We start from the raw sequence: 72089 nt of genomic DNA on the forward strand, positions 1-72089 counted from the left end.
ACATACCAAGGCCTGGGAATGCTACTCCTGGGAAAGTGTACTCTGTTTATGCGTTGCTGATGCTTTGTAATCTCCCGCCATTTACTGCTTTATATTATCGTTCAGCTAGTGAGACTCTCATAGCTGCCATAGTTCCCTGTATGCACTGTATTGCCTTTTTGACCAGTAAAAGCCATCTGCTTGGATTCTATATGACTCTGTGGTGATTTCTGGTTCGAAGGGTCAGGAGCTTACATTATGGCAGCTATCCTGTTTGCGCCACAATGAAACGATCACAGGGCAAACCCCCAGGTCTACTGCAACCTCTAGAAATACCCAACAGACCATGGGAAGTGATTGCTATGGACTTTATGACTGATCTCCCTCTCAGCGGGGGAAAAACTGTCTTATGGGTTGTTACTGATTTGTTTTCCAAGCAAATCCATTTAGTTCCATGCGCAGGGATCCCCTCTGCTCAAAAATTGGCCCGCCTCTTTGTGACACATATCTTCAGGTTACATTCGTTTCCGCGCAAAATAATCTGTGACCGCGGCAGTGGTTTCGTTTCTAAGTTTTGGAAAGCATTTCTCAAGTTGGTGGGGGTGGAACAAGGATTGTCTACTGCATACCATCCTCAAACAGATGGTCAAACTGAACGTGTTAATGCTGTACTTGAATGTTATTTACGCTGTTATGTCAACTACCACCAAGATAACTGGGTGGAACTATTACCTTTTGCAGAATATGCCTACAATAATGCTGTACATCAATCTACAGGTTTTAGCCCATTCTATGCAGTGTATGGACAGGATTTCGGTCCTGTTACTCCCGGAAATAATGGGGAGGGGGAGGGAGACCCTGACGTTGCCTCCTGGGCACACACCCTCCGTACCACCTGGCCCTGGCTCGTTAGCAATCTCGATCGAGCCAAGCGCAAATACAAAGCACAAGCCGACAAACATCGTTCCCCCGGGGGTGACCTGCGAGTGGGTAAAATGGTCTACCTTTCCACTAAAAATCTATGTTCCACCCGTCCGTGCCCTAAGCTCAATGCTAAATTCATTGGCCCATTCCCCATCACACGGATCATAAATCCGGTCACAGTGGAGCTAGCTCTCCCCAAAACCCTGAGGCGCGTGCATCCCGTTTTCCACATTAGCCTCCTGAAGCCCCATACTGCTTCTCCACAGTGGCATCCCGATCCGCCTCCCGAACAGCCCATTATGGTGGGGGGGGAGGAGCACTTCGAGGTCTCCAAAATCCTTGATTCTCGTATTCACCATGGAAACCTACAGTACTTGGTCCGTTGGAAACACTTCCCCCCTGCCTACGACGAATGGGTTCGCGCACGAGATGTCTCCGCCCCCAAACTCGTCAATGCCTTTCACACTGCCTACCCGGCAAGACCAGCCCCCTTACAGACTGGGAGGGGGCCTTAAGGGGAGCAGGATGTCAGGCTGCTATCTCGGTTTCAGTATGGTTTCTGTGTTTCTGTGTCTGTGCTGTACTGTCTAGCCTCAAGATCGACCACACATACCAAGGCCTGGGAATGCTACTCCTGGGAAAGTGTACTCTGTTTATGCGTTGCTGATGCTTTGTAATCTCCCGCCATTTACTGCTTTATATTATCGTTCAGCTAGTGAGACTCTCATAGCTGCCATAGTTCCCTGTATGCACTGTATTGCCTTTTTGACCAGTAAAAGCCATCTGCTTGGATTCTATATGACTCTGTGGTGATTTCTGGTCGAAGGGTCAGGAGCTTACAAATCCCCAGTTTTCATTAAAAGGAATAAGTCTCTAGCATGATCACTCATGGAGATATAGGGAAAAAGGCATACCTCCACAAGGGAAGGGAATAGAGACTTACCTTTTTTTAAAAACAAAGTCTGGGAAGTTGGAATTCAGAGAACCTCCTAAGTCTATTGTTACCTTGCTCCAGCAATATATGAGTACTTTAGTGCTGTTTTTTAAAGAGTGTGTGTTTGCTGTGACAACACCAAAGACAACACCAATGATGACAGCACACACCCCAATCCTCATTATTGAAGGCACGAGTGGAAGAAAACAACTGACCATCACAACTGTGAAAATATACAGGGAGGACAGATGTGTGGAACAACCATGCCCAAACTGATTCCAATGCTTGTGGATTGACTCCTAAGAAAATCAGGAGTAAGTGGAGTATGTGGGAAAGTGTTATGTAGCAGCAAAATAGCAGCAAAATAAAACAGGAGTTCAGCAGCACTTTACAGACTAACAAAAAGTTTATGCTGGAATAAATGTCACTAGTGTTTAAATTGACACTGGACTCCTGTTTTATTTTCATAGCAGGCCCAGCCTTGGGGTTGCCAGGCCTAGGCAGGCAATCGGTGGGAGACTGAGAAGGGGAGACTAAGGACAGGGGAGGCGGTTGCTGGTGATGGTCTGACATCACATATAAGAAAACCCAAAAGTGACATCACATCTCTCTAGGAATCACCAGAAACTCTTTGGTAAAGCTGTACAGTTTCTGACAATTCCTAGTGAGATGTGATATCACTTCTGGGTTTTCCTGGAAGTGATGTTATGCTAGTGGCAAAGACTTTTTAAAAAATTCTCCTGCCGGCCACTGGAATGCTGGCAGGCAACACCCACTGGGGGACAGGAGATCTCCCGCTCCCAGCAGACATATTGCAACCATACCCAACCTCCAACCTATGGAGCCAACACACATACAAGGGTAAATGCAAAAGGCTCCCAAACCATGAAAAATAGAGCTCCCAGTTACACACAGGCCATTTATGCATATGAGGTTTTGCCTTGGATTTGCTGCTCTCTAGATGCACATTTCCCCCATCTGAATTCTCAAAACTCTGCGTTTTGAGATGGGGAAAATGGGCATCTAGAGAGCAGCAAATCCAAGGCAAAAGCTCCCATGCATAAATGACCAAAGAGAACTCTGTGCCCTACAGTTGCATACATAAGGTTGCCAACTGCCAGGTAGTAGCAGGAGAACTCCTGCTAATTCAACTGATCTCCAGCCGATAGAAATCAGATTACCTGGAGAAAAATGGCTGCTTTGGCAATTGAACTCTATGGCATTGAAGTCTCTCCCCTCCCCAAACCCCACCCTCTTCAGGCTCCACCCCCAAAATCTCCCACTGGTTGAGAAGAGGGACCTGGCAACCATATGCATACACTATGTATATTTTCCAATGAATATGCATAAGTTGGGGGCACTCTGCCCCATCAAACAAGTTAATTGTATATAAAGAGCTTGCATTCTATAGAACAGGCCTGTGCAGAGCACAAAACCAGAAGGTTAATCAAGCACCTAGTGAGCTACGAAGCCTAGCTGTCGTATCACACATGGCCTGGGGCAGCATATTGTGGAACCCTCCTCTAGAGAGAATGCTGGTCAATTTTTGAAGTGTTGTTTGTTATTTTGACATGAATTGAGCACTAATGAACTCTCTGATCAGCTGCACCCATAAATTTTCTGGAAAATCTTTCACATCCGCTACAAAATCCATTTTTCTTTCTTGATCTCATAAATATCAGGACACACAGCCGAGAGTGCTCATAAATCAGCAGGAATCCTCTTGGGATACGTTCTGTCATTCTCGTCTCAACTTTTATACCCTAGAGAAAAAAAGCAAAGATCCAGAATGAATTAATCCTTTGCACCATAGCAACTGCCCATCTAATACATTTTGCCGTATTCAGCACGAACTGGAGGAGAGGAACTGGTGATGAGGCTTGTTTAAATTGCTGCTTAAAAGTCTGCTGAATATTAAGGTTTGCAGCAAGAAGAAATTATTCACCTATTCAAGCTCTAATGCCCAGCTCTGAGAGTCAAATAGGGACACACCCAGACCTTTCAGGAGAAAACATTTCAACTAGGGTTTCCAGGTCCCTCTTCGCCACTGGAAGGAAGTTTTTTGGGCAGAACCTGAGGAGGGAGGGGTTTGGGGAGGGGAGGAACTTCAGTGCCATAGAGTCCAATGGCCAAAGCGACCATTTTCTCCAGGGGAACTGATCTCTATCGGCTGGAGATCAGTTGTAATAGCAGTAGATCTCCAGCTAGTACCTGGAGGTTAGCAACCCTAATTCCAGCCTATAAGGCTGCAACACCTGAAGAGCTGGAAGTGACTACTGGCCAGCTATGGTGAGAGACCCAGATAAGTATAGCAGTACATGCAGCAGCATTTATTTAGCCTGAACCTAAAACACACCCACACTGTAAACATTTATCAGGGAGATGCAAAGATAGGGAAACAATATTTGTTGGATTTCTGCCTGTTAAAAGGTGCAGAGCTTTTGTAAGGGATGGGAAACGAGGCAAATCTTAACTCCAGCAATGAACTAAATTTCCATCAAGATTTCTAAAAAGGTGATGAATTACAGTTTTATTTATTAAAACGTTTATATCTTGCCTTTCCTCGTAGTTCAAGTCATTAGACCTCTGTGCACTTCCTAGCATCCACGCCCCAAAGAATATTTGAAACAGATTGTTAGACAGATGCCCATGTCGCTGAAAGAAAGGCTGCTCCCATGGATGATATGTTGACTTTGGACCTGGTATCAAATTGCAGCTCAGTAGGACTGCCAACTTCTTTACTGGCAGGGCTGCTGAACCTCCAGCAGCTGCATGCCAGGAGAAAATTCAGTGAATTAAGCAATTCCTTATATACAGGCATGTATATGTTGGGAAGAGCTGCAATACGATTGCCAGACAAAGGTGGCAATCCCATAGCAGAAAGCTATGGTGAGCTAGGGGTCAGAGATGAGTGCTGCCACTTGACTTCCCTCAGTAGAAGGCATTGAGGCACCACAGCTAGGGTTGCCAACCTTCAGGTACTAGCTGGAGATCTCCTGCTAATAGCCGGATTTACGTATAAGCTAAACAAGCTATAGCTTAGGGCCCCACTCTCTTGGGGGGGCCCCCAAAACTTATTATTTCATGTTATAGCAAGTTTCTAGAGACTAGATTATGAGTCTTTGTAAATTGTGTTTCTAAAGGAACTTTTGTTTTTGCCAAATGCCAATGTGTTTGCATTATTAAATTTGTTATGAATAAAAAATCATTTTAAGTTAGAGCTTAGTAATTATTTCACTATTAATATACTTCTTCTTAATTGTATTTCAGTTCAACAATTACTTTAATAAAATACATATTTTGTTATGTGCAAATGGCTTTAGATACCTATTAGGTCCATAAATTACCATATTGCATATATTCAACACAAAAACAGCGACAATTCGTTGTTGACAAAGGACAACTTCAATAGCTTAGGGCCTCATCAAATCTAAATCTGGCCCTGCCTGCTATTACAACTGATCTCCAGCCAATAGAGTTCAGTTCACCTGGAGAAAATAGCCGCTTTGGCAAATGGACTCTATGGCATTGAAGTCCCTCCCCTCCCCAGACTCCACCCCAAAAACCACCCACTGGTGGTGAAGAGGTTCCTGGAATCCCTAACCACTGCTCACAGTAGGGGTGTCAGCTCCAGGTTGGAAAATACAAGGAGATTTGAAGAGTGGAGCCTGACGAAGGTGGGGTTTGGAGAGAGGAGGGACTTCAATGGAGTATAATGGCATAGAGTCCACCTTTTCTCCAGATGAACTGATCTTTGTCGCCTGGAGATCAGTTGAAATAGCAGGAGATCTAGGGTTGCCAACCTCCAGGTACTAGCTGGAGATCTCCTGCTATTACAACTGATCTCTAGCTGATAGAGATCAGATCACCTGGAGAAAATGGCCGCTTCAGCAATTGGACTCTATGGCATTGAAGTCCCTCCCCTCCCCAAACCCCTCCTTGCTCAGGTTCCGCCCCAAGACCTCCTGCAGGTGGCAAAGAGGGACCTGGCAACTCTAAGGAGATCTCCAGCCACCACTTGGAGGTTAAAACATGTGTTGTTAATTATTGCTTCAAAAGTAACGCCAAAGAGAGGACTATGCCTTGTTACAAACAACAGTATTATAGGTAAGTCCATGAAAGGGGGTGCCAACCTCCCTTTCTTCCACAGATATGCTTCTTGAGAGTAGCAATTCAGTAGTGCAGTTCTCAACAGAAGCCCGGTGATCTTTCTGTTTCAGCGATTAACGCCTTCTTCAGGGACCACTATATCATAAATTAGTACATAATACTAATTAACAAATAATAATTAACATGAATATGCTAGCAATTGGCTTAAACAAGGGAGAAAATAGAGAGAAGATAGAGCATCATACTCACACGCTGGCTGTTATTAACATTCTCTGCGTTGGCAATTACCAAAGATACTGCCCTTAATTTTAAATGGTGCAGTCACATGTAAGAATCAACCATTAAAGAGACAGTTACATTTTACATTACAGAAAAACTGAATTCAATTAAAGAGACAGCTGTTACATATATTATGTTACAAATAGCATGCTAAATCCATCAAGGTATTCAGTCCTTTAGGATACAAAGTATCAAACATGTGGATGTATTTAGATTCTTGACGTCTTAATATGAGATCCACATCAGACCTATCATATTTCTGTTGATTGAAACGCCATAACACAAAAAATGAAAGATCCTCATCAGTGTGATTATTGTCAAGGAAATGCTGTGTTAGAGGGGCCTCTAATACACGTTGCCTAATCCTGGATCTGTGTTCACTTATGCGATATTTGAGTTGTCTATGGGTTTTTCCAATGTACCAAAAATGGCAAGCACATTTTATCGCATAAATCAAATGTTTGGAATCACAGTTGTTAAAACTCTCAATCATGAACTTTTGGCCAGTAGCTGGATTAATGATTTCTTTCACTGTTAGCATGAACCTGCAACTTTGGAAGGAACCACATTTGAAATTACCCTTAGGTAAGTTGGCAACTGACTCCTCACATGCTTTATTGCTTATTAGAATGTCTCGGAAAGACCTGGTTCTTTTATATGCAATTCGTGGTAAAGACTGGCAGCCAGGCAAATGTTGGACTAAATGCCAGTTTGTGAATCACCTGTCTAATTAAAGGAGATAATGAAGTGTACTGCAAAATGCAAGTAACGCGATCCGAACGTTGTTCCATTGATTGAGATAATAGTTGAGTTCTAGATCTATCTCGAGTTCTGGACATGGCTTGCTTAATAATTTTGTTCGGGTACCCACGTTGTTGTAATTCAACACTAAGCTGATTTGCAGCCTGTGAGAAATCTTCGCCATTTGTAGAATTCCTTTTAAGGCGAAGTAACTGGCTGTAAGGTAGGTTACCCCTTAAATGGGGTGGGTGAAAACATTCATAATGCAACAGAGTGTTGCGTGCCATAGCTTTTTTACAAGACGGACTCCCAATTTACCGTCCTGTGTCTTAAAGACACGCAGTGGTGGATATATTATTAAATACCACTACTTTATAATCATTGTGTCTAGCTTTGTGGAGTGCTGTTTCTAGTTTGCTGAGTATCCTACAGCACGCTAACCTTTGTTTACCACACCACATGGAGGTTGGCAACCCTAGCTCACATGCTCAGTTCCCTGCCTCAAAGTCGAGAATCCCACCTAGCTACCTCACTGAAATGTTATGGAAGCAAGCAAAAAAAAAATTTTTTTAAGTGAAGCACATTAAAAGTTCTATACAAGATATTCCTTGTTATGTTTGTATTGGTAATAGAGACTATAGCACGTTTCTAGAAAATCTGTAATATTTGCATCTCCACCACCATCCATATATGTGCGAATCCCTGTGCTGGGACCCACAAGATGTGATTTCATCCAGGCACTGCTGAGCTATTCCATCATCTCCGAGAGTCTAATGTTGCCATTTCCAGCAGCATTACAGGGCAATTTCTGCAAATCCCTGTGAGAGAATTTGTAGGAATAGGCAAATAACATCTGTCACCGGTAGCTGCACAGCATCAAGCTGGATTGCAGGTATTTTAATATCTCTATCACTCAGGCCCTCACGTTCTGCAAATAAAACAAATGAGAGCAAACCCCTGGCAGCTGGAAGCCCTCCTGCTGCTGCATACACTTTAAATATAGAGATTTGGAACCACTTGATCCTGGCTTATCCTCTCCTGAAAGGAGGGATTTAGCAGCGGCTTCTTCACTCACATCTCCCCCATTTGCATTTAAAAGCTACTTCTCCACAGTAGATCTGATCACTGCAGCAGGCCTCCCTGCAAACAGCTGGGCCAGAGCACCCCAGGTCTTTGTTAAACAGCCACTTCCCCAGTTCTGGAAGACTCAGCACCACCTTCAACAGAAAGGTAAATAAATAAGTCCCAAATGGAACGGGAAATCAAATCACTAAAAGTCCAAGTGGCTCCATCCATTAAGGCCACACTTGTTCTCTTCTCCTGCAGGGAGCAGCGATGAGAATGGTAGAACGGACTGCAGATTAAAAAAAAAAAAATCTTTGCAAATAGAAAAAACCCAGCACAGCTTGGTTCTTGGTTCACGTGTTGTTAAGCAGACAGTCCTAGCACTGTAAACATATTCTGGAGTTTTTAGACTTGTCAATTCTTGGCCCATATTAAGCCAAGCCCAATCATTTAATGTGTTACAGTACTATGCAATTTTTACATGTACTCTAGTCACAACTCCATACCAGTTCAGCAAGAAGAATGTAGAAATAGTCATCCCCTCCTCTATAAACCTGTCTCCAAATACCCTGTGCTCTTCTTCTCATACCCATTCACTCTTTCCTTCACTACATCTGGGATGTTGATTATTCTGAAGCTTTGAGATTCCTCATTTATGGGTTCCCCTCCCCAGAATGCCCTGTTAGTGTACTAAATAAACAACACACTTCTAAGTCATTCATCCATATGCCGCCAGTGCTAATCCTTAGTGTCCAAGGAATCACAATGAATTACACTTGTAGAAGGTCAAAGCCTGCATGTTCCTGAATTCACGGTCTGAAGCCACATCCAAACTGCAGATCAAATGTAATGCCAGGCTCCTGGCTCAATGAGCAAAACTCGTCAAATGTGATACTGAATCACTGTCCTTGTTTTTCAACTAATGATAATCAATTCATTTTCAAACCTGTTTCAGCACAAATTAGAAAGCAAGAAAAGAAAAGGGAAAGATAATGTACAATTAAGTTGCTCAGAAAGTACCTTCTGAAATCAATAGGGTTGCCACCTTCCAGGTATTAGCTGGAGATCTCCTGCTATTACAACTGATCTCCAGCCAATTGAGATCAGTTCACCTGGAGAAAATGGCCACTTTGGCAATTGGACTCTATGGCATTGAAGTCCCTCCCCTCCCCAAATCCTTCCCTCCTCAGGCTCTGCCCAAAAAACCTCCCACCGGTGGCTAAGAGGGACCTGGCAACCCTAGAAATCAAGGTCACTCACAGCCAGTTTAGAGGAGGTATTATTCTCTCATTCTGGCTGCCACCAAAATCCTCATTTAGGCAAGCGCTGATCAGAAAGTGGGAAGAAACTTTTAAATATTCCTACCATGGGGTTTGGCAGTTAGCCTCCTGGACCAAATGCGACCCCCTGAGGAGTGCCATCTGGCTCTGCTTCCTGCTACTGTTTACTCCCTCCTCCTCAAGGGACAATGAGCTTGTGGAAGGGTGAGGCTAAGGGGACTGGAAGGGGAGAAAGGGGAAGGGCATACCAAGATGGAACGTCTTTTAGCCCTTTTACCATCTCAGAGGAATCAGGGGCACACCCTTCCATTTATGCAGGGCAGCCATCTGGGTTGGAAATACCATGTGATTTAGGGCTGCCAACCTCCATGTGGGGTCTGGGGATCTCCCAGAATTACAGCTCATCTCTAGACTGCAGAGATCAATTCCCATGGAGAAAAGGGCTGCTTGGGAGGGTGAGCTCTATGCCATTATACTCCACCAAGGTCCTTCCCCTACCTAAACCCCAACCACCCAAAGCTCTACTCCCAAATCTCCAGGAATTTCCCAACCCAGAGTTGGCAATCCTAATGTGATTCTTTCTCCTATGGCTTAGGCCTGGCTGGTGCTGCTATGCTACATGAAGCCAGAATGTGTCCAGGAGACATCTGTGCCATTTCACTGGTTTCCATCAGAGAGAAAGAAATACAGCAAATGTGTCTAGCGGTTTTCCAAGACGCATCTGGCAGTAATGCTCTACGACTGCCCTATATATTCTATCATATTTGGGTTACAATGCAGCCATAAATGTAACATCTGAAAATGCATTAAACCTGCCTGAGGATTTTATACACCCACACATCACAAGGGTGTATATGAGCACCTTCTATGCTAAGTGAGTCTTGAGCAGAATGAAGACATGTCACAAGGGACGTGTCTCGGCTGCCAACTCATGCCCTGTCTGCAACCTCTTTCCCCACTAACATTTGATAGAATGGCTTTTCTCTGCCCCCTGCAAATGGCAGCCAATTACTGTAATCGGACTGGAGCTTGGCAATGTTGCATGCTAGGAGATCCTGTCACACATTTACCATACTAGATGTTACAGGGAAGATGGAATTCAGGACATTCTCTGAAATGAGTAGTTGGGTCCTAAATAATTTGAATCTATTAGATAAACAGTGGTTAGGGTTGCCAACCTCCAGGTTCTAGCTGGAGATCTCCCGCTATTACAACTGATCTCCAGCCCATAGAGATCAGTTCACCTGGAGAAAATGGCCGCTTTGGCAATTGGATTCTATGGCATTGAAGTCCCTCCCCTCCCCAAACCACATCCTCCCCAGACTCCGCCCCAAAAATCTCCCGCCGGTGGCAAAGAGGGACCTGGCAACCCTAACAGTGGTGGTTCAACAAAAGGCACTGCTTGAAGCTACTGTCCCTTGATTGCCATCTCTTCCTATTGCTGTCATTTTCTGTCCCACTGCCTCTCACCATCCATCACTGTACAGGAGCTGGAACACCTACCACATCCCAACTGCTCTCCAGACTACAGAGACAATGAGGGCGATGTAGGATAGAGGCAAAGTGGAGGCAGAGGCTGCCACCCACCCCCCAACCCCCATCAAAATCCACCTCCTGAGGCCACCATTTCTCCTTACTGTAGAGCCAGTCATGCAAACAAGGACATACAACATCCCCAAAGAAGAGTGAAACCAAGACCTTCTATAGGCCGTTGTTGTAGACAGGGCCACAACTAGCCTTCCTTGCTACATGAGGGCTGCCAAAATTCCAGGAGGGGCTTCCAAGAAATAATTGGGAGGGGTGGGAACAGTGATTTCTTGATAGCCAGTAGAAGCTTGATAAACCTGAACAACAACAACAAAATAACCTGTGGGGGGGGGGGGGTTGCCTTATTTATTCAAATTGTTTTTTTCAATTTTTATGCAAATTTGAATGCAAATTATATATTAAATGTATTCAGTAACAAAGCACCTTTGACAAATATAACAGATTTGTTATTTTAAGTTATGAACTTTTACATAATTACGATCATCTTTCTTAAATAAATAAGTTCTTCAAGTTACCCTTCTCCCTCTTCAATTACCCAACCATGTTCACAGGCACTGTTTGTTTCATAGACTCAAAGTACTGAGGACCTAATTGCACATCTCAGGGAATTTCACCAGGATGACAACAATAATAAAGGTGACTGTGGTCTTGAAAAATCTACACTGAATCCAGAAGAATCTTGGGTGGGCAGATGGATAGAGCTTGAAGCATTATCAAGGAAGGAGGGGTAGCCATCTCTGACATTTGTTTAACCAGAAATTTTCCTCTTCTAAAATCAAGCTCTCAGTCTTTAAATAGAAGCTGTGTCACAAATTAAAAATGTTTATTTCCACAGAAATTCTTAGGCAAGGACCCTTGTTGCTCCAGGTGGTCCCACTGCCTCCATCACTGGCTTCAGCCTTATCCTGAGGAATTAATTTAACAGCTGTAACCTCCCCAAATTCCAGCAGCAGCATGAGAACTATTCCGATTATCAACTGATGAAACACCTTCATTTCTTTCCATTCCTTTCCTTTTGGGTGTTGTTAGATTAGAAAGATGTATTTCTGTCAAGTAGAGCAGCCAGAATAGTTCCTCCAACTATCTTGGGGTAATTTATTGCTGATGAATATTATTCAAAAATGCACTGATAGCTGACCCTGGAAAGACCTTGCAAGTGATTGCAAGCACTAACTGCAAAATTACCTAGGTTCATGGGCAGACACAGGAAGCATAGAGAGCGATTAAGTATTAAGTAACAACTCAGAAATCTCAAAATGAATTTTTCATATTACCAAGAGTCCTCTTAAAAATCAGTGGGAGAGGCTGACTGGTGGGTGGGAGACAGTCTAACTGTGAAAATGTCTGTGTGTGGAAATAATCCCCATTGTGTCACCCTAAGGCAGTGATGGCGAACCTTTTAGAGACTGAGTGCCCAAACTGCAACCGAAAACCCACTTATTTATCACCGAGTGCCAATGCGACAATTTAACCTGAATACCACCCCCACAGGGGGCCCAGAGGGAGAGGCTAGGTTTGCCAAGTTCCTCTTCGCCATGAGTGGGAGGTTTTTGGGGTGGCGCCTGAGGAGGGTGGGGTTTGGGGAAGGACTTCAGTGCCATAGAGTCCAATTGCAAAAGTGGCAATTTTTTCCAGGGGAACTGATCTCTATTGGTTGGAGATCACTTGTAATAGCAGGAGATCTCCAGCTAGTACCTGGAGATTGGCAACTAGTTCCTTAGTGTTTTCTCTCTACATATCAAGACAAATGGAAAGGTGTTTGGAGGATGGCTTGTGGGCACTTCAAAGGTGGAATAGGACTGCACGCCCCTCTGCCTGCACAGACCCAGAAGGTGCCGGAGAAGCTACTGGAGGGAAAGAAAGAAGGAAGGAAGGAAGGAAAGAAGGGAGGGAGGAAGGGGAGAAAGAAAGAAAAAGAGAGAGAAAGGGAGAAAGAAATGGAGCGTGGGAGAGAAAGAAAAGTAGGGAAAGAAAAGGACAGAGGGAGACCATTTATGCATGGGAGGTTTTGCCTTGGATTTGCCGCTCTCCAGATGTACATTTTCCCCATCCGGATTCTCAAAACTCTGCACGGGGACTTACAGATGAGTTTTGAGAATTTGAATGGGGAAAATGTGCATCTACAGAGTGGCAAATCCAAGGCAAAACCTCCCATGCTTGAATGGCCAGAGACAGAAAAGCCTTCCTTTTCTCTCTCTCTCTCTCTTGCTCACACACACACACACACACACACACACAGCCCCCGCCTCCTCCCCAAGCAGAGAAGTGGGAAGCGCGCACACAGAACAGCCCGCAGCGCACGGGGCGCTGGGAGACCCTTCCCTTCTCGCAGAGGCTCGGGGTCCTGCCCCGCTCCTACACACCCATGGAGGGCTGGGGCAGGTCCTGGGTGAGGGAGAAGGAACTGGGAGAGGAAGGGTGAAGGGGCAGGAGAGGCAGAGCAGCCCAAGGAAGGCCAACAATGCGGCGGTGTGGCTCAGGCCCACCAGCCAGCTGGGCGGCGCGCAGGAAGGCATGCAAGGAGAGAAGGGGGGAATGGACAAGGGCCCAGAAGCCTTCCACAATCAGGCACCAGCTGCGAAGGGGGAAGAAGGGAAGGGGGACAAGAAGGGGAAAAGAAAAAAGAAAAAAATCCTGCCCCGCTGCCAGCGAGGGGGGGAGGGAGGAGCCCCAGAGACTCCGCCTGACTTCTCGCCCTGCGGCTCACCAGCCACCAGCCCTGCCGCTGCGCCCTTTGCCTATGGACGGAGCTGGGTCCCGCCACCACCCACGTGCCAGGGGCGAGCAGCAGGAGGAGGAGGATCCCCCGCCCAGCTGGGCCTCGCCGCCACCACCTCCACCCACCCCTTTCAGAGTGGAGCTCCAGCGGAAAGGAGGCCCGTCTGGCGCGGAGGGAAGGAAGGAGGGAGGGAGCCCAGCCTAGCTCAGCGCCCCTCTCTGCCTGCCTGGCTTGCCCAGGCCCCTAAGCCCCCCGCCCAGAGGGGATCTCCCACCCACCCGGACGGCCTGCCCCGAGGGGGGGATGTGGCTGTGGGGCGCGGCGGCGGCAGGCTTGTGAGAGGCGAGCAGGGTGGGCAGAGGGCACCTCCTTTGCTCCCACTGGCCAGCCACGCCCCTCCGTCCGCACAGGCCCAGAGGGCGCCGGAGAAGCCGCAGGCCATGTTCCCCGCTCTCCCACCCGCCTGGCCGGCCGCGCACGCTCCAGCGGCGGCAATGGCGGCGGCTTCTGTGGGAGAGTTCGGGGGCCACCGCCAATTATGTCGGAGGTTCCCCATCCCTGGCTACAGCCTCCCCCATCCGGGGCAGAGCCGGAAAGGCCAGCAGCTTGGAGGAACCGCGCGTGCCGGCAGAGAGGGCTACGCGTGCCGGAAGTGGCACGGGTGCCATAGGTTCGCCAACACGGCTAAGGTGATTTAATCAGTCCTCCGAGCAGACCATTACGTACCATATCTGCACCCATCCCAGCAATCAATCAGAATTCAGGAGAATAGCCCAGGCATTCTCTTGGGTCCTTTCACCATTCGTAGTGTGTGTGAGTTCTGGATCCATGCGCGCACCCCCACTTGTGTGTAGGCTCTTTCCTTTTCTCCTGGAAATGTCATTTTCCTCTTTAGTGCTGCTTCCCCTGGATGTCCCTTCAAGACTGGTAACTATCAACCATCCCTGAAACCCTATCCAACTTCCTCTTAGTCAGCTCTTGTATGCTTTGTGTGCGTACACTCATTGCTTGAAATAAATTTCTTGTTTTTATTCTTTAATAAAACCATATTTTAATTATACAACTGCCTGCTCATTTGAGGGTTTTCACCCAGGACTATCCTGGTATACATAGGTTATAGATCCCTGTTACCCCCTCTCACTTTCTGTCTCCAGCTAATTCCCCCAACTAAAGTGGAGACTGCCTACTTAGGGTAAAACATCAGAATTTATTCAGGAGTGTCCAATTAGGTCTCCCATGATTTGCAACATGGGCCAAACAAGCAGATGTTCAAGCAATACATCAGGGAAATGTTGTTCATACTTGATCAGACTGACCACCCTGGATTTTCCTGCAGTGTTTTGAGTTTGGCACAAACTAAACAGATTCTGTGCTTACAGGCAAATCCAAGGTTTTATGGAATACTCAGAACATTTCCTGAGACAGGATATACTCTGGTAAGCCACATAGACCTTCTGTTAATCGTTGTCTTAAAATCCAGTATCTAAGGCTCTGGATGCAGCCATGAGGTTATTATATTTGAAGTGGCACAGCTGAGAGAGTCCAGCATCTTACATTGAGAAGGATGTAAATAGTGCCCGATGAAGGTGTGAATGATATATTCTGTCTCTACCGGGCTCATTTCTAACACGATGTTCTGTAGCCTTTAATGCATTCATTCCCACAACTTCCCTGCAGCTTAGATATGTTGAGGCAAATAAAGGGCTTAGCCTTTAGGACTCCTGTGGGAAGGGAATAATAAGCAGTCCATTTGCTTTGGCCTCCACTGAAAGTCACTCTGTTACTTCCATCTTCCATGCAGATGAAGACAATGAAGACATCAAAAAGGTGACAGTCAGTGGTGTGAGACTTGACTCTTCATTACTGACTCATCAAGCTGTGGGATCGATTCCATTTTCCCACAGTTTATTGTAGTTCAAAGCTTGGTTAGCTTTAGCATTTCATTTTCTAAGGGCTCCCTGCACTCCTAAGACAGACATCAAAGGCGGAGAGGTATTAGAGAGGTCAATGAAGCACTTGGAAATAGCAGTAGCACCTGCAGAAGTGGAGTACTCTGTTCATTAAGATGTATGACAATAAGCCTTTGCTCAGAGAACACAGCACAGGGAAACTGCATAACAGGAAAATGGTGTGCTGCCTTGAACAGAGAGGGGATGATTTGTTAAACAACCTAAGGTCACAAAATAAGGGAACCTGAAACAAAAAATATGCATTTTCTGATGGTATGGTATGACATTGTTGTTTAGCCTCAGTGTTTTCACGGTATATGAGCTGTCCCTAAATCCAACCCATAGAATTCTAACTGCGCAAAACAAATCCTACCAATTTCATGGAGTACTGACACATCCAGCTTTCTCTAGTTTTTGCCCACCTGTACTGTAATACCTATAACTGAGGTATTAGAAAATAATGTCTGCTCTTGCTGCTTAGAAACTCTATAAGACTATGAGTGGCTAGAGACCACCATCTTTCCCCATAATATGAGGTGACTTTATAGCGAGTAGGGTTGTACCTCCTCTCCTTTTTTAAACTGTGTGTTTAGCAATTGCATAACAAAAAGTAATTATGTAAATGAAATTCCTTATAGTGTGGAGATGCAATAATGGGAAAACCTTTAGCTGCTGATTTCTGTCTGTATGCAGGTTGCAATGCTTCTGTGCAATCCTGTGCAGTTAGGATTTCAGTGGAATTAGATTAGCCTGGAGTAACTGTTAATACTGCAGTATGATCCTTGGGGTAGGGCTGCCAGTTCTCCCTTGGCCAGCAGAAAGGGTTGGTGGGCAGGTAGAGTGGCTAGATCCAGGTTGGGAAACTCCTAGAGATTTGGGGATGGAGCCTGGGGAGGACAGGGACCTCAGTGGGGCACAATGCCATAGAGGCCACCCTCCAGTGTGGTATAGTGGTTAAGAGCAGTGGTTTGGAACGGTGGACAATATTCTGGAGAACCAGGTTTGATTTCCCCACTCTTCCACATGAAGCCAGCTGGGTGACCTTGGGCTAGTCACATCTCTTAGAGCTCTCTCAGCCCCACCTACCTGATAGGGTGTGGGGAAGGGAAGGTTATTGTAAGCCGGTTTGATTCTTCCTTAAGTGGTAGAGAAAGTTGGCATATAAAAACCAACTCTTTTTCTTCTTCCAAAACATCCATTTTCTCCAGAGGAACTGATCTCTATAGTCTAGAGATGAGCTTAACTCTGGGGGATCCCCAGGTGCTACCTGGAGGATGCCATCCTTACCCTGGGGTATGGTTTGAAGGCACCATTAGCCTTGCTGAAGCTAAGCAGTATGGGTCTGATCAGCATCTGGGCAGGAAATCTCCTTGGAATCCTAGATAAGCCACTTGGAGGTCCACTATGGAAGAAAAGCGAGTAATAAGTGCGATAACACATGAACTCATGAAGCTGCCTTATAGTAGCCAGAGCACTGGTCTATCAAGGTCAGCCTGGGCAACCCAGACTGGCAGTGGCAGCTTCTCCAGGGTCTCAGGTAGAGATTTTCACAACTCCTACTACCTGGCCCTTTCACCTGGAGGTGCCAGAGATTGAACCTGGACTTTCTGTGTGAAAAACTGATGCTCTACCATTGAGCCATAGCCTCTCCCTGAAATACAGATTGTAAATCAATAATCAATAAATACAATTCTTGGAAGGTTCTTTGTTCAAATCTGAAAGACTCCTCCCATCCTTCATGAAGGTGTATAGATAATAATACTAATTCCTACTTTACTGCCATGACTTTTCAGATCTGCAGGGTGTTGTAGAGGCTTTTCAACTTTGCTGATGTTTGATTTCACATCTGGAGTAGGCCTTCTCGGCTCCTGAGGTCTGGCTGTGTCCTCAGCTTCCATAGGAGATTATCTGAACTCTTGGTTGTTACATGTGTGCAGAATCTTTGTGTCTAAGTGGGTACAGCAGAGGTAAAGGGCACATTAGCATAGGACTCGTTTTACTTTTTAGGCACCCTGACCTGTCCTTGTTAGGAATGAAACAATCCCTGCCACAGGAAGAAGCAGCTGGTACAAAGATTAGGCTCTGCACAGAATAATTGACAGTCATAAGTTTTGGAACCAGGGATAGATCTAAGAAATGTGAGGATTTTCTTTGGATAACAAGGCCTAAAATGGTCTGTGTTGGATTAAATTAGATAACCTTGGAGAGTCCTAAAAAAACACACACCCTAAAACCTAAGTTCAGAGCTTCTAAAATCTGACAAAGTGGCAGTTTTGGGTGTAGGGTGCGGAGTAACATTGCCAACTACCTGGAAAGAAAGTGTCTTGTTTCTTTAAGGTAAAGGTGGTCTCCTGTGCAAGCACTGGGTCATTATTGACCTGTGGGATGACATCACATCCTGACGTTTACTAAACAGACTATGTTTATGGGGTGGTTTGCTATTGCTTTCCCCAGTCTACACTTTACCCCCAGCAAGCTGGGTACTCATTTTACCGTTCTTGGAAGGATGGAAGGCTGAGTCAACCTTGAGCCAGCTACCTGAAACCGACTTCCATCAGGATCGAACTCAGGTTGTGAGCAGAGCTTTTGACTGCAGTATTGCAGCTTTACCACTCTGTGTCAGGGGGCTCGATAACAGAGGCTTAATGTTTGGAAATGGGCAGCTGAAGATTTTCATGGCATGGAAGTAATATTACCTGGTATGTAATGCTCCATTAAGCCTCCAGGAGCTCATGCAGAGGTCTTTCACATCACCTACTATTTGTGGGGATAGGACCCTTTTCTCCAGGCTATTGGCAACCCTGCATCATGGTTCCTGTAACTCTACTAGCTGCATGAAAGGAAACAGATCAGTGGATAAAGCTTTTCCATCAGGGCCTTGGCTTGGTATGTCAGAATTTCTTCTGGTTGCACAGCTGTTAAGATACAAGTACCTTGCCAGGGGGGGAACACCTGGCAAAACCTATTTTTACAACTTTGATGCCAGTATGATGAAAGAGGGACTTGGAAACACTTAAAACACTTCACAATAGGTTTTCGCTTTGATTTTACACAGGAATTAGGGCCTGCTTTGGGGGTGGGGGTGGCAAATGCCCTACACAATGCAATATGCAAAAAGTAGAAACCACCTGATGCTTGCTGATATCTTGCAGTTCAGTTTCTTTAACTGAGCCTTTTGTTGTCGCAGTAGTAAAATCCCAGTAACATTTGCTACAGAAAAGATCTGGAGAGACGTAGCAGCTTTCCTCTTCACCTGGTTCATCGGGATGAAACCCACCAGACTCCCCCATTATCCAGAAGGCCTGTGTGTAAATGGAAGCACTGAGCCAGGCACTGCTGGAGATGGCTAATTGCCTGACGGGGAGGAGACGAATATGAGATGCTGATCTTTAATTGCAAACAATTACATTCACAGGAAACAAGCTCATCCTCATGCATGACGTGCAGCTTCTAATTAAATTTTAAACTCATCCTTTTTGTTATCATTCTCATCCCTCCCCCGCCCGCCCCAGATTTTCTGTAGAAAGTAATTAACTGTCTTGTCTACAGGTAAACCCGTAATTAATATATTGTTCATTATGATCAAGATCAGATTGTTTTGATTTATTTAATGTTACTTTTTGCTTAATGCAATTATGCTTTGATTCTCATGAATGGACAGCAGTGGTTGATGTTTTATGCATGGGAGCTTGAAGAAGGGACCGTACAGTACTTCACAGTTGCACAGCTGGGTTGATGGTCAGTTGCCAAAGGGCCTGGAGAATAATGTTGTATCTCTTTAATAGAAGCTTAATTTGTGGAAATAATAATAACTTCACCTACTAAATAATATCCATTACACCTCTATTAACAGTGTGTGTGTAAAGTGCCATCAAGTCACAGCTGACTTATGGCGACCCCTTTTGGGGGGGTTTTCATGGCAAGAGACTAACCGAGGTGGTTTGCCAGTGCCTTCCTCTGCACAGCAACCCTGGTATTCCTTGGTGGTCTCCCATCCAAATACTAATCAGGGCTGACCCTGCTTAGCTTTTGAGATCTGATGAGATCAGGCTAGCCTGGGCCATCCAGGTCAGGGGTCTATTACTAGTCAGGATGTTTTTTTTTTCCTTTCAGGCAGTTGACTACACTAAGGTATGCCACTCACAGATGGATGTAGGAACAGCCTCTGTTGGGAGCAATGATGTTAGGGTTGCCAGGTCCCTATTCGCCACCGGCAGAGGTTTTTGGGGCAGAGCCTGAGGAGGGTGGGGTTTGGAGAAGGGAGGGACTTCAGTGCCATAGAGTCCAATTGCCAAAGCGGCCATTTTCTCCAGGTGAACAGATCTGTATTGGCTGGAGATCAATTGTAATAGCAGGAGATCTCCAGCCAGTACCTGGAGGTTGAGCAGCATGTTGGCTCATTAACTCAGTCTCCACTTGTCCCAGCACAGGTTATATATTTACCTTAGTACCTGGAGGTTGGTAACCCTAGATGATATGAACGTTCCGCCTGTGCTGTCTGGCAGATGGAAGTCACACACACAAGTCATCACTCAAAGTTGTAGCTACTGAGCGATCTTTCAGCTTCCATTTCTTTCTCGTGTTTCCTTTTTTCTGATCCCCAGCCTAGTTCAGCCTTTTTGAAAACGTAGTGGGTGCCACCATAAAATGGCTGCTGTGGTGGGCATAGCCAACCATAAAATGGCGCCACTGGGGACTGAGGTCAGTCACAAATGTTCGGAGGTTCCAGGGCAAGTCCTCCAGGTATGATGGTGGCAGCTATTTCCAGGTAGGCACCCCTGCAGACATCAAAGTGATCCCTCATGGTATCTTCTAAAGCAACTCCTTCTCCAGTGAAGTGGGGGAAAGCCAGGAGTGGCTCTTTGCTTTGGGGAAGAAGGAAATGGGCACTGGGAAACAGAAGCAGGTACCACAGCACCCATTATAGCATCCCCACTACATGTAGATCCATTAGTTTCATTTGGAATATTTATGTTTTATTTCAAAATAGAGCTGAGACTCTGATTTGAAGGGGAAAAGGAGTGGGGGATGGGCAGAGACGTCAAACCTCTTCAAGTCAGGCCCCTCCCTTTCCCTAAAAGTTTTCCAGAGAGGCTTCTTAAACTTTCCCTAGCTTTGGGGTGACTTTTTGTGGGGTTTCTGTCCCTTATCACTACCTCAGAACTGCTATCTTTTTCTCCTTCTCATCACCCTTGCCCAAAATACTAGCACTCAGGAACATCCGTTGAAGTTGATGGGTGGTAGATTTGGGACAGACAAAAGGAAATCCTTCTTTACCCCACAAGTGATTAAAATGTGGAATTCACTGTCAGTGAATGGCCACAGGGAGAAATGGCTTTAAAACGGGATTAGAAAGATTCACAGAGGGCATCTATCACAGAGGACAGAGGACATGCATATATGAGTGTGTGAGAGTGCTCCCCACTTTTTCTTGCCCCTTCCCACTGGATATTTTGGGTCACCACCACTCAAGTGGATTCACACTTCCCTCATTTTCCAGTGGCTTGAGACCCTGGTTGGGCTTTGTGTGCATGACAGGAATGAGGATGTTCCTAGCTCCCACCCATCTTTCTCCTGTCTACCATCCAACCAACCCTTGCCAGGAGATTGTGGCATATTTGTGGACAAAATGGCCAGACCTGCAGGTGAGGGTCTTGAAACACAGCCTGAGTTCTTCAAAGAGAAAGACCAGTGGTTACTAGCCATGGCGACTAAAAGAAACCTCCACATTCAGAATCCCAGTGCCAGGAGGCACCATCAGGGGAAGGTCTTGGCCTCTATGCCCTGTTGCTGGTTCTCCAGAGCAACTAGTTGGCCACTGTGTGAGACAGGATGCTGGACTTAAATGGACCACTGGCTTGAATCAGCAGGGCTCTTCTTGTGTTTTTAATGCTTTTAGCTGTCAGGGATAACAATTCCAGATGATTTTCTCCCAAAGGTACATGGAAGGTGTAGTTTTTGCCCTGTTGTTCCCAGTTACCTGAGCTGCTTTACCATCTATTTAAAGTGATCTTGCTCTTTTTTCTTTTTTTTACCTGTAGCCTTGGATGCAAAAATGTAGGGAGTGGAACTTTTGCCACAACTCATCACGCCAGGAAAAATGTCACCAACGAAATGCCTATGTTAAAGGTGCAGGGCCATTAAGAGAGAGGGAAGAGTCTGAATTGTGCCTACTTAGACCTGGACAAGCTGTCTTGAAGCAGGTACTTTTGGCCATCTGTATCAAATACGCAATCAGACCTTTGGGTTGCTGAGAGATGTAATCAGAGCAATTGCCACTAGAGGATGCCCTAAGCTACAAAATCAAACCAAGTCTTATGAAAGATGTGAATAATTCCAGCCCTGGAACAAACTGCAAAAATTGACACGACTGGGGCCTTCCAGTATTGTCTATCCCAACCCCCAACAGTACATAGCACAGAGTCTTGGCAGACACTGGCACACTGCTTAAAAATGCAGAGCACTCCAGATCTACATTCTTACCAATAAGTATTTTTAGGGGGAACAAGCATTTTTTGTGTGTGTTTCGGAGTAAGAGACTCTCTGATTAGCACATCCTCCTTCTCAAGCAGACACGGCCAGCTGAACCTGCTGGGTTTAATAATATATAGAGACCAGACCACAGACTTTTTTCATTTTCTCCCATCCATTCCTGGATGAAGAGAGTGTATGGCAGCAAAAACAAACAAAAACCCCTGACATCCTAACCTGAAACTTGTTTTCTAACAAGCTTCCCCCCCCCATAGGTTTTACAGCAGTTCCTTATGATAAACAACTGAAGATTTCATAATTTCTTTCTTCTGTTTCCCAATACATTTGAGTTAGATCCTGAGATATTCAAATGTGGCTAATTTTAAACTGAAAAATCCATATTTCTGCATTACCGTCATATTTTTCTTCCTATTCTATGAATGCACCAATATGCAAAAAGGATTACCTGCATGATTTGAATCACACCAGATCAGCATTAATAATAAAGGGTAGCATTAAATAAAGTATGCTCTGATAAAAATTGGATGCCTTTTGGAGTACTAGCACTTGTGATCTGCTTTAAGCTACAAGGACAAGTGAGATACAAACATTTAAATATATAAGGAGAAGATGTAAAATACAGGCTCTAACCGGATGTGTTCAATCTACTGGTACTTCTCCAAACACTGGGGCAAGAAACATTTGGTGGTGTGGCTAAAAGGGAGGAGACATTCAAGAAAATCAGGGAGTATGTTAAGCTTTCAGCTTTCTTTGTGGTATCCATTATGGTTTGTTTGTGCTCCACTAAAGATAATCCATACCCTATGGGCATTCTTGTAGGGGATGCAGTGGTTTCTTGCTTGTACTACAGAGTATTCGGATTGCCATATGCTGATGTGGTTGAAGAACCCACTATCAGTGCTGATGGCTGGTGTTGGATATCCACAAATAAAGTAAATCCATTATTTTCTCTAGGGTTACCACATTATGTATTCCCAGCGATGTATTAAGAGTTTGAAAATGTTATAAAAAACATCGCTTTAAAAGGGGTTTTGGATACTACAGCTAAAAAATGGTTGGAAGACGTCTTCACAGCTAAAGGGGCCAAACAAAGTGCGAACAGTATTTTTTATAATGTTTTCAAACTCTTAATACATCCCTGGGAATACATAAGTCTCAAGCCCCTTGGGTCTTTGTTCACTTATCTTTGGTCTTTCTTTCTTCTCAAGTCAGAGGACAACTCCCTTAAATAACTGTGACATAGCAAGATGTCTCTGCTGCAACACTACACAGATCACTGTACTCAGCAGGAATAGGGAAACTAACCATGCACAAGGACAGTCTGTGGTTTTAAAGGATCAAGATGGAAGCAATTGCTTTTGCTTAAAAAAAACACACCAACCAAACAAAAAATACCGTGCCACCAAGGAATCCTAGTGACCACACTGTTGCAGCAAAGTTCACGTTTGTAAATAGTTTGTAAAACGGCACCACAGCTCTGTAAAATGGCTATCTAATAATTTTAATTCCATACTGCCTCCAATGAGCTCAGGTGGCAATCATGGCTCCCCCCCTCCTTTTAACTCTGCAACAAGCCTGTGAGGTAAGTTAGGCCAAGACTGAGGGGTTGGTCCATGGTTTACCCAGTGAGCTTCCCAGCTGAGTAGACATTTTAACAGGAGCATCCCAAGTCTAACCTCTCTAGTCACTACACCACATTGGATATTCTCAATGGTAAGGATGCCCTGCTGATTCCAGCTTTCCCTCCTTCCCTTCCCCTGGCATCCTCTCCCCAGAAAAACTCTGGCACAGTTATACAGTGGGGAATCTTCAAGGACTGGGGGGGACCTCGCTTTCCCCTGTATCCCCCTCCCCACACTATATTCTCTTTCCTTCCTTCTGGCAACCTTCATATCCACTACCTTTTCTCCTTCCACCCACCCACCCACCAATTAATCTACCTTCAGCTATTTTTATTATTTCTTTCATTTATATCCTGCCTTTCCCCACAACGGGGACCCAGAGCAGCTTGCATCATTCTCCTCTCCTCAATTTTATCCTTACAACAACCTTATAAGGCAGGTTAGGCTTAGAGTGTGTGAATGGCCAACTATCTCCCAGCAAGCTTCCATGGCACAGTGAATATTTGAACCTGGGTGTCTCAGTTCATGCTGCATCTCTAACCACTACACCATACTGCCTTTTCTGGAGTGGCTACTGTTGAACAGTGGCAAGCAGGCAAGCTGGTCTACCAGCTGAGGGGACCCACACAATCTCTTATGATTTTGGGGGATCAGGTTTGTTTTAAACTGTAAACATTTTTCTCAGATACAAGATGTCCTTAGGGTAGCAAGTGAAAGGGCTTTGGGTTCACTGCCGTGAGTACATTTTGTGGCAAACAAGAACACAGCCATCACTGAGCCAGGAACTGTATGCAAATAACAAATATTATTATGCAAACCTGGGGGATTTTTTCAGGTTTGTAGAAAGAACTGTCTTGCCCGTTCAGGTCTCCATTCTCTGGATTTAAGTGTCCAGACGCTTGATCTTGTGAGAATTAGATATGTTGATGATGTCTGAATCTGATCGTTCTGATGATGTTGGATGCTGAACACTGTGGTCTAATTTAAATTCTTGAATAGCCAGAAGGGCAGTGAGGGCAGATAGTGACTCAGTAGATATGTGCCTGACAGGGATATCATCCAGCCAACAGATGTATGGCTAATTCACAATGCAATCCTGTAGGTGTTGACTCTGAAATAAGTCCCAGTGCGCTCAGTGAGGCCTATTCCCAGGCAAGTGTCCATAAGAGTGCACCCTAACTATAAATAAGATGACACAGGGGGGAAAAAAGTAGAATGCTTGCCGGATCAAAGCCTGAGTGATATAATAACAAGACAAAATGGCACATGACAGGGACAGGAATAAATGGCATGGCACAAAATTACTATGAGCAGTCCGCTGCCTGAGGGAACTGTAGAATGCAGAAACCAATCACACTTTCCACACTGGATGGTTTGATGGTTTTTGGCCCTTAGAGTAGGGCTGTTGAATTTAAAAAAATTCGGTATAGTTCGGATTTGGCCGAATTCGGCCCGTTTAGATTCGGGATATGCCGAAGTCCGAACTCCCCCACTTCGGATCCGTTCAATTCGGCGGGAATTCAAAGTTCGGAAAAAAAATTCGGCCGAATAAAGCCATTAAAAACACAATCGCGCCTTTCCGCGGCTCTTGGGGGGGCATTTTTGGGGTTAGAGGTCCGAAACTTTCAGCAGAGCTTCAAAGGACGTTTATTGAAAGACTCCCCAAGTTTTGTAAAGATTGGGTCAGGGGGGGCTGAGATATGGGCCCTGAAAGGGGTCCCCCCCACCCTTAATGTGCATCTCTCAGCAGAGCTTGCCGCCCACGCACAAAGCTCCCAGCCCCGACAACAGTTTGCAAAGCAACACAACCTTGTAAAACAACACCTTTGCAACAGGGAAAACCAGAAGACACACAACTGAAACCTCCCCCCTCAAACCAGGGAGCGAGAGACTCGAGGGGGAACACACACCCCAGGCAGAACCGACGAAAGCCCCCTTTGGCTTTCCCCCCACCCACAGAAACTGCTCCCTCCCCACACACACACAGACTCTGCTTTCCCCCACACACACACACACATACACAGGAGAAAAATTATAGATTAAAGCCCCCAAAGGGGTCTTACTGTGGCTGTCTTCTGTTCCATCAGGAGGGGCTGGGGAGCACTTGTAATCCAAGATGATTCCAATTAGGCACAGAACGTTTTGCTCTGGAGATGCACAGGATCGGCTGATCCATTCATCCCAATAGGGAAAAGGGGAAAGGGGAAAGGGGAAAGGGGAAAGCCCATATCTCGGGACCCCCTGACCCAATGTTCACAAAACTTGGGTGGTCTCTTAAGAACACTTGTCTGAAACTCCGCTCAAAGTTTGGGATCTGCACCCCCAAAAATGCGCCCCCTGCAGCCACGGAAAGAGAAAAGGGGGGAGGCGATATTTCTGCCCCCACTGAACCCATCTTTACAAAACTTGGGTGGTATCTTAAGAATAATTGTCTAAAGCTATGCTAAGTTTGGGGGCTATATCCCCAAAAAAGCGCCTCCTGCAGCCACATAAATGGAAAAGGGGGGGAGGGAAAAGGGGGAGAGCCCATATCTCGAGACCCCCTGACCCAATGTTTACAAAACTTGGGGGGTATCTTAAGAAGCTTCATATGAAGCTCCACTGAAAGTTTGGGGTCTGTACCCCCAAAAATGCGCCCCCTGCAGCCATGGAAAGAAAAAGGGGGGAGCCCATATCTCGGGACCCCCTGACCCAATGTTTACAAAACTTGGGGGGTATCTTAAGAAGCTTCATCTGAAGCTCCACTGAAAGTTTTGTGTCTGTACCCCAAAAAATACGCCCCCTGCAGCCACAGAAAGGAGCAAATGTGCACAAGCACACCCCACACACACACGAGGATTTCGCTCGCTCGCTCTCTCTCCCTGGCCAGGCCGCACATCAGCTGATTCCTCCAGTACTCAATCCTGACTGATTGGCCAGAAGAAGACCCAGCTTGGCCACCGATTGGCCGGGGGAGGAGAATGCTGCTTACTGACAGTTATGCTGCTTACTGACGGCCCTGAATTTGCCTAATTTATTCGCGAACTCCCGAACTCGCTGAATTCGGCCCCCCCGGTTGCCCGCCAGTTTTGAGTTCGGTTCCTCCCAAACTAAAAACCACCGAATCAGGGGAAATTCGGCTGATTTTCAGTTCGGGCCGAACCGAATCAACAGCCCTACCTTAGAGATAGCGGCCAGAGAAGCCATAAATCTCAAGCCCAAAGGCCGCACCATCTTTGCTCTACTTTAAAGAGCAGGTGTCGGCCCAGCTCCCTGCATCCCAAATGGCCACAGTTGTGAAGATCTTGTGCTGATAGCTTACTAACTCTCCAGCTCTCAGCCTGCAGCTTCCACCAGGAGCCCAATTGTTCATGGACATGTTGATCGATTTTTAACAAAGCGAACTGTTGCCTTTCTAAGAGACCTTGCCCAAGGCAGCCGGTGACGGAACACTGAACCAATTAAGACGTGGATGCTTTAAGGCAGAGAAAGAGATAAGCTGATTGACATGGGAGCTTAGTGGCTAGCTGGTGTTCATTAGTCCCGTAGCTTTCCCACAACTCCTTCCAGACCCAGTTACCCCAAGACACTGAGCTTTGGGTAAGCAGCTTTCTCTCCTTTCTCTCTGGACTCAAGAGATCTCATTTACCCTCTGCCGCCCCCCCCCCCAGCATCTTCACAAAACAAACACACAGGAAGCAAGAGATGGTTTGCAGAGCACCAGCCTGCATTATTTAACAAGTGGTCCTGAGTCAACAGAGTTGAATTTTTTTTTTAACAAAAAAAATATCCCCAAAAGAGGACAGGCAAGAATGCCAATCCCCTCCTCATGGCTATCACATGAACAAGCTCAATGAGCCGGTCTTTGAAAAGGACTGAAGTGCATTATGGTAATGATTAAGCTGCTTTGCGGTGGCTTGAATGCCTGCCTGTGTGTGTGTGCGAGACAAGGAGATTGAGGGAGAGATCACAAGGACAGCCGTCACCTATTGCCAGCACAGGAAGCAAAGGAAAGGAGATTCCCTCTTCAACCCTTTTGTCTTATAAGGCGCCACAGTGCCAAGAATGGCCATTGCTGCTGCATCAGTACGGTAGATGAGCAAGAAGTTTGTGGCTTCCTAGAGGCACCTGGTTGGCCACTGTGTGAACAGACTGCTGGACTTGGGCCTTGGTCTGATCCAGCAGGGCCATTCTTATGTTCTTTAAGTTAAGACAAAAAGCAGAGATAAGAGCCAGATGTGGCCACAGCAGCTCCAGTAATATATGTGTGTCACAGTGACATCCTTGTAAAATTAGTTGCCCAAACAAATGTTACAGAGAGAGACACACACACACACAATTTCAGTAGACACAAAGCCAGCCTGAATGTTCCCTATAATTTAGCAACTGCACAGGAAAGATTGCAGTGCCTGAGGAGCAACCATATTTTTTTAGCAGTAAGTATTCCAGGCAACTCTAAGCAACATGGCTGATAAGATACATTATACATATAAAATGTATAAAAGTTCAAGACACTTGTAACTCTACACTCAAAAGCCTATGCGTAGTCACTTATCAAGAATCCAAAATCACTACCAGTCTTGTGCCACAAATTGCTAGGAGAAATAACAGTGCTTTCCAGAGGATAGTTTACAAAGGGGGGGGGGTCATCTTTTGGCATAATGCACTACTTTGGGAACCTACAATATGCAGAGCTTACCCTGGAAGGTATTCATTTCTGTATTTAAATTTTCATCATCACTCTCCTCTACTTAAAGACAGATGGATTCACATTCTAGCTGTATCTGAAGAAGTGATCTGTGGTTCACGAAAGCTCATACCCTACCAGAAAATATTTTTGTTAGTCTTTAAGGTGCTGCTGGACTCTTGCCCTTTTCCGAAGGGAACGTACATGAGATTTCCATGAGGAAATCAACACAAATGCTTCCAACAGTGATGCATGTACACATTACTTATATATCTTTGATGCTAAACCCTGCACAACTTTTCATTTTGCAGAGGGGAAAAAGTCCCAATGGAATGAACAGTGACTAATGCCTCCTTGTTAGCATTGTGTGTGTGTAACGTGCCGTCAAGTCGCAGCTGACTTATGGCGACCCCTTTTGGGGTTTTCATGGCAAGAGACTAACAGAGGTGGTTTGCCAGTGCCTTCCTCTGCACAGCAACCCTGGTATTCCTTGGTGGTCTCCCAACCAAATACTAACCAGGGCTGACCCTGCTTAGCTTCTGAGATCTGATGAGATCAGGCTACAAAGTGGTACAGTGAAGACCTTTTGCTTTGTCAGCTTCATGTTTGAATTCGATATTGAGAATTCCAAGTCTTGTGAAATAAATGGTTTATTATATGTCTACTGTCTATTCTGAAGTGTAGGGATGTGTCACTGGCCACCAAGATTAAGTTAATTCATGCCATCGTATTCCCTATTATTATGTATGGGTGTGAAAGCTGGACATTGAAGAAAGCTGATAGGAAGAAAGTAGATTCCTTTGAAATGTGGTGTTGGAGGAGAGTGTTACGGGCACCGTGGACTGCCCAAAAAACAAATCAGTGGGTTATAGATCAAATCAGGCCTGAACTGACCTCAGAAGCTAAAATGACTAAACTGAGGCTATCGTATTTGTCACATTATGAGAAGACAAGAGTCACTGGAGAAGACAGTCATGCTAGGAAAAGTTGAAGGCAACAGGAAAAGAGGAAGACCCAACAAGAGATGGATTGACTCAAAAAAGGAAACCACAGCCCTCAATTTGCAAAATCTGAGCAAGGCTGTCAAAGATAGGACATTTTGGAAGACATTGATTCATAAGGTCACCATGAGTCAGAAGCAACTTGACGACACTTAACACACACACACACATTGTCTATTATATTTCTACTGCTTTATTGCATTTTTCAATGTTGTAATCCACCTTGAGTCTTGACAAGAAAGGTGGACTACAAAGGAATGAATAAATAAATAAAACTGACATTCTTCATCAACAATAATAAATACCAGTTTCACAAATGCCAAGGCCCATGGAAATTTTCTTGGAACACATGCAACCCACCCCTGAAGAAAAAACTGGGAGGCTTAAAAGGTGTTAATAAAAAAAAAAACCTAGCTGTTTCCCAAGGACTGTTCCTTATCATATGGATCCAGCATGCATGCAACTTCAAACTGGCTTCACAGAGGCTACTCCATTTGGCAAGCCGTGTGTGTGTGTGTGTGTGTGTGTGTGTGTGTGTGTGTGTGTAATCTCCCTTCTGTTGCTAAAAACGCCACCACAAGCTGCTTACAGTGGTGTGAAACCAATGCATTGTTTATCTGTAAGGGAAGCTGACAAAAATTAGTTTCTTGCTGCAGAAAGGAGGGCTGTTGGAACAACTGCCACACAGTATCCATACGTGAAGCTGCCTTCCTGACAGAATCTACAGATGTTGTAAGCAGTAGAGCTAGGCCACTGAGTCCTCACATAAACAACTGTGCTACAGCTTGCGCCAACAGCATCATGAAGAACCTTTGATCGGAGTTTTTAGCATATGGTACAATAAAAATCAAATGCAATTGCTTTTAAACTGGCCCATAAAAACAAGAAAAAAGAAGCAGAAAATACATTTTTTGCCTACACCTAACCTAGCATGAAGGAAATGGAGGAAGAGGGTTCTCTACAGTGTCACAAAAAGGGCAAAGCAAGGAGGAGGTGTGCCTGCCTTCCTCAGATAAACCTAAGGGAACCAACATAGTGTAGTGGTTAAGAGCGGTGGACTCTGATCTAGAGAAACAGGTTTGATTCCCCACTCCTGCACATGAGCGCTGAAGGCTAATCTGGTGATCCGGGTTGGTTTCCCTACTCCTACACATGAAGCCAGCTGGGTGACCTTGGGCTAGTCACAGCTCTCTTAGAGCTCTCTCAGCCTCACCTACCTTACAGGGTATCTGTTGTAGGGAGGGGAAAGGAAGGTGATTGTAGGCCAGTTTGATTCTTCCTTAAGTAGTAGAGAAAGTTGGCATATAAAAACCAACTGTTCTTTGTCTATTCTCTAACAGCACCACTTTTCCTAAAAACAAAAAAGGCTTGTCAAGCCTGAAAAACTAAATAGCTCTATTGCAGCACAAGTATAGCACATTCATTCATTCATGGTCCACCTTTCCCGCTTTACAGAAGACCTCACAAGGACCTCCCACAGGTGCAGGAAAAAGAAACTTCTGGGGGTCTGGATGCCATTGGAAGATTGGTAATTCTGCTTGTGCTGGCTGCTTATTACTCTTTGTAGTTTAGCAAATAAGATGTTATCTCCCACTGCCTTTAAAACAAATAAATACCCTGAAGTAATTGTGGGTTACCATTTTGAATACAGCCACGATTGGGAGGGGGGGGGTCTAAACCTCCCCTCCAGCTGTTTTCTGGAACAAAATCTTCCCCAAGGTGTTGTTTGCCCCATGGGGGGCATATTTTTTGACCTGCAGGGGAAAACAGTAACTTCAGGGGAGGACAGGCCAATTCCACTCTGGGACACCAAGCAGAGGAAAATAAAGCAACCTTCCCCTATCACCGCTTAATGTGCAGAAGTGGGCAGCTGAAGCTTTTTATGACATAGAAGTAAAAAGCAGCACTAGGTAAATAACATCACATTACACCTCTGTTAAAGGAACTTTTTTTTCCTCCAAGCCAATTGACAACCCTATCAAAACAGCAGCCTCTGCAGCTGCATTTTATTAATACAGAAATACTAGGAGAGCAGCAGTTTCAACGCTGAGCAGAAGATTTGTTTAAACTTGTAGAATTTTTAGGCGCTATTGCACAGCCATTTTATCTGCTAGCTTTTAGTGGGGTTTTGATTGCAGGTTTAGATGGGGTTTAGAGCAGGTTTAGTGGGGTTTAGATGGCCCAGGCTAGCCTGATCTCGTCAGATCTCGGAAGCTAAGCAGGGTCAGCCCTGGTTAGTATTTGGATGGGAGACCACCAAGAAAGTTCAGGGTTGCTATGCAGAGGAAGACACTGGCAAACCACCTCTGTTAGTCTCTTGCCATGAAAACCCCAAAAAGGGGTCGCCATAAGTCGGCTGCGACTTGACAGCACTTTATACACATATAGATTGCAGGTATCTGCTGGGATGGAGCGCAGTATTTAGGCTTCTTTTTTCTGTGCTTTAAATGAGGATTTAGTAGCCATCTTGTGCCACTAGGAAAAATGGGATATAAATATTTTAGCAGTATGACACTTCAAGTGACAAATCCGTGTGGTGAGAAAATGGAAGCCCACCCTCCTGATCTCTTCTGTATGACACAGGATTGGATCTAGACTAGCATTTCTGTAGGTGCATGGATATCCACTCACAGACTGCGATTCTCCCAATTCCTCCTTTACAAGGGAGCCCCAAAATGCTCTCCCAAATCCTGTTCCTAAGGGTTGCCAGGAACAGGATGGGGAGGGGGCATCAGACTTTCATGAGAAGGAGGAATTGGGGGAAACCATACTTTGCAAATGGAAGCCCTTGTTCCTGTCAAAATGCCAGTCAGGGTCCCGGACAATGACTGTAGATACTGATATGCTTCCACAGCTGACATGTACTGAGAAGGACTTGTGATGCTCCATCTCAAACTGTACCAACTATACTGATAACCTCCAGACTAACAAAGACTACAGTCAATAATAGCCATGCAGATTAGCTTTGGATTACACACATTAACAGATCACTTCAGGATACAATGGTTCCATATTAACATACCACACCCTCATTACCACATTATCTTGATACTTACAGGACAATGATTAGTACATTACCTTTGATACTTTTTGCAGGACAATGATTCAGCTCAACCCAACCCCTTTCTGACTATATATTACTCTTCCTACACACTTGACACTGAGAGACACTGTCCTTCAGTGTTACTCCTCTGAAGATGCCTGCCACAGCTGCTGGCGAAATGTCAGGAAAGAAAATACCAAAACCACGGTTACACAGCCCGGATAACCTACAAGAACCAATGAACTCTGACTGTGAAAGCCTTCGACAATATTTTGTACCAATCGTATTTTTATTTTATTGTGCACACAGTGGTTCTCTAAGTGCTTACAGTGGTAATATGAAAAACCAGTCTTTGTTGCATCAGCATTTACACAACTATCTGAGATTCGGGGACTCCTGGAAAGAATTCTGCCTGCAGAGAAGTCACCAGGCTACAAGGCAGAAGAGGCACGAGAAGAAGAAGAAAGGAGGGGGGAAGGTTTCATTTCCTCTGTAAGGATGTGCATAACAAAAGGCCTCCTGGATAGATTAAGGGAGGGGGAGGGCAGAGAAATGCCTAAGCTTTTAAGAATAGCTCAGAAATAAACATGGACCAGGCTCTTAAAAAGGTGTTTATAAGACTGGCGGCCAGACTGCAGATCAGTTCTGGAGCACAGCAACAGACTTCTGCATTGCAATTAGAAGACATCATTACCTAGACAAGATTTACTTTGGAATTCCACATTTGAATGGAACTTTGTCCTAAAGGCATGAACACTTAATCTACCATGATCTGCTGTCCTGGCTTCTACTCTGCTCCAGTGATCTCTTTGAAGCTTCCCCCACCCTCTTTCTTTCCCATATGGGTTTATAGAATGGCCTCCTGCTATTGTCAAAAGTGGCAACATGGGGGGAGGGGAATAACACATTACGATTCACTTTGGGTCCATAACCCAATAAACCTATAATGCTAGGTATATTTGGCAGCAGCACTGGAAAGGAATTAGAAGAAGCAAGAATACCTTTCCAGTGGTTTCCTTTTCTAGTGGATGTATTTGTACAGTTGAGCCAGCTATGGAAGGAATCTTGGCATTGTCTCTCACCCTCTCCCTTTACTTCTGCAAGTAATAAAAACCATTAGCAAAATTATGTGGACATTTTCAGCCTTTGAAGTTCTGGCTCCCTCCATTCTGCCTTAATCGTTAAGAAAGGAACTGCTTGACACAGCCAGTTTGCCATGTGTGCTCAGAAGCAGCCTGCAAGAAGAATAGCTATCTTTGGTCCCCCCAGAAATAGAACGTCAGCAGTTCTTAGCTTCATACAGTTAAAAAGTCACTCACTTAAAGGACTGTAACCACAGGAATGTTGTATAAAAAGAAAAGGCAGCCGGTTGTTCAGGAGAGAGGCCAGGGCATTACTAGTAGCAAGGCACTAGGTCCAGAATCCACCAATAGACAGGGGAAGCAGCAAATTAAAATTCATTCCAAAAGGGTACATTTTTGTCAAATGACATTAAACATATCAAATTTCAGGTTTTTTTTTTTTAAAGCTACTAACGCCAACAACAAAGAATGGTTCATATGCCCAGTGAGAACCAGCAGGAGCTAGCCTCCTTTGGTTTTTTAGGAGTAACAATTGATGAGAATTTGGTCCAACACTGCTGTTGCATCCAAGCTCTTTAAATGCATTTGACAATAAAGCAGCTGTTGACTCTTGAACATTCATGTCTTTCACTGTTTCAGGACAGAGCTGTTGAGCTGGATTCCTGCCCAGCAGCATGGCCTCCAGCAGCAAAAGAGGACAGTAGTACTCAGTTACTAAAGTCTCCCAGGCTCAACAGATCACCAAGATCAAGATACAGGTATGCTATTTCCACACCCTGAGCTGTTCCTTTCAATGTATTTGCTAGCAAAATTTTATCAGTTGGGCGACCCAGCTAATAGTTCCAAATGGCTTGAAGACATCTCTGTGCCTATTACTAGGCAGCCTTACCTTGTTTTGTATATATCCAGCTGAGTATTGTTATTTCCAAGTAGGGTACTAGGGAAACTAGGGGTCTGCAAGACAAGACCATTGAAAGTTAGATACCAAAAGGCTTTTGAGCCCAAAGCATCCACCCACAGAGGAACCAGACTACTCTGCCTTTGCAAATCTCTGACCTCCTGTCAATCTGCCTTTCTTTGGGATGGGGCATGCCTGCAATTGACTATTTGCTCATTCCTGATGCAAGGATGAGGTACAGTTTAAAGGAAGCTATCTCTAGCATCTCTGCACGAGCTCTAGCTTTGCCTCTTTTCATTAAGGATGAATGGCTAGATCATGAACTCATGCAGAAGCAGAATGGGTGAGTTCTAATGGATAATTCTCAACCTTTTAGTTTAGTGCAATTCACTTCCAGCTTTAGTTTCAAGCAAAACATCAGGTATTATAAACGTGGAGAAGCAGTGATCTAATATGTAGATCAAGAGGCAATTCAAGACCCCGTCCCATATGGTAACATTTAATCTAAAGAAGTGTCATTATTTTGTTTGCATTCACACAGGAGAATGTATTTTGGCTAATCTGTGTACTGTAACTCATTTCATCAGATTTGAGCCATGTTTCCACTTAGTGCAGCAAGATCAGTGAAGAATTCAATCTGGTTGAAATGCAAGTTGTTGAAGAACATTCTCAACAAAGAGAAAAGGTGTACAAATCAACCTCTCCCCACCACCACATTTCAAAGAAATAGCCTCTATAAATACAGGCAAAGGAATGGAGATGAAGGTGACCATCATACTGAGACTAGAACACTGATGTGGACTCCAGGATACCTGAAAAAAAGATTCCCATACTATCTTGAGCAACACATATTAAACACAAAACCACCACCAGGCACCGAGTGTTGATTAGTTTACAACCTGATGGAATCCTTTGCTTTATTTGTTCTGGAACAAACAGTGAAATATGTCACACTAGATATGGCAGTATCTTCACTGCAATTAGCAGAGCAGAGTTGAACACCTATGCCCCATTTCCCTATATAAAACTGAAGTGTCTATTGTCACTACTTCCAGCCAGCCAATATTACACACTCCAAGTCCATTCCTACAGTCTTAGGAGGCAGAAGCAGAAAACAACCCCAGCCCTATTCTGTTCACCAACCATTTTCTTTCCCCATTCCTACTGAGAAGTGACCTTTGGACCACACAACTTCCTCCCTAAGTTAAAGTGGCAATCACCTCAACTGTTACAACCTTGGTTTTATAACAGTACATATGAACCTTCTTCACCCAACACAGGGAGTCCAAAGTTAAATCCCGTGTTCTACCCAGCATAGGATCAGGGTCTAATGTAAAATACAGCATATATGGAAAATGCTAACCAGGGCAGAGAGACTATGCCCCTGAAAAACCAGGGATTTAGAAACCACTGAACATATTCTCCTGAACTGTAACTATTACACTGTACCCCGCTCTAAGTTTATTGAGCCCCTCATACTGAGAATGGGACCCGTCAGGGAAAGAGAAAAGTTAGAAAAGCTCCTACAAGGAGATAATCCCTCAATCAGCTCTCAGGTAGCAAAATTTTGTGCGGCTGCAATGGCAATTCGTTGCCACAGAGCACTCTCTTAGTCCAAATGGCAGATGTAACTCGGATGTTATTTATTTTATTATTTTTAATTTTTTAAGTGACTTAAGGCTTGGACTGTAAACCTTTGTCGGTAAGACCATTTTAGTCCATGTATCTTGTTTTATCTGGCCAAGGGCCGCAAATAAACTGTCTGAATCTATGGAAAATGCTACAACAGCCGTTCTGCCTCACAAATAATGACCTACATTACTGTCACTGACAAAATGAGTCAATGGTTACACTGTAGTTTGAATCAGAATCACATTTCAAAATGCACCACTGCCATCCACTGGAGCACACTGGCTCTAAGATTTTATTTAATGCTTCATATTGGACTCTGGCTCTTCATTGAGAAGTAGACATGTGGCTCTACCCTAATAGATTATTAAAATTAAATATACTTTCAGGACTGAGGAGCTGGAGTACTTCTATATGCTGGGGGGGGGGGGAAGAGGAGAACAATTATTCCTAAATTGCCTTTTGGATAGCTGTATGCTCCTTATACTTGGCGAAATGTGATGTCAAATCCAAATATATGTAAATGCGGCTGTTTTCATCATAACTCCTTGCACTTTGAAGAACATGGACCACGCTACAGTTTTAATGGTTAGTTTATTGCAATGTGAACCAGTTGCTATGAACTCTTGACAAGTAGAACTTTCGAACATACATTACATTGGTTTCACAATGTCACAGCTCAGTACAGTACAATAAAATCTGTTTATACAAAATATTCTATTGGCTTTATAAACATATTCTAAAGTATGAAAATATCCTGACCTGTTCCTTTTACACAATTTTAGAGCACAATGCAATTACAAAATAAAAAACTAACTAACTTCAGCAGCCAAGACAACAGAATAGTGGACTTCACAGTGCATTGGGTAATACTGTCAAGGGATTTTCAGAAAATTCTTTTACAAAGGGAAGGTCACTTGTCAGAAACTATATATTTGCATGGAAAAAAATAAAATCTCATTTGTTCAGCTTAATTCATACTAACTATGTTTGGACCATTTACCAGCACTACTATTTGCATAGTATTTTAAGCATACAGGGTCTTTGCAAAATTGAAAAGCATTCTCTCTTCAGTATGAGCTTTAACAAGGCAAGTGTTTTGTGGGAATGTCAGTTCTCTATATGAAAAGTTTCCAGGATATACAGTTGAGGCAGATCAGAAGGTAAAACTTATTATCGAATCTCTATCAGGGACATTGACATCTTAGCAGTACCTGCTCTGCTCTGGCTAGCTAGCATTCCAGAGCACAGAGCAGAATACTAGACTTTTGCCTAGGTAGCAAAATGAGCATCAGAACTGAAAAACATACCTTTGAAAGCAGCACAGTTGAAGAGCAGTGAAATAGCAGTAAGAGTAAGAGTGGCAGCAATGCAGATAACAAGCCTGATCTTAAATACATTTACTTGGAAGTAAGTCACTACAATTTCAACAGGACTTACTTTCTATTGGGCCTGTCTAGGGTGGCTTATTTAGGCACTGAATCACACTAAGAGATTGTTAAAAGGTATACATCTTGACTGTCCTGACAACAATTAAGGCATGCCCTTCAAAATCAGCTCACTCTCTTGTACTGATACTCATTTCATTTTGTATTCTTCTGCCAAGACAAACGTTCTAGGCCAATGACAGCCAGAAGCATACGGTTATTTTAAGAGTAGGTTTGACTACATAATAAGTTAAGATATAAGAGCACGAAACTGTCTCTGCATATTTTACTCAGTTTCAAGACCTCAGATTTAACCAGGAAGAGATTTTAAAATCCTGCATTAGTTGAAAAGATTTTCAAAAAGATGCTGTTAACACATTGCAGTTAGCTTGACCCTGTCATTCAGAAATATCAGAACTGAAAAACTGTTTCATCAAGATCCACCAGTCTCTCTCCCCCACGTCCGATTCTGCCAAGATTCTGGCAGCAATGTGTTTTTGGAAAACTTTGAAATGGTGTTCATTTAACACACAACCTTGAGAGCCTACTGAATAAAAGAAGCCATATACCCTTCATGGAGATGGCCTACGCAGACTATAAACCTTCAAAGAGAACACTTTGTAGGCTGGAGTTAAGGCTTTGCCAAAATAGCCTAAATGTGGAAGCTCCTAAGACACATATTAGTACATTCACATTACTGTTAAAAAAAAGCCAGAGTATAAAAATTCCCCTCCCTTCCCACCCAGCCCAATAAAAAGATGGCACTGCCCACTGAGCTCTGTTACTCCTGTCAAATGCTGATACACACTCAATTTGTAGCTTTGTTTAAAAAAAGAAAATCACCTGATTTTTACCCTTCTCACCACTGCCCATAACCAGTAGTGCTCCCCCATCCAAATACAACGTATCATGTTGATAATATTTTACCCTGTCCTATTGGACTTAAAATACCAGTCTCTCACATGCGGCTCTCCTCCTCTTTTATACCATCTTCTGTGGCTTTCTGAGGCAGAATGGCCACATCATTGCTCGGCTCTTTTTGTTTTTCAGCCTCGTCGATACTAGTTTCCTCTTCTTTCCCTTCAGCTTTTTGCTTGGCCTCGGCCTTCTCCTCTTTCGCCAACAGCCGATAATTGATGCCCATCCCGATAAATAGGAAGATCCCAGAGACGATCAGGATGATGCCGCATGCCCAGTAGGTATACTTGTAGTCATGATATATGTCATTCAGTTTACCTAAGAGGCCAAAAAAAACACATGTTATAAGACTGTCTGCAGAAGAAATTCATGGCAAGGTACGGGTGCCTCAGCCTTACCACTAAACACTTCCAGCTGCTTCCTTTCTTTTTATGTTATTTCTATACAGGTGCAAAACCACCCTTTGGTTTAAACAAGCTGTACGACGATGTATACCCACCCTATCGGATCAAAATCAATTTTACTATGGATGCATTCTGGTGTAGAACATGGTGACACAATCATTCCACTGGCATCTGGATGGTAGCAGAATCACAAGACTACATATATGTGATTGTAGAGTGTACTTTCTTGCCCTCATGTTTTGACAGCTGCTCCCCCCAAAAGCATACACATTCCCACACAATCACTTCCCCAAACATAAATACTCTTACCTAGGAGAGGTGGCCCCAAAAGCACAGGGCAGCATTCCACAATGGTCACCAAACCGACGGCACTGGAGAACCGCTGAGTCCCAACTAAATCCATCAGCGTCTCAAACAAGACAGAGCTTAGCCAGCCAAAGGCAAATCCGAAGAAGCCGGCGTAGATGCAAAATCCAGCGTAGGTTGTGGATAAAGGAGCCAAAAGGTGGCACAAGCCGTTATAGATCACAGACACCGCAAAAAAATACTGCACCCTGGGCCTCACCCATTTGGTGTTTGCTACCAAGCCCATGGATGGCCTGGCCACCATATCTACAAAGGCCAGAATGGACAGCAAGAAGGCAGAAGATTCGTTAGAGAAATGCTTACTCTTCCCATAATTGCTGAGAAAAACTAATGGTGTAAACAATCCAAAAAACATGACCACGTTGCCAAACAGATACAGCAAAAATCCACGGTGGGTAAAGAGAGACAAATCCAAGAACCTGTTCACAGTCTGGAAGACAGTGGCTTTCGGTTTTTGTGTCTTCTCAGCAAGAAGGTCTGTGCTGACGTCTCCTGCACCTTCTTCTTTTTTCACAAGTTTACCAGCTTCCTGCAATGTTTCTTTATTCATTTCTTTCTGCTGCTGGTCTGGTTTGGGTCCTATTGGTCTCATCAGGGATCCAGCCACACAGCAATTTAACAAGAGGCCCCCAAGAATTAAGAAGCTCCCTCTCCACCCAAAAATGCTGTAAAATTTTTGGTTCATGGGAGCCAGCGTTGACAAAAATACCGGGCTGCCTGCCATTGCCAGTCCATTAGCCAGTGGACGCCTCTTGTAGAAGTACTTGCCAATCATAGTCAAGGCCGGGTTTAAATTAAATGCAAGTCCAAGACCTAGAAAGCCAAAGTAAACACATGGTTAAAAGGACAACAACTGCAGTTCTGCATACTGACAGCTTTATGTAAAGATTTGCGAAAGAATCAGATGAGTGACAGGAAGAAGGCTGGGCTCTTACTGGGATTGCGCTGTTCAGAAAGCAGGCTAGAACTGTCTGACCCAACGGCTGCACACTTGACACCTCTATGAAACTTTACAAAGGTGTCAGGGTGCATGAGTTAAAGATTTCTACACATTAAAATGGTGAGTTTGTTTGGAGGTAGCAGCTAAATAAGTATTTAATACTCTACAGAAGAAGAATAGCCATTGGCCATCCCATGGAAGGTACATCCATGGCTCTTACCTGGCAGGAACTCCTCTCACTTTCTGGGAGGGGCATCGGCAATGTGCTACGGTTCAGGGTCACAATCCAGTAACAGAAAAGGTGACGGGTTGGAGAAGGCCCTATGCTTTTTCTTACACGAAGGGACACCTCCCATCAGGAAATAGCGCCTCTTCAACTCTAAGGTGACCTCCATTTACCAAAGAGAAGGGCATTACTTGGTGGTATGATTTTCTGCTTCTGCTTACAGCATTTCTGTATGCTCGAACCACTTCATCTTTCAGGTGCCCTGTCAAAGCTGGCAGGGTGGGGGGAGGGAGGGTGAAGAGAAGGAAGAAGATTGTGGACTCTCTCCAGACAAGATGCAATGACATGATAGCCATTACTGCCCAGGAGCCAGGCTAAGGATGATCTGACCTCCCAGGCTCAAGGAGCTAACTTTTCCTTAGTGGTGGAAAGTGCCGTCAAGTCACAGCAGACCTATGGAAACCCCATAGGGTTTTCAAGGCAAGAAACATTTGGAGGTGGTTTGCCATGGCCTGCCTCCATGTGGACCAAGAGAAAACTTGGTGAGAAAACTGTAACTGGCCAAGGTAGGCTTCATGCGGAAGAGTGGGGAACCGAACCCAGTTCTTCAGATTAGAGTCTGCTGCTCTTAACCACTACACCAAACTGGCTCAGCTTTTCTGTTTCTGCTTACAGCAAAACCAACAATGAACTTTCCCTAAGAGATTAATATTGACCTCCTCCCTCTGAATAACCTAAAATGATCTTCCTCAATACACACAGAAATTATATGCTCAGATATTTTCACTTCAATAGGCTACAATTGGTATTCTTACATTAAGATTGCTATTTAGGTAACTAAGAAGAGATATATGTCCTTTACTCGCATCACTCACCTCCCACAACCCCAACACAGAAGTAAAGCTCTTCCACAGTATTACAAAAGGAAGCAGCAATCAAACCACATCCTGACAGACAGCCCCCTGCAATCATTACTGGACGACTGCCATATTTGTTCACCAGGATGCTGCTGATGGGACCTAGGAGAAATGGAAGATGCAGACAATAGTTACTCAGACATGGAACACTTACTCTTTATTCATTTGGAGTCATATGCCAAGCAAATATCCAAATCATGTGGGCAGAAGACAATATTATGGATTTACACAATGAGTAGCCATGTTGGTCTGTCTGTAGCAGTAGAAAAAAGCAAGAGCCCAGTAGCACCTTAAAGACTAACAAAATTTCTGGCTGGGTATGAGCTTTCGTGAGTCATGGCTCACTTCTTCAGAATTCCCAAACATCCTTGCTTCTTAAGCAAAGCTGGTCTTATATCATCTTTTGGCACTAAATTGTTTAGCCTACAGTTGCATCTATGGCTGTCTCAATTGTCCTGAAGCAGGAGGCAACCACAACCCAACATCAGTGATACTTCTGATGAAGAGCCTATGCAGACCATCTATAAACTAAATGTCAACACTTAACAGCACACCCAGAGTTCAAGAGATAAATTATATAGTGACTGTACTCCACTGTGCAACTGACCACCCCCCTAATGATGATAATGATGATATATCATTAGAAAGCTATGAATGTTAAATCCTATGTAAGGTTGGAAGTTAAGAGCCATGAATAAAGTTTCTGTGAACACAAAGTAAAGAACAACAAAGTGTTTATGTAGTACAACGTGTTACTTGTTTAACCACAGTTCTTTTGCATTAAGGAAGTTACAGTGTTCTGCCATCTCTAACTGAAACTGAAATTAAAATTTAGATCATCCTTAAGAATACAAACATTCATCTATTCTGGAACTACCATTCAATTGTAGCTTTCATACAGGGTGCATAATAAACATGATGGCTTATACATTTAATATTTTGTTTGACCCAAAATTAAATATTTTCTAATGTTATAACTTGGGTCTATCAATGACTGTATAGATGATGGTAGTTAGCTATCTTGTCTTAAGCATGTTAGATCAATTTCATGTGTAGTAGCAATCTCAGTGTTATCTATATTTTTTATTTTTGTTATTCTTTGTATCTGATTATTTTAAAAAATATTTAAAATTTAAAAAACAGACAGCATGCATAGTGTACCTATACCTACATGATCCATGATCCAGATTTTATTCTGGTTACACTCAACTTTATCCGATGAGGAAAAAGACTATCAGAAAATTGTATTTTAGATTCACAATCAAAGTTTTTGGTTTAGAAATCAAAGAGCTGGATCCTACCAGAATGTTCTGCCAGAGTAGTCCTCTAGCACAAGAAACCTTGCATTGATGGAGGAGGCTCTTCCACTGGCAGTGTGCTTCTTGGGTAAGAGGACAACTGGCACTAGCAGAACAAGCTGATAGGATCCAACCACCAATTTGTACCAAGTCTACAATATCTGGTGCACAGCTTGACGATTTTCTTTAGCATCAGTTCCAACTCAAGATGTTTTTAAAACCATGTTCTACTTCCTTCCCAGTTTCAGCCCAATTCTCCTTCAAAAATAAGAAGAATGTTTTGGTAAATGAAATAAATAGTTTGACAGTGGTAGAGATGTGTAAAACTTCCATCAATTAGAAAGCCATGAAATAAAATCAGAAAAATGAAATTTTGGGGGAAACTGAAATATGTGCAATACTTGCTTTCCCATCAAACCCTATTTTTCGGCTTTAACATACAAATGCATCATTTATAACTTAGTATATAGTTGTATTAACAGGCATATTAATGGAATTTAGAGGTATAATGCCTTGGTTTTCTAAAAGCAAAATTACAAATACACCCAATACTAAAGTGAGAGAGTTACAAATTGCTGCACCCTATGTTGTCTTAGCACATTTCACTCATTCCGAAAGTATGGAGATTTTCCCATGCTCATCAGAGCTTGGGAACTAAGCAGGGTCAGCCACAGTCAGTACTTGGATGGGAAACCACCAAAGACTTGGATGCTAAGCAGAGGAAGGCAATGGCAAACCACCTCTGCTTACCCACCCTGTGGATGGGGTCGCCATAAATTGGCTGTGACTTGAGGGAAAATTCTTTTTCATAGGAGGGTTTTTCCCCTCCAGATTTCTCAATTTTTACATGCAAAAGATGTAAAAATCTTCAGGAAAAACTTTTTTCTGGATTTTTTTCTAGGCCTTCTTATTTCTAGACAGTTGTCATAGCAGATTAACAAGAGTCAAATTAATGTGTAACAGAATTGGCAGATCCATGCTTAAACCTAGCCTAGCCCAGCCCAGCCTCACTACAGCATCCAATAACTGATAGAAGAGAGTTCCCAGATGCATTTTTCAAATTCTACTACTGTGAAATGGGAGAGGGAGAATAAACACAGGTTGCATTGTAACTATACAAAAGAGATGTTATCAAATGTTTAGTATTCTAGTGGCTGACAGCAGATTCATGAATGGAAACCCAGGGACAGTCATAAACAATTGGGGAACTCCCTTTGGCGAATAGCAAAGCCTCCCCCCACCCCAATTGCGTAAAACAAAAATAAAAATACTTATAATTTAGCTCTTCGGTGATTTTACTCCTTCCTACTACAAGTGCCTCAGGGCTACAGACTAATCAGGTCAAATCTGTGAACCATTGTTTTTATTCTACTTTCTGGCACAGATTACCACTTAATTCTTTCTTCATACAGTTCATGTAACAGAAATATTTCTCTGGAACAAACTAACAGGGACCTAGTCCCTTAACTCTGGTTTTATGAGAACAAAGAGAGGCTGTATTCCCAGCCCCAAACCCTTTGTGGGATTAAGCAGCCACTGAAGACATTTTTGGTTGCCATGCAGGGGAAACACTGTACAATTTCAAAAGTGAATTTTATTTCAAGACCACCACCAACAGGAAGTATCTGTTCAAATGTTGCCACTGTGGGACAGACGTGCCTTCTTCTAGCAGCTGAATGTAAGTTCCTTGCATTGTTTTTGGAAATGCTCTTAAAGAACCAAAGAAACAATTATCCTTATTAACAGGAATAATATTAATCCCACTCATCCTCTTACTTCCCTCCCACTGCCAAAGTTTAGACTGAAAGCACCTCAGGATGAAGGCCCAAGGGTCTAGCTTATGTTACTCTGTAAAATGCCATATAATTTGATAACATACTGTAAATAATAGTAGCAGCGCTTAATCTTGGAAATACTCCTATAAGAGTTAGAGTTGTTTAACTGCAGACATATTACAGAGTTGTGTACTCTACCACACTGTCCAGCTAGATGATTCTCTGCATAAGATGAACGTCTCAAACCCTAGGCTAATCATTCTTGCATAAACCAGCTCTTGTGATTGAAGGGGGGACGACGACACTGATAAATCTATGTTCCAGCAATCATTTTACAAGGACTGTTATCCGAACAGAGAATTTAAGAACACAGATGTCCAGTTCTGGGACAAATGAGCATTGTTACTGTCCTTGTTTTTTTGACAGTATGGATTCCCTCTCAATCTTTTGCAAATGAGTATTCATGAGATGAATTCTCTGAACCATTAGAAACCAGCAACAATTACAGAGGTCTCATTAAGACAGTGACAGTTTATGTGCTTACTGTAACATTTGAGCAGGAGAGTTTGCCGGTTGCCTCGCAAGCAGGGGGAGGACAAAGCAAAGACTGCTCCTTTCTAAGGGAAAAGTCTTACGCTCAGTCTAACGACGTCAACCACTTTAAAAGTTAGGCAGTTCACCCACCAACATTGCGACAACATAGAAGCCACCAATACTCACTCCGCTTACGAAGTGGGAGGTCATGCCATGCTGAAAAGGGCGGGGGGGGGGGGAGAGAAGAGGAAGCCTTAAAAATAACCTAGACTCACTATGAGAGTTTTATAGAAGCCACCAATACTCACTCTGCTTACGAAGTGGGAGGTCATGCCATGCTGAAAAGGGCAGGGTGGGGGGGAGAGAAGAGGAAGCCTTAAAAATAACCTAGACTCACTATGAGAGTTTTATGAAGTAAGAGATAAAGAAGAAGGCATTATGGATTACAAGGATGAGTCTAGAGTGGACTATAAAATTCATTTCCTAACAAGCATTACAGAATGCAAGTGGGGGACCTGCAATGACCTCCTGGCCATCTCACTTCTCCCTCCACCACTTCTTTCCTTTCCCTGAAAGTCCCCCTAGCCTCACCTCTTTTCCTGCTTCTTTCTCTCCTTCCCATCCTCCAGCTAACCGACTTTTATCTGCTCCACCAGTCTTCAGCTTTCTCTCCTTCCCACTCCCTGGCAGATTCTCCCCCCGAATTGATTGCGGGGCCAGCTGCTGAGATTGGGCAGGCCAGTTGCACAGTGCCGGACCCAGCTGCGCAGTGAGGAACATGCAAAGACTTGTGGGGGCTATCTCACTTTCCCTGTACACCCATCTCCGCACACCATTTTCTCTTTCCCTCCTCTTGGCAGGCCCCATATCCTTACCTGTCCATGCTTCCTTTTAAGAACATAAGAAAAGTCGTGCTGGATCAGACCAAGGCCCATCAAGTCCAGCAATTTTTTCACACAGTGGCCAACAAGTGTCCCCTTCCCACCAGTACCAACCACCCTGCCCCCATCTTCAATTATATTATTTCATTTATATCCACAAAGGGGACCCAAAGCAGCTTACATTGTTCTCATCTGCTCCATATTATCTTCACAAAAATGCTGTGAGGTAGGTTAGGTTGAGTGTTGGTTACTGGTCCAAGATCACTCAGGGAGTTTCCATGTCAGACCAAGGATTTGAATCTGGGTGTCCCAGAACCTAGTCTGAAACTCCAACCACTACATCACACTGGCTTTCCTGGGGTAGCTGATGTAGAACAGCAGCAAGTAGCTGGGCCTGGGCTAATCATGCAACTTGCATACTAGCAAGTCACCTAGTGGATGCTCCAGACTGGGCTCTAATGAATCTTCCCTCAAATGCCAAAACATTTGGTAAGGGCCCTGCCCCATCCACCTGACAGAAACCAAGGCTTGAATGTAGGCAATATCGTTGGGGGTACCTAGCAATGAAATAGAAAGGGAAAAAGGAAACCTCTGAATGACAAGAACAAGGGGTACAGAGTACCAGGGGTCTAAAAAATAATTATAGAAGCATAAAAAATATCAAAAGGTGTATATATAATCCAAAAATTACAAAATGTAATGGAAAATACAAAGATTATTGCAATTACAAAAGTATAAGATTGTACCGTAATACATCCTCAATTCAAAAATGGTGCAATTTTAGCATTATATATACTACATCTGGTATTTTTTTGATGCTTCTGTAATTATATTTTAGACCTATGGTACTCTGTATCCCTTGTTCATTGCCTAGCAATGGCCATTGAGGGCAGTCATTTCTTAAAACAACATTTCTTAAAACTTCTGTTATTTGGGAGGTTTAATCCACAATGTATTTTTTGTTAAACATCAGATATTTCTGCAAATTTTATGGCTTTCTCAGGTTTGTAGGAAGATCTATCTTGTCTCTTCATTGCCCCGGTCTCTGGATTCAAGTATTTCCAGATGGGGCCAAGTTAAGAATTAGATATATTGATGTTATGTATACAGACAAACCTGCTGTCAATTTTCTTAAAGAAAAACACATCTGTAGCACTTTTTACTTTAAAACTATTTGTATGCTACTTAATTTATCCTATTCTACAGTCTCCATAATGTATAATATGCTGATCTTTAGCAGAGTAATGTTTTAAAGGTACAGGTGTTTTGATACACTGACTATTTTCTAGCTGTTTATTAGAAAAATTCCCATGTTACCATGTGGTATTTGGAAACCAAACTGGTTCCGTCCCCCTCCTTTACAAGCTACAAGCCTCAATCTATCCCATTTCTTCATTATGTAACAAAACAAATGTCTTTAGCTCCGAAGATGTTTCTTTTTATAAATTTTATTGGATTTTATACTAAAAATTTTCCATTGCATTAAACAACATCTATGACAATATAAAATTTCAATTCTAACCTAAAGTTGTTCTAGTTCCATAACATATAATAAAGAAAAAAAAGAAAAAAAAAGAAATGGAAAATTTTGACTTCCCCTTCACCTCTATCTTCCTCTTAATAAAAAGTTCATCTCGTCGTAGTTAATCTAATCTTAATAAACTATCAATATCCTGTATAAAAAAAAACCATAATCTGTTAGTAAATATAATTATGCTTATTCATTATGAAAAAAAACCAGAAATAATCCTCTGGATCAGATTAGAAAATATTCTTCCATTCTTCCCAATTTTAACTCATATTCACAATAATGCATCCACGCCCCCCATTCCCCCAGAAACCGAACGTCATTTTCTTCATTTAGAATAGCTGTGAGTTTTGCCATTTCTGCCACTTCAAACATTTTAACAATCCAGTCTTTTTTCTCAAGAATTTCTAGCCCTTTATTCCCAAAATGATGTCTTAATCTTAATTCCACTACATCATTAATAGCCATGCCACCCGTCCACACTATCAAAGCCTTTGGATCCAGCAATCATGTTTAAATCAATCCTTTAACCATGGTCTAATACTTCCTTCTGTAACTGAAATAGGCCAGTCAGGTATGGGAACAGGATTTCTTTGTTCTCTCTCATTTCCTCAGACAGGATACGTATCCAAAAATAACTCTTTCTGGGCTTCATCTCCATCGTGGCTTCAATCTGTATTCCTTGACCTGCTCTCTTCTTCCTTATATCCACACGTCGTTCCATGACTTTTTTAAATGAAAAGTCTATTTCTTGTATGTCTGATCTCTTTATCGCCGGCTGGTTGCTTTCTTGAACTTCTGTCTTCTTCTTTGTATCCTTGTATTCTTCCATAACTTTTTGGGCAGAAGAGTCCATTGCTTGTATGTCTGTATTTGTGGTCATCGTATGAATTTTCAAGACTTTTATGTCTTCTATAACCAGATCCAACTTCTGATTGCCTACCTGTGATGATTGATCAAGAGTCGTCATCATTGAAATCAGTTGAGCCATCTGTGTTGAAATCTGTTTTAATTGTTTAATTGTCGCCTCAGAATGTTTAGCAAGCATGTCCTGTATTTTTTTTTCCATGTTTGAATTCTGTAAAATTCCCTTTGATTTCATAGGAGCAGGGCTATGTATTAAGCCAAAAAAAGCTGGTAAAATACATGTCCACAGACAGGGCCTTTAAAGTTCTAATTAAAAGATAATAATTCAAACATCAGCCTTATAATTTTTCGGATTGAAAAGAGTCGAAATTGGCTCTAGAATTGTGTTTTAAAGTTTTGAAATACCAGTGAGTTTTTTTCGGTCGCTCTAGGTCGGGCTGATCAGGAAGTATACAGGAAGTTGCTAGTGCCGTGGACCTTCTACCGCCTCTTCTCGATGGTTGTTCCTTCAGGAATGATTTCCAAGTAACTCGAGTGCGACGCGTAATCGGTCCTACAACTACTTCCTGTTATTTTAGTTCCGATGATAGATAGGTTGTTATAGAGGGTCTTCCGTTCCAGGCGCTCCCTTACTGCAAACGTGGCAGGATATTCTTCGCCGGAAAATCAGGAAGAAAAATCACCCTCCCCTTCCCTTGGACCCATTGGTGATAGTTCTTGTCAATCAAAAGGTATCCTTCCGACTCTTTATTATGGTTTAGGCTGATCGGATTGATAAGGCTCCTGTCGCTAAGCCCGATGGCTAACTCAGATCAAACTTTTTCAGTTCGGATTAAGGAGGAATGGGGGTCCCAGAAATATTCTTATCAGCCCCCCGTCTGTTCAAGTTTCCAGTAAGTAGACGAAGAGTTCTTTTGTACTCACGTGGGTGTCAAGAGGTGAGGTTCTTTTCTTTATGTAGTCCTTATGTTGGTATTAAGGTGGTGGAGGGTGGAGCTTGATGCCTAAGTTGCGTTTTGGCGATGTCCTTCCCTAGTGCCCTCGCAGGACCGGCGTCCAGGACTCCGAGGGGCTTAAAAAGCCCCCTCAGAGTACCTAGGAGGTCAAACCGCGTTTGCGGGCTGCAGGGAGTTCCTGCTTTCCGACCCACTTGCAAGGGTCGGATTGGGGTATCTATGTACCCCAGAAATAACGCAAACTTGGATTTCTCCCAGGACAGCCTGGGGAAATGGAGTGCTCTCCCCAGCAGCACCACCGGAAGTCTTTAGCTCCGAAGATGTTGATACAGGCTTACTTTTTTTTAAAATTCAATTGTTGCAACTGTAGTAAGGCTGAGTCTTAAATATGTTGTGTTCTACAACTGTTTGTAATGAGGTTAATTTTTAGCAAATAGTTAAAATTTAAACTGTTTTTCACTCTCACTGGGGCAAGGCTGGAAGGGGGAAGATTTTTCTCTGTCTTGTTCTTTAAGTCCTAGTTTTAACGCTTATGGACACACTGTCATAACATTACCAACATTTCAACTTCAGTTGCAAGAAGCAATACATATAAGCAAAGGCTAATATGGTATATCTCTAGGCAGGTTTCTCAATCATTATGTTTATTTATCTTTATGACATTTACATCAAAGGTGGTGTGCACAATGGTTCCCAAGTGGTCTGCCATTAAGACAAGTCACCTGACCTGAATGTGTTTAGGTTTTGTAAGGTTGTTGTATCTTCAAATTCCACCCAGGGTGACACACACAGTGATAAGATTTTGGAAAGCCAGCCCTTTCTCTGCTCCTTCACCATATCGCCCTAGGACAGGGGTGGGGAACGTCAGGCCCGGGGGCCGTATAAGGCCCGCGAAATCATTTGGTCTGGCCCTTCATGGGTCCTGGCTGATCTCTAGCTCAGAAGGATGATGCCCTGCCTGAATCTCTTGGGCCTAGCTGGGGACAGCAGAGCTCAAACGTGAGTCACTCTATGTGGCAGACACTTGGAGCCGACTCCGGTCATGCCTCCTGGCTAAATGTTTGACCAAATATAGCAGGCTAATTTTTAAGTTGATAATTTTGTATGGCCCGCGAATGATGTTATAAATATCCAAATGGCCCTTGGCAGAAAAAAGGTTCCCCACCCCTGCCCTAGGAAATCCATTTCTTTTCGTTATCCAAATTAGCTTTAAGAAACAAGTCGTGCGCATGCCCTAACTACTTAAGGCAGTCTTCTGAAAAAATTATATAAGGCAGGTACACTGCAAGAAGAACAACTTTAGAATTATACAAGTGATTCCCCAGAAAGGTTTTATTTATGGCTTTGAAAAGAAGCAGGACAGATTAAGCTAGGTTTTTTCCCATTTGAAGTATTAAAATAAATTCAGTCCACTACACGAGAAACCAAATAAGGTACCTAAAACAGATTAATGATATCTTCTGGTCTCCAACTAACGTATGATCTAAATTAGAAACAGCAATTAAAGGAAGCCTCCACAGACACACACATGCGATTAAATTATGCAGTCCGCTCAGTCTGCAAACTTACCTCCTCCGTACATTACTGCAAGCATAATGGAAGAGATCCAGGACACTTTGCTGCTAGATGCATTAAAGATTATCTCTATCTCTTTGAAGAATACTGTGATGGATTTTGGAAACGCATAGGAAAAGCCAATTGAGATAAAGGCACCAACAACTACGGCCCAGCCCCATCCTCCTTCTGGTGGTGTGTATCCCACAGGGCCTCCAATTACTGGTGCCATCTTGGATCCAAAGGGTGATAAATTCAGCTAGGAATCAAAAATCTGCAAAGAAAACAGAACAAGGCAGTTACAATGGCTGAAGTACCTTGGGTGTTTTTAGGTCTCTTGAAATAAACAAAGTGACAGAGGGAAAAGGCCCATCAGAATGATATCCAGCATTTGCACTTAGAGCCCCAGCTGTAAAGCCACAACTTGGCTACCATCTAATTTATATGCTAATTTTTAGTGATTCGCAGTTAGTGATAGCTAGATTCTTAGATACTCATCCCAGGCCATATTGAAAGCTATGTGTTTTCAAGTGCACTTGGTTCAAAAGGCATGTGATGTTAAAACTCAGTTTCAACAGCTCAAGACTGTGTGATCCTGACCCCAATTAAAGATCAGCAGCTAGAGACTAGTATTAGGGTTTAAGAGAAGCTCAACTTTAATTATTTTTAATGCACTTGATTCAGAAATTTGTAAGGGTTTTTTTGGGGAGGGGAAGCTCTGAGTAACGTGAAATGATTGAATGGGTGCACTTGCAACTACCTATATCTACCTATATCACCACCATCCTAGTATTAACTAACAAACTCTGACAAGCAGCTTTGCTCAGTATTTTCAGAAATAACATAGTCCAATTTCCTACCACCACCGCCTAAGCTAAATCCTAAAGATGGATATAGATACATATTCGCTTTAATAGCATACCCATAAGTATGAGTTATAAAGAGTGAATTAAAACTATCAACTGCACGGTAGCGGGAGTTACAAAATAAATTCTAATCTTTCTCACACAACCATTTAAAAAGTTTGGCTATTAAAATAGAATTGTAAAATCACCGAATTTCAAGTCTACAGCAGTTAGGCAGTGCAAAGGCCAGTTAGGACTTCATTTTAGATTGGGGGGGGTGAATAGAGGGGTTAATTTGGTTATGTACAGAGTTGAGAAAAATACTTTAATCTAGGGTTGCCAGCTCCAGGTTGGGAAATACCTGGAGATTTTGGGGGTGGAGCCTGAGGAGGGCGGGGTTTGGGGAGGGGAGGGACTTTAATGCCATAGAGTCCAATAGCCAAAACTTCCATTTTCTCCAGGTGAACTGATCTCTGTTGCCTGGAGATCAGTTGTAATCGCGGTAAATCTCCAACCACCACCTGGAGGTTGGCAATACTACCTTAATCCCATTGTTCTTTTACAAATCTATGTACTCAGAATTAAGTGCTACATTTCAAGAAGTTCAATGAATAGAAGATTGTCTGGAATTGAATTAATCTGCACAAGGAGCTAAGTGTGACGAGGGAGGGGCAAGCAGTAAAAATGAAAGTGAAACCTTTTGAGCAGAATACTCCAAGTCTTGGGATCTTTGTATGTATAGCCTGAGGTTTATCATATCATATCACCCTGGAGGAAAAAACCAATAAAGGCAGCAGGCTGTAAAAGAGAGCCAGTTCGGGAATATTTTAATGAAGTTCCTATACCTATGGGTAAGGCAGGCATGCGTGCAAAATGCAAACACTGCAACAAAGAAATGCAAGGCCTGGTGGCCCAAATGAAACACTTCACCATAATTTCATAGTAGAAAAGAGCAAGAGTCCAGTAGCACCTTAAAGACTAACAAAAATATTTTCTGGCAGGGTATGAGCTTTCATAATTTCATAATTATCGATGTATTTCTCATAGTATAACCAAATCAGTAATTTTTTTTATATAACTGGAAAACTAATCTGAAAAGTTATTATTTTAAAAATGAAACCTTCATCTGGTTGTAAATATTAAGATTATACCAGCAAGAATGAGTCTTCATGTAGAAAACCATCATTAAAATCTAGTCTTACTGACTAGTGATTTAAATCATGATTTTTCTATCGATTTGATTGAAATCAAATCCACCCTGTCTCCTGGTGGTGTCATGATCATATCCATATCTACTATGAAACTAATGAAGCTCCATCTCTACTATAAAACTAATGAAGCTTAAACTTCAGGGGCCCTAATCCCGGAGTGAATTTTTCAACAAAACCAATGGAGCTTTTTTAAGTGTTTGTTATTAAAATAAGGCTATTTTAGTGATAGAATCAAAAGCAATGGGTTGAAGTACTTAATATTGACCTTAGAATATGCTCTAATACCCATTTCATACGGCCTCAAAATCTCCCTGTAATTGGTCAAATTTCAAAATTTTTCTCAGGGGCTTGCAGCGCCTGAACCTCCAGCTGCATGGGCTTGCTGAGCTCGCCAGAATCTAATCACAGCCTGCATTTTGGCAGCTGGATCCTAGAATCCTTCTTTGGTGCACGGACTCATATTTCTATAGCTCAGCTCTTAGGCTACAGCCAAACGGAACCATAAAAAGACATCTGAATTCTCAATTCAGGCTGCACTCATCTCGCTTGTGCATTTTAACACTAAAAATCAGATTTTCACCTCTTTATCCTAACAAGCACCCTCTGAAGACCTTCTACCTCTCTATTACAGAATGAACCAATACATTTGCCATAGAACAACCCCGCTGAAGAAGATAACAGTGGTTACCCACACCTCGTTGATGGTGGGAAGGGGCTCACTATATGGCCCGCTTTCAAGGACTCCACCCCACCACCCTGTTCTCTGCCATTTGGGCCTTGAGGTCCTTGCAAGGGCAGCAAGGCCCTTTGGACCTTGTTGGATGTTGCCCTATTGTTGATGGTGGCAAAGGGGGCCCCCCTAACAGTTCAAGCTTCAGGGTCCTAAAAATGTAGGTCCATCCACTAAGCATATCACATACCAAGAGGCTGTGCTACAGTTCAAGTCACACTGATTTCTACTGCTAACATCAAAATAGCTAGTATTTGGGAAAAGCCCCCCCCCTTCCCCAAAAAGATCAAGTTAATCAACCTTTAGTTGCTCTGGTAGGCAGTACTTGATCTGAACAGCATATTTTAAGTTTTAATATCCATATTACCTATTAGCATCACAGTAGAGAACAGCACGAATCCATACAACTCACCTCTTTTAACAAACAAAGCAAGACTATACCACTATATTAGAAATAGTCCATAATTTTTGTAGGACTACTGACACTTTCCCACAACAGATGCAACTTGTACAACATTTTTCCTTCTTTCTGTAAAATGTATTCTTTCTTATCTCTCAGGAACTTCCAAGACAGATACCTGATGCTCAATGTGGTATAGTGGTTAAGAGCAGCAGATTCTAATCTAGAGAACCAGGTTTGATTCCCCACTCTTCCACATGAGCGGCAGACTCTAATCTGGAGAACCAGATTACATTCCCCACTCCTCCACATACAGTCTGCTGGGTGACCTTGAGTTAGTCACAGTTCTCTCAGAACTCTCTCAGCCTCACCTACCTCACAAGGTGCCTGTTGTGGGGGGGAGGTGATTGTAAGCCACTTTGAGACTCCTTTCGGTAGAGAAAAGCATGGTATAAAAACCAACTCTTCTGCTTCTCAATGGTGTTGATGCTAACTATTTCCTGTATGCCTTTTGTCTTCAGAGGTTATCATATTAACTCTGGACTCCTGTCGTCCTGTGTGATTCTGAAGCTTCAGAGACATATTCTGGTTGTAATTTACTATTGTCTATGACATTCCTATTCATCTGAGAAGTGCCAAGATGATCCTCAAAGAAAGATCATTCCTTGAATGTGATACTAAGTGAACACTTGGGAATAGTGATGCCATCCTCCAGTTGGGACCTGGTGATCCCCAGAAATTAAAGCTCAGTTCCCCTGGAGAAAATGGATGCTTTGGAGGATGGACGCTATGGCTTTGTACCCCAATGAAGTCCATGTACTCTACAGGCTCTACCCCAAACTCTCCAAGAGTTTCCCAACCTGGATCTGGAAACCCTACCCCCCATACCCCCGCCAGTGGCTAGGGGGGAGCTGGCAACCCTACTTGGGAAGCTTAAATTATCTTGATAGAAAGCATCATCTGTTTGACCATTTACTGAAGAAACAAGAAGTTGGTTCTTGTTGGTTATCCGGGCTATGTTCAAGTAGTTCTCCCCATCCATTGGTGTCAGGCATCTACTCCTACTTTTCTGGATCCCAAAGTACATAAAAGCAGTGGTGGGGAGGGGGGGTGTTGCTGAACACTATTGAAACATGAGGAGGCAGAGAAAAACCTTGCATCTGCAGGGATGTTAGAAAAGACCCTTCCCTTGTGCTGAAATGTCCAAGTACTTTAATCTCACATTCTTTATAATCCTTCTTGAAAAGAGTTCTGAAGGTTAGTAAACGGATCTAAATTTAGCAGTGACCGATAACAAAGGAAAATCTCAATATCTGCCTACATGACTTGCATAGGCTTCATGGGACCAGGATTCCTGCACGTGTGGAATGCAGCTCATGCAAAAGTATTAGTGGCTGCCTCCCCTCCAGATTTCTCACCTGACCTCTCAACTACACTAGCAATTTCAGGCATTCCAGAAATATGGGCCTCATTAATTACAGCCACTTGCCTAGTAGTTCCATCTGAGACACAGCATGCAGATGGCCCCAGTGCTTAAAATCATGAAGACCTTGTCATTATAGATTTGACAGATATGACAACAAAATACTCATGCAGTAGTATACTTAGGCAAAATGCACCCTTGGTTTTTTGGGGGAGGGAGGGAGGAGAAACACACTGACAAGCTAGAGCCTGAGACACTTTTTTCTGTAATCTGCCTTGAGTCTCAGTAAGAAAGGTCAGCCACAGATAAATAAATAAATCTCGAACTTGGACTTAGTTTCCTATATAACTTTTGGCCTTCTATATGGACACACAAAGATAGTTGAACCTGTTCCAACTTTAGGTTCAAAGGTATTTTAACAAGTCAAAATGTACAGAAATGATCTGCTGTTTTCCTACTGCTAACTACTTTTCCTGAGCAAAGCTAGCAGATCTCCCCAGAAAGTGTTTTCATAGTGTAACTGCATTTTCTTCATGAGGAATATCCTCAAGGGAATAGCACTGTGCATTAACTCCTATTAGAGTTTTTTGTTGCCATTGGACAAATCTGTGTGTGTGCTACACTTTCAGGTAGTACAGATGCCATGTAGAAGGAGAAGAAGAGTTGGGTTTTTTAAACCCCGCGTTTCTCTACCTTTAAGGAGTCTCAAACCAGCTTACAATTGCCTTCCCTTCCCCACCCTACAACAGACACCTTGTGATGTAGGTGGGACAGAGAGTTCAAAGCGAACTGTAACTAGCCCAAGGCCACCAAGCAGGGTTCATGTGGAAGAGTGGGGAAACAAACCCGGTTCACCAGATTGGAGTCTGCCACTTATGTGGAGGAGTGGGATATCAAACCTAGTTCTCTAGATTTAGAGTCTGCCACTTTTAACCACTAGATATGTTAAGGCATAACAAAAAAGTTGAGGGGGAAAGGGAGGGGCAGTTTTCTTCAAGGCTTTCCACCCCAATTTTTCTGATGGACTGGAAAAAAACTCCTGTGAAATATTTTTTATTTATTTATTTATTCACATTTTATTTATTCACATTGTAATGTGTAAGATGCTGTTTATCATAAGACTTTACTCAAAACATATTGTAAAAGTGGGGAACCCACAATAGCTTGCTCATTTCCCCCTGCATCCTCCTCCCCATACTATTTCTTCTTTCCCTTCTCCTGGAAGCCCCATATCCCTTTTGCTTCTCTCCTTCCCACCTACCAACCAACCTACTTTTTATCTGTAACTTTATTTACTTACTTCATTTAAACACCTTTCTCACCAATGGTGACCCAAAGCAGCTTACACAGAATTCTTCTCATGCCAGTTCTGGGACGTAGGTTAGTCTGAGTGTGTGTGAGACTGGTCCAAGATCACTTAGCAAGTTTCCATGGCAGGGTAGGGATTTGAACCTGGGTAACTCTCTAACCGCTATATCACCACACTAGCTTTCAGTGTCTTGTATACTCTTTGGTGGAGTGAAAGACATCTAGGTTCCCAGAATATAATATGAGATATGGTTGACTCGTTACTGAAAGTTTTGCCTAACTTCTCTCTGACTTCCAAGAGATCAGAAGAAATTGCTCCTGTGACGACAAGGTTCCTTTATAACTACAAGAGCTAGAAACGTGTGGCTTCTGTTTTAAGAAAATGAGTGAATCTGCTACTGGAGAGTCCTGAATAACTGTTCACTTCTGCTTAGAATCCCTATTCCCCAATTAATGGCCAAACTATTTCTTACATCAGTTGGATAATGCATTTCTAACTGCTTTACGTATTTACTTATTAAATTTATTCAAACCCATTGATAGTTGTGCCCAAACTGTCTTACAGCACAATAAAAACACAATGTATAACAGTATAAATGACAATGCAAGATAAATCAATCATTATAATTTACAATGAGAGGCAATATTCTGTTCAGAAAAATAAACTGCAGGTCTACAGAATTAAAACTCAATAGGTAGGAGAAAACTGCTTGTGCATGACGATACTCCCTCTAATACAGTACATACTGTAAAGCTTTACAGGTCAATTTGTTACCAAAGCTCTCCTAGGATGAGGTGCCGTCGGTATACTAACTGAAGTTGGTTAAAATCACTCCTACCCATTTGTGCCAATGATCCTTTAAGGGGACTGTGATCCCCTTTCTAGTGGGGGGGGGGGAAGACACCTTCAGTCCATGCATTCAATATTTTTGTACACAGAATTGAAAGGCGCACGAGGGGCGAGCGACAAACCAACCCAGTTACTGCAATGTGTTAATGGCCTTACATACTTTACAGACTTTTTAGCGGTTTGAAATGAACTCAATTAACATAAAAAAGAGGGATTATGGAGGGAGGGCAGCATGCTATAGCCAGATCTTGGAAGCAAAGCAGGGTCAGTACTTGGGAGACCACCAAGGAATGCTCTGCAGAGGAAGAAAACAAGCCAGCTTATGGTGACCCCAGCAAAACAAATGAGAAGCAGAGGTGGTTTGCCATTGCATTCCTCTGCAGAGCCTTCTTTGGTGGTCTCCCTTCCAAGTACTGAACCTGCTTAGCTTCCGAGATCTGGCTATACCATGTTGCCCTCCCTCCATCATCCCTCTCTTTTCTTATGTTAATTCAGTTCATTTCAAACTGCTAAAAAGTCTTGTAGGCCAAAATATTAGGGACAGAAGAACATGCAAGTATGTATGCGTTAAGATCTATTAATTCTGGGTAAAGTGCTTATACAAGCTTAGCACAGGATTGAGAGTATGTTTCTTTGGCTGAATGTACAATAAAATTCTGGGAAGGAAACTTCATAGATGGGCAGCCTGTAGGAGATAAAGCACATGGCTTAGTTAGCTGGCTAACTTTAAGCATGAATAGATGATATGCAGATAAACAAGCACTTTCTAAATCAAAACCCTGAACTTGCACCTGTCACTGGGAGAGTACAGCTTATGTGTCAAGACGGTTGAGTCACATGTATGTTGAGTATACATATTCAAATGAGAGCTGCAGCATTTGATTAAAAACTTATTGAATTCAATATTGATTAATCAATTGGGAGGGTACTTTTCAAAATTAAACAGCAGACTGTAATACAGGCCTTGTAATACAGACTTGTAATACAGGCCTTGACAACAATTTCTTTGGCTTACAAAGAAGGCTCTAAAATTGTCAGAGTTTTGTATTTTAATGAGCATGTTTTCAAATTATTACTGCCACAAAACCAAATCTTAATTTCTTCAGCTTTTCTTACTTTCATTAAACCCTGGTTATCATCACAAAAAGTGAATCTCTAACACTAACCCTGGGGTCCCCAACGTGGCTTCTGATTGGCTGTGCAGAGTTTTTAAATGCTGCTTTGGCAGCATCTGCCACCACAGAACAGGGATCTACACTGTTACTGAAGTTACACGGTGGCAATAGGGTTGCCAGGTCCCTCTTTGCCACTGGCGGGAGGTTTTGGGGGCGAGGAGGGCGGGGTCTGGGGGGAGGTAAGCCCTTTTGTGCACCGATCGGGCTTGTAGCGTGGAGGGGGAGGTTGGCGCCTTCCCAGCCCGCTGGGTGCACACTCCAAGCGCACGCACAGCGGGGCTGGGACTGGGAAGGAGGCTCCAGCCTCCCTTTCTACGTTACATGCCCAATCGGGCTTGTAGCATGGAGGGAGAGGCTGGAGGCTTCCAAGCAAGCCCTGCTGTGTGCGTGCTCGGAGCGTAAGCACAGCAGAGCTGGGAGGAACGCCGCAGCCTCCCTTTCCATGCTACAAGCCCATTTGGGCTTGCAGCATGGAACAGGAGGCTGGAGCGTTCTCAGGAGCGAGCAGGGGATCGTTCCCCCCTTTCTGCTCCTCCCACCGGCCACCAGCTGGTCGGCGGGCAGCCCGGTTGACTGCCCACCACAACCGGGCAATTGGAAACCCAGGCATGGCAATCATTTTTTGGCTGGCTCTGCCTCCTGTGGCAGCCATTTGGTTGCTGCGCCCATCATGCTGTCTCAGAATTCCAAACATGCCCACAGGCTCAAAAAGGTCGAGGACCGATTTTCTCCCCAGTTCCTCAGAATTTTATTATTTCCTTTAAAAGCTCCATTTAACTGAATACTGGAGCCAGTATACGAAATAACTGGTAAAGAAATGGATTCATCTGTCACTGAAAGGCATAAAGTTAACATATGAACTATCAGTGACAAGAACCTCATGTACACCTGTGTTTATGGCCTTCAGAACATATTCTGATTTGACATGATAAATAATCTGGGCATTTCTACTGAGGATTGCCAAGAGACAATAAAATCACTGCTGAAAATACTAGGTACTACAGTGAAATTTCATGGCGACCTGGCACCTGGGATTTGTATAAGTCTTATTGTAATTGATGAACCATTAAAACCATGGCTGGTAGCTGCCATATTATTAGAACTTTCCCCCTGTTCTTTCACATAGGAAAAGAGCCTTGGTTCACTTACCGTGAAGGCTTCTTCTGCTCGTAGGTAAGAAGGGCGTCTTCATTCTGGGTTATTTTCCTTTATTTGCTAGGGAAGGCAGGATTCAAACAAAAATGCAGGCCTTCCGGTTCCTCGGGGGAAATGACCCCCTCCCTTCGGAAAGCCTCAGTAGTTGAAAAGCTTAAATCTTACTTGATGAGGAAACTGCTATTATCTAACTTTGAAAAAACATTTTTCCCCTTTCCGGTCTCTGGGGAGCTTCATCGCCGCTAGTGGGAACGTGGCTAGCAGCCGTGGCGGTCATAGGGGCCCCCGCTGCCTCCGACGGGCCCGCGGAGCGCTCTGAAGCCTCCGAGTCATTTGGCGTCCGGCTAGCAGCCGCGCCAAGTTTTACCCGCTCCGCTACGGATGTAGCAGCGGGTGCGGCAGGCGGCCAGCTAGCAGCCGCGCCTGAGCTCTTCTGTCCTGAAGGACAAATCTTCTTCTTTTTTGTTTCCCCCACTGGGTCCGCTTTCCTTTTTCGCTTAGGGTTGATCCCCTTAGAGAGGTTTGGGGATTCCCCGCGGCTCGGGGCCGCTGCGACCAGGAGACCCGGGTCTAAATCTGTGGGCAAAATAAATTCGTCCTGGCTGGGCGCCGCCATTTTCTTTAGGCGGGAAAAGGTCTACTTCAACCTTCCGGGCCCCACACACACAAGACAAAAAGCGGACGAAACGAACACAGATTAAACTGGCACAAAGGTAAGAAAGGGAAAACACGAAGGGGAAAAATCTTTGGGAAAAATGGAATACTTCCCACTATAGATTAACAAAGAAATTGTAATAAAATGGCGGAGCACCGCCACAAACCTGCTTCCCTGACAAAGGCAGGAAACAAAACTGAGGCTTTCCGAAGGGAGGGGGTCATTTCCCCCGAGGAACCGGAAGGCCTGCATTTTTGTTTGAATCCTGCTTTCCCTAGCAAATAAAGGAAAATAACCCAGAATGAAGACGCCCTTCTTACCTAGAGCGAGAAGACTGGTTTCTGTTTTTAACATACACATGCATCATCTTAAATAGATAATACACACATGTAATCAAGCCTGTATAAAACAGAATCAATTATGTGTATTATATCATCCCGTACATTCTTATTTGGAAGAAAAAAATTTTGTTTATATTTGTTGACCATACTTCTAAGCAGGTGAAAACCTGTCTCATCAGCGTAAACCCATTCATGCAATAGATTTCAACAGTGCCACACAATCTGGTAGTGTCTTCCCATCAGTTAGCAAATGGAAAACACAAATCCATGTTTTCCAAGGTGTAAATCTTCCACTACACAATGTTCTTGTTAGAACTGTGAATGCTACCTCTAAGTTAGACTTGAACAGGTTGTTACTGTGACCTATATAAAGTAGCACTGCAAAAGGGTGATGCAAAACAAATATTTCACTATGTTTACAGTACTATAAATGAGAGTGTGTAGTTTTGCAAAGGTGATGGAGACTCTTGCTTCTTTTGTGCTTCCATGTTTTGTCTGACCTTGCATACATTTAATTCATTTACAGCCCATTCAGCTTAGTAATGGGCTATTAGCCTTCTCTGTGCTAGCATCTACTCTGGCTGCTACTTCCCAAATCTGGAAAAAGGATATCATTTTTGCAATGTCATTTTTTACTCATCTGTTTTAGTTACTGGGAATATGACTACTTTAATACTTATACTTGGCTTGCAGCTGTGAATTTGGCTTGCAAGCACGTCTCACACGTAGCAGTGTTTAGAGGGAGCTGGAACTGTTACACGCTTTGTTTGTTTTTTGGTTTGTACGTAGCAATGACTACTTGAACTAGCTTTTTTGTTCTTCCACATTAGAGTGGAGAAGGAAATGAGCAATCTTGACAGAAGGACTGCAAGAAGGTATAAAACAGCCCTTTAAGAGTGAAAACAGTGAACGTAGCACAGGGTCACTTGGTCAGATTCTACTGAAACTCTGACATCAGTTTAGGAACTTCCTGATGCTGGAAACAGTTGCACAATCTCACAGCATTTTCAGAGACAGAAGCCCCTAAATGGGAGGGGAGTTTTCTGCCAAAACTTCCCAGCATGAGGACTGGTCAGAACTTAAATTACACAATTTGAGAATGCCTAATGATGTAGGATTACCCTCATACCAACTAGAGTTGAGTTTATTAGACTTGCGCCTTGCCGTCCCCCAGCAAGGGGGAGCGTATATATGGAGCTGAAGGAAAGTGGAGGTTATTTTGATACGATTGTAAAGCTGAGTGAGGCAGTTCAGCTGTTATGCCCATATCTGTATTGTGGGCGAAAGGCTTTCCTTTTTCATCCTTTCTACTAGGGAAAAGGAGACAACTTTTAAAGCTACCAGCCCTCTAAAGAGAGTCACAGAGGCAGTCAGAGAGAGGAAGTGAAAATATGCAAATATCCTTTCTAATATTCAGGGTTATTTAGGGTTTACTGTGCTTGAAGGTGGGGGTTGTTAAGAACCTCTTTAAATATGGTGCTAGGTTAGAAGCTGGATTTAACTATATGTCAAATAATGCTTGGTATTTCTTCTGCAAAAATATGAAATAGATGCCCAGAGACAGTAAAGCAACATAAAAAGCAATTTCAGAAAACATCCCATATATGTCATGTTGGCTGTGTAAGTTACAGAACTTCAGAATGATCAAGAACATGCAGGTCATCTTATATGAGTCCTGGTATATACATTTTGACCTCTATTTCAAACTTCTGTATGCCTTAGTGCAGATTAAGACATAGTTTGTTCAATTTTCTTAAAATGATGAATAAAACCCAGCAGACCTTGACAAATTTTCTTTGACTCTTAGGAGCCAGCCCAAGTATTTAGGAACCCAACTTGTTTTTCACCTTTCAGCATTTTTTTAAATAAATTTTTATTGATTTTCAAAATATAAATTTATCAACAATTTAACAACAATTGAGGGTATAAATCTTCAACATAAAAATGTCCATATGTTGTTATAAATGTAATTAATGAATATATATACTGACTTCCCCACCACCTCCGTCTACCTCAAAATAAAGTGGTATAATCTATCGTTTATAGTTCTAATCCTAATATTGTTCTAGATATTCAATTTACATAAAGATAATACATTATGGATCAGATTAAGGAATAGCCTTCCATTTTCCCAAAGTGTAGTTCTTGTTCGCAATAATTCTTCCAAGCCTCCCATTCTCCCAAAAATTGTTCACTGTCTTTTTGGTTTATTGTAGCAGTTAGTTTCGCCATCTCCACCAGTTCTAGCATTTTTATTATCCAATCTCTTTTCTCTGGAACGTCCGTCACTTTCCACCTTTCAGGATTTTTAATGACCATGTAGTCTAGTTATTAGTATAGATGTAAAACTTCAGGCATTTTTGAAGTCATGGTGAATTTTTTGTTCTGGTTTTTTTTTAAAAATGGAAATTGGGGGGAGGGGATTGAAATCCAAGCAGTACTTACTTTCCTATCAAACCTAAACTTATTTTACTGCTTTAGCAGCAGAAGTGCATAATTTATAACTTAGAACATAAAATTCTACTATGTGGCATTAGGTATAAATGCCGTGGTTTTCTACAAACAAAACTTCAAATATACTACGAGCGCAGGAGGGCAGCGCCGGCGGGGACGCGCCAGGGCACACGGCTGGAGGAGGCACCGGCCAGGCCCCTCGGCGGCGCCCCCCCCCATCTAAATTTAGCCAAGTGGCACAGGAAGTAGGGGCTGGGCAGCGCTGGAGTGGCGCCGAGAGCCCCGGGGGGCAGGGGGCAGGGGTCCGGCGGCGTCCCGGCCGCATCCACAGCCCGGCTCCCAAGTTTCAGCGCGAGTTCACACGGCGGCCCGCCGAACTGGGTAGTGCTCGGGCCAGGCGCGTTTGGCCAGGCGGTGGGAGGCGCCAGCTTCAACCCCCAGCTGTTCCAATTAAAGGGACCAGGCAAGCAGGTGATGGGAAAGACCTCCCCCTGAGACCCTGGAGGGCCATGGGGAGGGGCCGTGGCTCAGCGGCAGAGCCTCTGTTTAGCACGCAGAAGGTCCCAGGTTCAACCCCCCGGCATCTCCGGTTAAAGGGACCGGGCAGGTAGGTGAGGCAAAAGACCCAGATTCTCAAAACTCTGCGTGGGGGGTTATTGGCCATTTATGAATGGGAGGTTTTGCCTTGGATTTGCCACTCAGATGCACATTTTCCCCATCTAGATTCTAAGAACTCAACAATAAGCCCCCCTGCAAAGTTTTGAGAATGCAGATGTGGAAAATGTGCATCTAGAGAGCAGCAAATCCAAGGCAAAACCTCCCGTGCATGAATGGTTGTTAAAAGACGTTTTGGCTCTCAAAAGAAATCTCAATCGTTGTACTGTTGATATTTGGCTCTGTTGACTAATGAGTTTGCCGACCACTGGCCCAGGCTAGCCTGATCTCGTCAGATCTCAGAAGCTAAGCAGGGTCAGCCCTGGTTAGTATTTGGATGGGAGACCACAAGGAATACCAGGGTTGCTGTGCAGAGGAAGGCACTGGCAAACCACCTGTGTTGGTCTCTTACCAATAAAACCCCAGAAAAGGGGTCACCATAAGTCGGCTGCGACTTGACAGCACTTTACACACACACAACCCACAAGTCCAAATTTACTTGGTGTGGTGATCCACCCAGGGCTGGCCCAAGGTTTTTTGGTGCCCTATAGGCAAACTATGACCTTGGAACCTATCTAGTTGAGCACTCCATTTTCTACAGTGGCTAACGAGATGTTTTTGAGAAACCAACAAACATGAACAAAAGGCACAGCTCCCTCCACTATGAACCCAAAGAAAGCAGCTTTCCAACATACACAGACTTTGCATATGGAGGTTACATTCCAGACTTTGGCCACCCTCTCCTCCTCTATTACTCCCTCTAATCCCCCCAAAGATTCTAAGAAATGCACTCTAGTAACCATCAGGACACATTTTATTGATCAACATGTATATGTGAAGAAAAAATATCAGCTAATGTATGACTTGGAAGATACTGTTTCCAGGGTCAGACCTTGGTTTCCAAAGTACAAAGGAGAGAAATAGAAAGGGCAGGGCTGACCATGAGGAAAAACTAACCTGCGACCCACGTTCAGAGGCTTCACTACCCACTTTTGGGTCCCAATCATCAGGTTGGGAAACACTGGCTTAGAGGAACTGGAGCTCTATGTGATACCAAAGACACCAATGCGTATCTATTTGCCCAGCTGCATTGAGCACAGGGATGCTTGTAACAAAAGGCTTTTGAAAACCATGGCCTGAAACATTTTTTTCTCCCTTTTGGGGGGGGGGGGTAATATCCAGACTATGGAAGAGTTCTGGAGAACTTGAAAGCTCTCTCTCTCCCCCTCCCTCTATATTTATATATCTCAAACTTCTATCTTCCATGAAGGTCAGTGGCTTCACTAGCTTCTGGAATTCATTCACTCTTCTCAACTGGAAAGACTATTGGCTTGGATCTCATGGTAAATCTCTGCAAACACAAAGGAGGGTGGGGTTTGTTTGTTTGTCAATTCCCCCTTCCACTGCAGAACCCCCCATTTACCTCTCATGCTGTCCCCGAGGGTCCCCTGTACCCCCAGAGCAGCACTTATAGGAGCATTTCCAAATGTACCAGGAGGCTGACATCATGCTCACTTGGAGAAATGCTATTAACAGAGATTTACTAAAAGATCTGAAAGAACTGTCAGTTCAAAGGTGCCTTCACCTAAAAAAAAAAATTTCTACCAAGTAGCAGCTGCCAAGGCTGGAAGGGCAGTGCCTCATGGGTTTTGTGGAGGATGAACTCAGTTCTGCAATCTGCGGGATCCTTCAGCAAACCTTCCCCATCTTTAGATACAACTGCTTCAGAGATCAGTGCAGCAACTGAATCTGATAAAAGGTGCCTTCAGGTTAGGAAAAAAAACTTATCAAAACCTAGCCCAAATGTTTTAGGCAGAGGTTCAGCTCATCCCTCACCCCTTGGTTTACTCAAATCTCAAGGGAACAACTCTCTCTAACGTCTTTTGATTTTAACTGTGTTTAGACCTCCAGTCCCCTCGACAAGTTGTTGAACTATGATGTCTTTTGTCAAAAAGATTTCAAAATCCTCCTACACAAGTTAGTGCATAGCTTGTTGGTTAAAACCAGCAAACTCCTCATATACCTTCTCTGCTCCCTTGTACGAGTTTGAATCAGACACTTATGTTTCCAGCAGAGAGGTTAAATTTTGTTTTTGGGTCCTATCTTGGTAGAGGGGGGACCGATGGGGCGGGCAGCCTTTTGTGTTGCCATGGTTGGCCAAAACACTGAGATGATCCACAGGAGCAATGGATTGGGTATCTGAAAGAGCCTATTTCCTAGGCCACCCTTTGGCTGGTTGACGGGATGGTAAGTATAAGGGTGTGGGGGGGGGGGCACTGCTGTTTGCAGCTAATGGAATCAGTGGCCATAGAGCACATAGAGCAGCTATTCCAGTGCCTTGTCTACTTCACTTTTCACTCTGAAGTCTACATATAAACGTCGTTGCACTATGCTGAAGTGGATACCTTTCAACTTGCTGCTCCCTTTCAGGGCTCTGCCAATCGTTCCTTCTTACTGCCAACAAGGGACAGCTTCCCCAGCACTACAACTTGAAAATACTTCCTCCAATGTCGAGTTATCCCTACAGAAGTGCATCCCATTATCTCAGCATGGGGCACATCCCAATGATGTAGCTGGATAATGAACTGCAGATTTTCTTTTTAACACCCACTTTCCAGGCACAGGAAGATGAAGGAAGCACACAGAATAAAACAGCAAAGCTACCTACAAGTCCTGTGTTCACACCCCAAGGCAGGAAGAGAGCTGAAGGAGGGCTGACAGGAAACTGGAGAACTGTCTTGTCTGTTCCACATCCAGTGGGAGGAATCCACTACCGATAAGCATGTACTCCTCTGAGGGAAAACGGCTAGTTTAATGACAGCCATTAAACTCAACATCCATCTATCTAAAGTTCCACTGGAGCAAGACTCCAGTGATACCAGCTTTTCTATTAACTCTCTTCAATACTGCAAGCAAGGTCATTTCCCTGTAAACATGAAAAGCTATTATCCCATACTGCTTCTGCTGCACAAGATTAGTTTACATAGTGGATTCAAATAGGTTTAAATGCCTTTTATCTAGCTATGTGCACTTTTCAAATGGAGGTGCATCACCATAATAGCCAGAGGAAAACCTTTCCCCAGATAACAGGATCAGTTAAAAAAAAAAACTAGCAGTGTAACAGTTTTAAAGGGGAAGAATTTTAACAGGTGGAGTACAAAAAAAAATGTCTGCTTAGAAGAAGTCTAAATAGTATTTATCTGGACTGGCATTATATGGAAACTTGTTGTCATACCTCCCGCCATATAAGTCATCTTAAGGAATTCATTTGGGGTGGAATTTTGTTGGGTCCCTGAAGCTGGAAATAAAGTCAGCCTGTGTTTGGTATACGTGACTACCCGGGGCTCACAAGGCCTCTGTGCCACACAATAAGTAATTGAGGGCCTGCTTGGTTACTGAATAGCTCACAGGGTGAACTAAGGTCAGCAACAGGCAGCAAGACTGACTGAAGGCTTTCCATGTAGTGGAGAAAGAGGAGGAAAAACATTTCTTTTAATGTCAACCACAGCATATCCCACAATCGAGCAAAAGAGCCAATGTTATCCCTGGTGTTTGAGGTCCTCGTTTTTAATATGGTTATAGTATTCAAAGAATGGGAAAAAATTGATCTTGTTCAAAGAAAGCAGTCTGCCAACATTTTAGACCCCAGATGAAGAAAACACAGTTGCACTTACCTGTAACTGACGTTTGAGTGGTCTTTTTACATGCCGACTTTCTCTAACTTTTTTAACGAGAATCAAACCGGCTTACAATCTCCTTCCCTTCCTCTCCCTACAACAGACACCTTGTGAGGTAGCCTACCATGCTGCTCAAACACAGCAAATAAGGTATTAAGCAGAGATGTGAATGCTCGGGGAAAGGAGGGGAACACAAAAGGTGGTCTCTGGAGACTCGCGCCCCTGACTCCATTTTTCAAAAAGAAATTAAGAAGAAACTCCATTGGCTTGGATCCTATAACTGATAATGAAAGGGGTTTCTCTTGTGGAGGGTAGTCAGTATCTGAGATCATTTGGGGCTGCAGCAGGAAGGAGAAGTCAAGGAAGTCCTGTTACACTTATAGAAATCCCTTCTGTCAGTAGAGATTTACCACAAGTGCCAACCCATTTGCTCTTTTGGAATGTGTAAAATGCTTTTTAAGAAAAGGTTTTAGTCACTTGGAACATGTAATATGGAGACTTTTATCCAAGACATCTTCAGCATTAGGTAACTCTTACGTGTTATTGTAGACATATACAACATATTTCAAACATCAATTCATAAGCGAGACTGTCTATTAATATGCCAAAAAGTGTATGATAGTACTGCACACTATTGAAAAAGTCAGTGTTTTCAATGTTCTCAAACTTAATATTCAAATATGCTGCCAGCCCTATTATGACTGTATACAACCATTTCTTTCTTTATTACAAAATTTGTGCTTATTATTTTAAATTTTCATTTTTTTTCTGCCTCTTGCACAATGCTTTATTTTGCTTTCTTTTGACACTGTCCAAAGAACACACAGAGACTGAATTGATTCCAGTGAACTGCTACTTTCCAGCAATTGCCTACAAAACCCATTTATAAACTAATGAAACTTGGCATTTTTACAAGGATGGGTGAGGCACCTCCAGCCCCAGTCTCCTTGGCCCCTCAGTTCTAAGGGGTCACTCAGTCAGTCTTGGGGAGGGGGCTGAGGAGCTCCAGGATCCTCCCACTCCTCTCAACCACTCCCCTCCTGCACAGCCTGGAACAAGTAGCAGGGGACCCCTTGACTAGACTCCCCCACAGCACTTCTAAAGACAGCGCTGCACTCACACATGCCTCCTACACATGCCTGAGAGCTACTTTTCCTGTTGTTGCACCTGGCCTCTACCACTCCCACCTCCACCTGGGACGCTGATTAGCTCCCTCATCTCCCAACAATGAATAACAGTGTTCTTCTCCCCAGGACTGAAATCTGAATATTCAGAACTATTTAAACTGCATACAGATTTTCAATCTCATAAGAAAACCCAGCAAAGTGCAGCCAGCTCATATATCCATACCAAATCCACAGTATGTGGTGGTTCCAAAAAGTTAAGACACAATCTTCCTAGTAGCCTTCTTTTCATATGTACTTAAAGAACAGTTATATGTGAACCACTGATCCATCCAGCTCAGTATTTTCTGCTCTGTTTGACAGCAGCTCTACATGGTATCCAACAGAGAAAGGCCCAAACCAAAAATCCTTTAACTAGAAAGGCCATGCTCGGAACATGGGAGCTTCTGTTCTACTACTGGGCTATAGCCCCTCTAGAATAGCACTTTAAGCTTTCTCAGGCCATTTCCAAAGTTCAGTCAACTCGCCCAAAATGCTGACAGGATCCTATCTGCTGTAAAGCCCACCACATGCTCCCTGGATCCATGCCCATCCTGAATGGTGAAAACCTGCATGTGGGGGGGGGGCTCCCCTGGGGAACAACATTAACCTATCGTTAGGTTCTGAAGTCTTTCTGGAGAAGTTGAAGGAAGCAGTGGTGATACCACTCTTTAAAAAACTATCTCTGCATCCTACTGATCCTACCAACTACTGCCCAGTATCCAACCTGAGCAGCTCTGCGTTTTCCTGGAGGACATATGGGCCCTAGACCCATTCCAGTCCAGTTTCCAGCCTGGCCATGGGGAAGACTGTGCTGGTCAGTGTGATGGATGATCTTTGGAGACAGTTGGATCAAGGCGAATCAGAGCTGCTGATCTTGTTAGATCTGTCGGCAGCATTTGATACATTTGATTATAATCTTTTGACCCACCACTTCACCAACACTTGGATATGCAGGGCAGCGCTACAATGGCTGGTCTCATTTCTTCAGAGTCAGGGACAGTGTGTGTTGCTCAGGGGGAAGATCTCGTCACAACACCTTCGGGTATGTGGAATCCTTCAGGGGCTACCCTCTCCCCTACGCTCTTTAACATCTATATGCAACCCCTCACCCAACTAATCCGGAGTTTGGGGCTGGGTTGTCACCAGTATGCTGATGAAACCCAGCTATATCTCCTGATGGATGGCTGTCCCAGATACTTTGACTGCGTGCTTGGGAGCCATGGAGAAATGGTTGAGACAGAGTCAACTGAAGTTGAACCCATCAAAGACAGAGGCCCTATGGCCGAGTTGGTGCAGCCTGGGTCAAGATAGACTCAGAGCTTTTAAAGAGCACAGAGCTGTTGCATATTCATGATCTTAATCATAAATGTGCATTTATGTATATGTATCCTTATGTAACTTCATAACCTGTATAATGTTCAGCAGCTAATCAGGAAAAGTAAAAGACCACCTCTTAATCTGACAGTTCATTAGCATTGCTTAATAGTAGATTTATTGCTCTTTAATTGAGATCAAGTGCCAATTTTAGTCTTATAACCTTGCGTTGTGAATTTAATGCGAGTTATTGAGATGTATTCCACTGAGTTATTGAGATGTATTCCAGTTCACCCGTTCCTTATCTTCTTAATCCCTTTGGGATCAGTTGTTTTATTCAGAGGATAATCACATGTTCAAGTTAGATTTATTTCTGTTCCTGTCACCTTCTCTATAAAAAGTGTTGTATAAAGGGCTAATCAAATTTTCTGTTGTTAGCTTCCAGTAAGAGACGATGGATCTAGGTGAGCATACTCATGTACATGAAAGCTTCCAAATTTTACATAGCATTCTGTCAATCAAACTGATTTGCCTTAAGCTTATATATTTAGCTAAACTTAAGAAATGTTAGGAAACCTGATTTTTATTGCATGTGGTTTTTTTGTATTGTAGGATGAGTTAGCCAGAATCTGTTTATATTTACGAAGTTCTTGCCTAATAAGGGTTAAGCTTTATTTTAAGATAATTAACTCCAAAAAAAGTTCTCCGTTTGCAGGAAAAAAGATCAGAGATAGAGACCCCTAACATTTCATTGTGCTGTGAGAGACTCTCAGCATTTGTTTTAAACAGACCTAACTGGAGATTCTGCAGCTGTGTAAGCTGAGAAAAACTCTCCCAGAGCTGAGCAGCCTAGATCCCTAAACTGAGCAATTAGATAACTTGTCACAGGATGAGTAGGTAAAGCACAATCTCTAAGAAACCAAACCAAGTCTTCTTACTTCAAACTAAGCATAACCTAAGTAACGAAGTTAACAATTTTTCACCTATAATAGTAATGTGTATTTTCAGAGACTTTGAAAGTGTTCCAAATTAGAAAGAGCTCCACGTTAATACAGGGCAGCCTGTCAGTCCAAAGCATACATACTTGGAAGGAAGTTTAAGCGGGACTTGCTTCCCAGAGAGTGTACTGTCAATGAAACACTAAGAACTTTCAGATTAACAGCCATCTCAATTTTCAATGCTCAGTTCCAGACTGTCCTCCGGAGTTCACTTTTTCCTTCATATACAGTGTACAGAAAGTATACACCAACAGTAACAAGGAATTGCCTGTTCCAGACAAGCTGCCTATTCTGAAGCAATGTAGTAGTTGAGACCGCAGATCTTAGAAGGCAGCTACTCCACTGCTATTCTTACAACACAGTTTCCTTTCAGAAGGCTGCCAGTTCTTCCCAAGCTTTCTCTTCCCACAGTTCTTCCCAGCTATTTCAGTCTTGGATCAAGTGGTGGTGAACCAAAATCTGTCAAGGCATCATGGAGCAGCAAGGATTGTGTTAAAAATTATTCATATGGAACCGTCTGAATTATAATTACTACCAATGTTAAGAACAAACCGGTATATAATTATATTTTCTTCTCAATGCTTCAACCTGTTAGTTTCTAAATGGTATTTTTCAGACCCGAGTGATACTAACAAATATTAACAAAAAAGCACCTTATTAACTCTAAGTTACTTATTAAAGGGTGATTTCATGGGAGAAGATGGACAGAAAGATGTACACTTGACACAAAACAAGCAGAACAGAATGCAAAGAAATGTATCTTAAAGATGTATTAGAAGAGTTGTGTGCATCTGGGAGTACTGCGAAAGGTTAGGAGGCAGGAAGGCATGCAGTGACCCACGCCCTGTGCTCATTACTTATCATCTGTTTAGCAGCTTAGGTAAGCTTAGCACAAGTTTAAGTCCAAAGTACAGTGCAGGGAGTGTAAGCAAAACTTCTTTCTTCAACCACACTAGGGATCAATTGTAGGTGCAAGTGAAGCAAGCCTGAGGCTTTCCAATACTGAAGAGGCAGGCATCCTTCTGGAAGGGTAAACATGTTAGTTTATTATAGTAGAATAATTTGTTTTATGTTAAGGCCCTCTCTAGATCAACATGGGAAAGCTCACAAGGATTATATCCGATGTAAGCAAGACTGTGGGTGATCTCTCTCCCCCTACACATACACACAAAAGCTCACAA

The 72089-nt window shown here is 43.4% G+C and overlaps 1 protein-coding gene across 1 annotated transcript; it reads right to left on the reverse strand.

The window, feature by feature from the left end:
• Positions 1-38238: 38238 nt before the first annotated feature.
• On the reverse strand, positions 38239-50784 carry SLC16A1 (solute carrier family 16 member 1). The gene is made up of 4 exons (XM_056867536.1): positions 50568-50784; positions 41118-41261; positions 39020-39889; positions 38239-38624 (listed from the first exon to the last, which is right to left on the reverse strand). Exons 1-4 carry the CDS (start codon positions 50782-50784, stop codon positions 38347-38349), a joined length of 1509 nt encoding a protein of 502 aa, XP_056723514.1. The 3' UTR covers positions 38239-38346.
• Between the last annotated feature and the right edge of the window lie 21305 nt (positions 50785-72089).

The sequence above is a fragment of the Euleptes europaea genome, chromosome 2, assembly GCF_029931775.1.
Source record: "Euleptes europaea isolate rEulEur1 chromosome 2, rEulEur1.hap1, whole genome shotgun sequence".
Lineage (NCBI taxonomy): Eukaryota > Metazoa > Chordata > Lepidosauria > Squamata > Sphaerodactylidae > Euleptes > Euleptes europaea.

What these genes read in the sequence shown, in the direction of transcription:
- SLC16A1 (XM_056867536.1), bottom strand. Translation starts at nt 50,784, where the DNA reads ATGGCACCAGTAATTGGAGGCCCTGTGGGATACACACCACCAGAAGGA. An exon ending in CTGTGTTGGGGTTGTGGGAG is followed by an intron (nt 39,890 to 41,117) that starts GTGAGTGATGCG and finishes TTGGCTTTCTAG; the next exon opens with GTCTTGGACTTGCATTTAAT. An exon ending in TTTGGGGCCACCTCTCCTAG is followed by an intron (nt 38,625 to 39,019) that starts GTAAGAGTATTT and finishes TTGGCCTCTTAG; the next exon opens with GTAAACTGAATGACATATAT.